This window comes from Triticum urartu, chromosome 1 (assembly GCF_003073215.2).
Source record: "Triticum urartu cultivar G1812 chromosome 1, Tu2.1, whole genome shotgun sequence".
NCBI classification, from domain to species: Eukaryota; Viridiplantae; Streptophyta; class Magnoliopsida; order Poales; family Poaceae; genus Triticum; species Triticum urartu.
This window is the reverse complement of record NC_053022.1, coordinates 323,548,851-323,620,939: the sequence shown is the minus strand read 5'-3', so window position 1 is coordinate 323,620,939 and position 72,089 is coordinate 323,548,851. Positions and strand designations below refer to the sequence as shown.

Genomic DNA, 72,089 nt, shown 5'->3' with positions numbered 1-72,089 from the left:
CCATGGGTCATGCGGCTGATCAAACTTCACTCCACTATCTCATATCAGCCATCTGCTCGCAATCATCAGATTTTTCTGCCTGATGTGGATATGTCGATTGAAGCCATCTATCCTGAGCCTGCCAAGGAACCCCTAAGTCTTCAGAATGCAGAGCATCAGAGTTTTTCTCAGAACATTGAAGGAGTTGAAGCAGTCGCTCGTGTGTATCCTTTGGCTGGCACTACACGTGCACCGCATCCTGCTCTCACTGAAGCCACTGACAGTACAACTGCTCCATGACCCAAGAAGCGCACTCGTGTTCTCAACGACCAAGAGCTTCTTGTGGCTCTTCATCAGAAACAGGATAGGCATCATGACTGGCTGAAGCGTCAGATGCAAAGCCTCTTGGTGGATGTTAATCGCATTCGCAATCTTGCCACCAAGAATGCTTTTGTTGCCCATGAAACCTCTCGCCGCACATGGAAAGGGCTAACGCTGATGTGTTCTGAAGATGATCTTCAAGAGGATGGCTTCACTGAGCGATTCAAGTTTGACTCCACACCTCCTCGAAGGGCAGTGCTGCGACGAACTCCATCCCTTGAAGACTCTGAGTTCTCTTCCTCTGCTGCAACTATGAATGCCAGAGTGATCGAGGATGACGACGATGCTACTTCACCGCCGCCTCCTTCAGCATGCTTCGACACTGCTCCAAGATCTTCAGCACCGCCAAACACCACCGACGACCCTGCCGCATCACCTACTCTTCATGGGAACGAGTAGATGCTCTATGTCTTCAAACCTTTTTGGTCCTTACTGAAAAAAGGGGGAGAAGCATATGAGGTTGATAGTCTTCAAGCGGGTCCATATGGGCGGGTGCTTTATATTTTGCTTCGTGCTTACAACTCTCGTTTTGCTACATTTGGTTCTTTGAGTTGTAACACTTAAACTCGATGGTTGTCTGCTACTTATCTGCCACCTTGTGTTGCGATGATAAATTCCGCATGTGCGACGATAAATTCCGCACTTAGATCATTCTGCAAACGTCCATTTTCCATTATGCATGTCATTATCTTCATATACTTTCACATGCATAGTGGATTGTCATCATAAGTTGAAGTGGATCTCCACAAGTACAACCTGCCATGTGCATTTGCATTCCAAAAGCAAATTACTTATATGCACATCTTCAGGAGGAGCCCTTGCAACTTATGAAGACAATTCCTTATCCTTTACAATTTCACAGATTATATTCCCCGTTGAAAACTTCAACTAGTTTGTCATAAATCACCAAAAAGGGGGAGATTGTAAGTGCATCTAGTGCCACCCCTAGTTGGTTTTGGAGTATTGACGACAAACCTAGTTGAGGGACTAATGTGTTTGTGAGAATTGCAGGATAACACAGGTAGAAGTCCCTCATTGATTTGGTTTTCCTACCAGAGATGACCCCTAAAAATGTATGAAGACATTGAAGTCAAAGGTGGTATATGAAGATATTCACATTGAAGACTATGACAAGAGAAGACACCACATGAAGCCTATGGAGCTCGAAGACTTAGATCTTTCGTAGTTCTCTTTCTTCTGTGTTGAGTCATAGGAACCACCGTACTGTTAAGTGGGGTCCAAGAGAACCAGTCAGAATGACTGAAGTGATGCTTAAACAAAACCTATGTCTTCCAGTGAAGACTTTGAGAGTGAATCTTGTCCAGAGTCGGGCAAGTCAGCTTTGCTTGAAGCCCAAGTAAAGTTGCCGTGTGAGTTTGAAATCTGACCGTTGGAACACGTGTCAGTTCCTTAGTGACCCAGGGTCATTTCGGATAAATCAGGTCGGGTTGCCAAGTGGCTATAAATAGCCCACCCCCTACAACCATAAACGGTTGGCTGCTCAGATTTAGAGTACGGCTTTTGTCGTTTGAGAGCAACCCACCTCGAAGCCTTTGAGAGAGAATCCCTTGCGAGGATAAAGCCCTAACCACCCAGAGCCAAAGAGAATTAGGCATCACTTAAGTCTTCTTGTCTGTGTGATCTGAAGACTTATTACACTTGAGGACTATGCATCCTCCAGCCGGTTAGGCATCGCGTTCTGAGCATCCAAGAGACATTGTGGATTGCCGGTGAACGAAGTCTGTGAAGGTTTGGGAGTCTACCTTGAAGACTTACCAGAGTGATTGGGCGAGGTCTGTGTGACCTTAGCTCAAGGGGAATACGGTGAGGACTGGGTGTCCTGAGCTACGTGTTCAGGACTGGGTGTCCGGGACTGTGTGTCCTAAGGTTTAAATACCTAGCCGCCCTAACCAGACGTACAGTTGTCACAGCAACTGGAACTGGTCCAACAAATCATTGTCTTCAGCGAGTCACTGGTTTCATCTTCCCTTCCCTTTACTTACTGTTACTCCTTGTGAAGTCATTATATGTTCGCACTATCTTTTGTCTTCACTGAGTGACTGCGTGTTCTGTGTGGCTTCACAATATCTTCCTACCTGATCCTTACTACATTGCTGCTATTAGTCATTGTGCTTTCACTCTATTGAATACTTGACTATGGCTTGCCTAGTGTAGTCTACCTTCCGCTGTAGGGTAATAGGTTTATTTCTATCGTTTGTCTTCATAACTTCCACGTTTTGAAGACTTCCATAAAAATCGCCTATTCACCCCCCCCCCTCTAGTCGATATAACGCACTTTCAATCATCACCAACAATCTCCCATCTCGGGGAGGGAAATCTCCATCAACATCTTCAACAACACCATCTCATCTCAACCCCTAGTTCATCTCTTGTGTTCAATCTTGTTACCAGAACTATAGATTGGTGCTTGTGGGTGACTAGTAGTGTTGATTACATCTTGTAGTTGATTGCTATATGGTTTATTTGGTGGAAGATTATATGTTCAGATCCATTATGCTATTTAATACCCCTCTAATCTTGAGCATGTTTGTTGTTTGTGAGTAGTTACTTTTGTTCTTGAGGTCATGGGAGAAATCATGTTGCAAGTAATCATGTAATCATGTCATTTGATAACGGGATCACATCATTAGGAGAATGATGTGATGGACAAGACCCATCCGTTAGCTTAGCATAATGATCGTTCAGTTTTATTGCTATTGCTTTCTTCATGTCAAATACATATTCCTTCGACTATGAGATTATGCAACTCCCGGATGCCGGAGGAATGCCTTGTGTGTTGTCAAACGTCACAACGTAACTGGGTGATTATAAAGATGCTCTATAGGTATCTCCGAAGGTGTTTGTTGGGTTGGCATATATCGAGATGAGTATTTGTCACTCCGAGTATCGAAGAGGTATCTCTGGGCCCTCTCGGTAATACACATCATAAGAAGCCTTGCAAGCAAAGTGCCTAATGAGTTAGTTGCGGGATGATGTATTATGGAACGAGTAAAGAGACTTGCCAGTAACGAGATTGAAATAGGTATGAAGATACCGACGATCGAATCTCGGGCAAGTAACATACCGATGGACTAAGGGAATAACGTATGTTGTCATAACGGTTCGACCAATAAAGATCTTTGTAGAATATGTAGGAGCCAATATGAGCATCCAGGTTCCGCTATTGGTTATTGACCGAAGAGGTGTATCGGTCATGTCTCCATAGTTCTCGAACCTGTAGGGTCCGCACGCTTAACGTTCGATGACGATTTTGTATTATATGAGTTATGTGATTTGGTGACCGAATGTTGTTTTGAGTCCCGGATGAGATCACGGACATGACGAGGAGTCTCAAAATGGTCGAGAGGTAAAGATTGATATATAGGACGATGATACGTCCATTTTGCATCATGATTTTATATCGATATTTATTGCATTATGGGCTATTATTACACATTATGTCACAACACTTATGTCGTTTCTCTCTTATTTTACAAGGTTTACATGAAGAGGGGGAATGCCGACAGCTGGAATTCTGGGCTGGAAAAGGAGCAAATATTAGAGACCTATTCTGCACAACTCCAAAAGTCCTAAAACTCCACGAAAGTCAGTTTTGGAATATATTAAAAATATTGGGCGAAGAAAGCACTAGAGGGGAGCCAGCCACCGTCCACGAGGGTGGGGGGCGCGCCCCCTGCCTCGTCGGCCACCTGGAAGGCCCCCGATGCCCATCTTTTGGTATAAGGTGTATTTTGCCCTGGAAAAATAGGAAGGAAGCTTTCGGGATGAAGCGCCGCCGTCTCGAGGCGGAACCTTGGCGGAACCAATCTAGGGCCTCGGCGGAGCTGTTCTGCCGGGGAAACATCCCTCCGGGAGGGGGAAATCATCACGATCGTCATCACCATCGATCCTCTCATTGGGAGGGGGTCAATCTCCATCAATATCTTCACCAGCACCATCTCCTCTCAAACCCTAGTTCATCTCTTGTATCCGATCTTTGTCTCAAAACCTCAGATTGGTACCTGTGGGTTGCTAGTAGTGTTGATCACTCCTTGTAGTTGATGCTAGTAGGTTTATTCGGTGGAAGATTACATGTTCAGATCCTTTATGCATATTAATACCCCCTCTGATTATGAACATGAATATGACTTGTGAGTAGTTATGTTTGTTCCTGAGGACATGGGAGAAGTCTTGCTATAAGTAGTCATGTAAGTTTGGTATTCGTTCGATATTTTGATGAGATGTATGTTGTCTTTTCTCTAGTGGTGTTATGTGAACGTCAACTACATGACACTTCACCATTGTTTGGGCCTAGGGGAAGGCATTGGGAAGTAATAAGTAGATGATGGGTTGCTAGAGTGACAGAAGCTTAAACCCTAGTTTATGCGTTGCTTCGTAAGGGGCTGGTTTGGATCCATATGTTTCATGCTATGGTTAGGTTTACCTTAATTCTTCTTTCATAGTTGCGGATGCTTGCGAAGGGGGTTAATCATAAGTGGGATGCTTGTCCAAGGAAGGGCAGTACCCAAGCACCGGTCCACCCACATATCAAATTATCAAAGTAACAAACGTGACTCATAGGAGCATGATGAAAACTAGCTTGACAATAATTCCCATGTGTCCTCGGGAGCGCTTTCCTTTATATAAGAGTTTGTCCAGGCTTGTCCTTTGCTACAAAAAGTATTGGGCCACCTTGATGCACCTTGTTTACTTTTGTTACTTGTTACCCATTACGAATTACCTTATCACAAAACTATCTGTTACCGATAATTTCAGTGCTTGCAGAGAATACCTTACTAAAAATTGCTTGTCATTTCCTTCTGCTCCTCATTGGGTTCGACACTCTTACTTATCGAAAGGACTACGATAGATCCCCTATACTTGTGGGTAATCAAGACTCTTTAGTGGCGCGATTGCCGAGGAGTGAAGCGCCTTTGGTAAGTGGAATTTGGTAAGGAAAAATTTATATAGTGTGCTGAAATTTACTATCACTTGTTAATATGGAAAACAATCCTTTGAGGGGCTTGTTCGGGGTATCTTCACCTCGACCAGTAGAGCAAAGAGTTTCTCCTCAACCTACTAAACCTACTGAAAATGTTTACTTTGAAATTCCTTCACGTATGATAGAGAAACTGCTGGCTAATCCTTTTACAGGAGATGGAATGTTACATCATGATATGCACCTAATCTATGTGGATGAAGTTTGTGGATTATTTAAGCTTGCAGGTATGCCCGAGGATGTTATCAAGAAGAAGTTCTTCCCTTTATCTTTGAAGGGAAAGTCATTGACATGGTTTAGGCTATGTGATGATATTGGATTGTGGAACTACAACCGATTGAAATTGGAATTTCATCAGAAGATTAATCCTATGCATCTGGTTCATCGTGATCGTAATTATATATATAATTTTTGGCCTCGAAGGAGTAAGCATCGCTCAAGCTTGTAGGAGGCTTAAGTAAATGTTATATTCACGCCCCAATCATGAGCTCTCAAGAGAAATTATTATTCAAAAAATTTATGCTCGGCTTTCTCTCAATAATCGCTCCATGCTCGATACTTCTTGTACTGGTTCTTTTATGATGAAGTCAATTAAGATGGGATTTATTGGAAAGAATTAAATGCAACTCTGAAGATTGGGAAATCGACGATGGTAAGGAGTCAGGTATAACACCTAGGTTTGATTGTGTTAACTCTTTATGGATACCGATGCTTTTCGTGAATTTAGCACTAAATATGGACTTGACTCTGAGATAGTAGCTTCTTTCTGTGAATCATTTGCTACTCATGTTGATCTCCCTAAGGATAAGTGGTTAAAATATCATCCTCCCATTGAAATAAAAATAGTTGAACCTATTAAAGTTGAAGAAAAGACTATCACTTATAATGTTGATCCTATTGCTCCTACTACTTATATTGAGAAACCACCTTTTCCTGTTAGAATGAAGGATCATACTAAAGCTTCAACTGTGGTTCATAAGAGTAATACTAGAACACCTACAACCTCTGAGCAAATTAAAGTTAAACCTATTATTGCTATGGTTAAGGATCTCTTGGTCGATAATATTGATGGGCATGTTATTTACTTCTGTGATGAAGCTGCTAGAATTGCTAGACCCGATACTAAAGATAAATATAGACCTGTTGTAGGCATGCTTGTTGTTTCTGTTAAAATAGGATATCATTGCTATCATGGCTTATGTGACATGGGTTCTAATGCGAGTTCAATACCTCGTTCCTTATACAAAGAAATTATGCATGATATTGCACCTGCTGAGATAGAAGATATTGATGTTACTATTAAGCTTGTCAATAGAGATACTATTTCACCAGTTGGGATTGTTAGAGATGTAGAAGTCTTGTGTGGGAAAGTTAAATATCCTACTGATTTTCTTGTTCTTGGTTCCCCACAAGATGACTTTTGTCCCATTATATTTGGTAGACCCTTCTTGAATACTGTTAATGCTAAGATAGACTGCAAAAAGGATATTGTTTCTGTTGGTTTAGGGGATATGTCTCATGATTTTAATTTTGCTAAATTTCGTAGATAACCCCATGATAAAGAATTGCCTAGTAAAGATGAAATTATTGGTCTTGCTTCTATTGCCGTGCCTCCTAATGATCCCTTAGAACAATATTTGCTAGACCATGAAAATGATATGTTTATGAATGAAAGAAGGGAAATAGATGAAATATTCTTTAAATAGGGACCAATTTTGAAACACAACTTGCCTGTTGAAATTCTAGGGGATCCTCCTCTACCCAAGGGTGATCCTGTGTTTGAGCTTAAACTATTACCTGATACTCTTAAATATGCCTATCTTGATGAAAAGAAGATATATCATGTTATTATTAGTGCTAACCTTTTCAGAGAAGGAAGAAGAGAGATTATTGAAAACTCTGAAGTTTCACCGTGCTACTATTGGATATACTCTTGATGATCTTAAGGGCATTAGTCCCACTCTATGCCAGCACAAAATAAAATTGGAGAAAGACGCTAAACCGGTTGTTGATCACCAACGATGGTTAAATCCTAAGATGAAAGAAGTGGTAAGAAATGAAATACTAAAGCTTCTGGAGGCAGGTATAATTTATCCTGTTGGTCAGTGGGTAAGTTCTGTCCATTGTGTCCCTAAGAAGGGAGGTATTATCGTTGTTCCTAATGATAAAGATGAATTGACCCCACAAAGAATTGTTACAGGTTATAGAATGGTAATTGATTTCCGCAAATTAAATAAAGCTACTAGAAAGGATCACTAACCTTTACCTTTTATTGATCAAATGCTAGAAAGATTATCCAAACACATACATTTTTGCTTTCTAGATGGATATTCTAGTTTCCCTCAAATACCTGTGTCGAAAGAAGATCAGGAAAAGACCACTTTTACTTGCCCTTTCAGTACCTTTGCTTATAGACGTATGCCTTTTGGTTTATGTAATGCACCTACTACCTTCCAAAGATGTATGACTGCTATATTCTCTGACTTCTGTGAAAAGATTGTTGAGGTTTTCATGGATGATTTCTCCGTGTATGGGACTTCTTTTGATGATTGCTTAAGCAACCTTGATCGAGTTTTGCAGAGATGTGAAGAAACTAATCTTGTCTTGAATTCGGAGAAGTGCCACTTTATGGTTAATGAACGTATTGTCTTGGGGCAAAAAGTTTCTGAAAGAGGTATTGAAGTGGATAAAGCTAAAGTTGATGCTATTGAAAAGATGTTGTGTCCTAAGGACATTAAAGGTATAAGAAGTTTCCTTGGTCATGCCAGTTTTTATATGAGGTTCATTAAAGACTTCTTGAAAAATTATAGGCCTCTGACTAATATCTTACAAAAGATGTTCCTTTTGTCTTTGATCATGATTGTGTAGAAGCATTTGAAATACCTAAGAAAGCCTTGATTTCTACACCTATTGTTCAGCCACCCGATTGGAATTTACCCTTTGAAATTATGTGTGATGCTAGTGATTATGCTGTAGGTGCTGCCCTAGGACAAATAGTTGATAAGAAATTAAATGTTATCCAATATGCTAGTAAAACTCTAGACAGTGCCTAGAGAAATTATGCTACTACTGAAAAAAAATAGCATTTGTATTTGCTTGTGATAAGTTCAGACCTTATATTGTTGATTCTAAAGTAACTGTTCACACTGATCATGCTGCTAATAAATATCTTATGGAAAAGAAATATGCTAAACCTAGACTTATTAGATGGGTTCTCTTGCTACGAGAATTTGATTTGCATATTATTGATAGAAAGGGAGCTGAGAACCCCGTTGCAAACAACTTATCTAGGTTAGAGAATGTTCTTGATGGAGCAGTACGAGAATCATTTATGATAGCTTTCCTGATGAACAATTAGCTGTCATAAATGATTCTCATACTGCTCCATGGTATGTTGATTATGCTAATTACATTGTTGCTGAATTTATACCACCTAGTTTCACATACCAGGAAAAGATAAAGTTTTCTATGATTTAAGACATTACTTCTGGGATGACCCACACCTTTATAAAGAAGGAGTAGATGGTGTTATTAGACGTTGTGTACCTGAGCATGAACAGGAACAGATCCTACGCAAGTGTCACTCCGAGGCTTATGGAGGACACCATGCTGGAGATAGAACTGCACATAAGGTATTGCAATCCGGTTTTTATTGGCCTACTCTCTTCAAAGATGCCCGTAAGTTTGTCCTGTCTTGTGATGAATGTCAAAGAATTGGTAATATTAGTAGACGTCAAGAAATGCCTATGAACTATTCACTTGTTATCGAACCATTTGCTATTTGGGGCTTTGATTATATGGGGCCGTTTCCTTCCTCTAATGGGTATACACATATTTTAGTTGCTGTTGATTATGTTACTACGTGGGTAGAAGCTATTCCAACTAGTAGTGCTGATCATAACACTTCTATTAAGATACTTAAAGAAGTTATTTTTCCAAGGTTTGGAGTCCCTAGATACTTAATGATTGATGGTGGTTCACATTTTATTCGTGGTGCCTTTCGTAAAATGCTTGCTAAGTATGATGTTAATCATAGAATTGCATCCCCATATCACCCACAGTCTAGTGGTCAAGTAGAACTGAGTAATAGAGAGCTTAAGTTAATTTTGCAAAAGACTGTTAATAGATCTAGAAAGAATTGGTCCAAGAAACTTGATGATGCATTATGGGCCTATAGAACTGCATATAAAAATCATATGGATATGTCTTCGTATAAGATGGTTTATGGAAAAGCATGTCACTTACCTCTCGAACTAGAACATAAGGCATATTGGGCCATTAAAGAGCTCAATTATGATTTCAAACTTGCCGGTGAGAAGAGACTATTTGACATTAGCTCACTTGATGAGTGGAGAGCCCAGGCCTATGAGAATGCCAAACTGTTTAAAGAAAAGGTTAAAAGATGACATGCCAAAAGGATACAAAAACGTGAGTTTAATGTAGGTGATTATGTTTTGTTATACAACTCTCGTTTAAGATTTTTTGCAGGAAAACTCCTCTCTAAATGGGAAGGTCCTTACATTATCGAGGAGGTCTATCGTTCCGGTGCCATAAAAATCAACAACTTTGAAGGCACAAATCCAAGGGTGGTGAATGGTCAAAGAATCAAACATTATATCTCAGGTAACCCCATAAAATTTGAAACTAATGTTATTGACACTGTAACCCCGGAGGAGTATATAAGGGACACTTTCCAGAATGTTTCAGACTCCGAAAAGGAATAGGTATGTGGTACAGTAAGTAAACCGACTCCAAAACAGTTCCAATAGCAATTTTTCTCCGTTTTGGAATATTTAAGAAAATAGGAAAATAAGAAGCAGTCCGGAAAGGACATGAGGTATCCACGAGGGTGGAGGGCGCGCCCTACCCCCTGGGCGCGCCCCTGCCTCATGGGCACCTCGTGTGCCCTCCGTACTCCGTTTTCTTGCACGATACTTTGTTTGGTCGGTAAAAAATCATTATATAATCTCTCGAAGGTTTTGACCACCGTACCATGCAAATATCCCCTGTTTTTGGTTCGAGCTGTCTCTGCTGCAGATTTAGAGCAAGATGTCCTCTCAAGACTCCGATGGAGAGAGCTATGTCTCACACCTCATTGCTGACCCAAAGACCTATGGGGACCTATCTCCTTATGGTTGAACTCTGGATGATGAGGAGGATTCTCACTTGATGAGGATCGATGATTCAAGTTTGGAGGAGGAGGATGTTCCTCTACCTCAACCCGGGATATGCACGTGAAGTTCAAGAAGTCTAGTCTCCCAAAGAGGGCTAACATGTCTAATAACCGATCCATTCCTTCTCGTTTTCGGCATAAGAGCAAAGGAGATTTATGTGACAAGATCTTGAAGCTGGAGTTGGAGGTCGATGATTTAAAGGAGGAAATTGCTCTCCTCCACTATAATATGAAAAAGTTGAAGGCACAATTGTCATCATCACCACCATATTCTTCACCACCAAAGAAAGAGACATAAATACATGGGTATGGACACCCCCCTTGGCAACTGCCAAGCTTGGGGGAGTGCCCCGGTATCGTATCACCATCACACTTCTATCTTTACCGTTTTTCTTAGTTTGATCCTTTTGGTTATATGTTGATCTAGTAGAATAAAGTTTAGTATGATCTAGCTTTGAGTTTTATGTTGATCCTTATCTATGTAATCGAGTCTGTGAGCTATATGTAATAAAGATTAGTCTTGAGTCAAGGGCTTGGTTATCTTGCTATGATCTTGAGGGTATAAAAATAAAATAAAAGAGAAAGAATAAAAAGAAATAAAGAGATCATATTGATCTTATGGAGAGTAATGACTTCACATATAAAGAGTATGATGAATAAAAGTTGTTGAGAGTTGACAAACATAGTTTTGGTCATCGTTGCAATTAATAGGAAGTAATAAAGAAAGAGAGGTTTTCACATATAAATATACTATCTTGGACATCTTTTAGGATTGTGAGCACTCATTAAAATATGACATGCTAAAAAGTTGATGTTGGACAAGGAAAACAATGTAATGGGTTATGTTTTCTTATATCCGAAATAAATTATATTGTTATGGATCATCCAACATGTTGAGCTTGCCTTTCCCTCTCATGCTAGCCAAATCCTTTGCACCAAGTAGAGATACTACTTGTGCTTCCAAATATCCTTAAACCCAGTTTTGCCATGAGAGTCCACCATATCTACCTATGGATTGAATAAGATCCTTCAAGTAAGTTGGCATTGTTGCAAGCAATAAAAATTGCTCTTTAAATATGTATGATCTATTAGTGTGGAGGAAATAAGCTTTATACGATCTTGTGATATGGAAGAAATAAAAGCGACGGACTGCATAATAAAGGTCCCTATCACAAGTGGTAATATAAAGTGACGTTCTTTTGCATTATGATTTTGTGCATCCAACCATGAAAGCACATGACAACCTCTCCTTCCCTCTGCGAAGGGCCTATCTTTTATTTTTGTCCTATACCTTATACAAGAGTCATGGTGATCTTCACCTTTCCTTTTTACATTTTATCATTTGGCAAGCACTGTGTGTTGGAAAGATCCTGATATATATAGCTAATTGGATGTGGGTTTTCATAAACTATTATTGCTCACATTACCCTTGAGGTAAAAGGTTGGGAGGCAAAACTATAAGCCCCTATCTTTCTCTGTGTACGATTAAAACTTCATACCCATAAGTATTCCGTGAGTGTCAGCAACTATGAAAGACTAAATGATAGTTGAGTATGTGGACTTGCTGAAAAGCTCTTATATTGACTCTTTCCGATGTTATGATAAATTGAAATTTCTTCAATGACTGAGATTATAGTTTGCTAGTTTTCAATGAAGTTTATGATTCATACTTTACATTGTGAATAAGATTGTTACTTTAGCATAAGAAATCATATGATAACATCCCTTAAGACCTTATTCTAATAACACTTTTCTTATTCTGATAACAAACCCCATAGCGCACCCCCGACCCATCGAAAAGAAAAGGCAGTCAACGCCCACTCCTCCTCATGCCCACCCATCGCAGCTTCTTCGTATCTCTGCTTCCCCCACTACCGCACCACCTCCCTCCCTCCCCCACCGCGGCAACCGGCGCCGATCTCCCTGCTCCCTCACCCCGCTCGCAGCCTTCCTTCCCTCGCTGGTGAGCCATCCCTCCCCCGTCCACTTCCTAGATCGAGCCGGTGCCGGATCCAGCACCCCCCCCCCCCCCCCCCCCCCCCCCCCCCCCCCCCCCCCCCCCCCCCCCCCCCCCCCCCCCCCCCCCCCCGCGTCGACTAGCTGCCGGATCCATGCAGTCCCCTCGCCGGCGAGCCACCCCTCCCCCGACCACCGTCCTCCCGCGCCTACCGAGCATTGGATCCGCGTGAACCCGTCCCCACCAACCGCTGGGTCAGGGTACTGCACTATTACTCACTTCCTTATTCTCCCCCTTAGGTCGTCGTACCTCCATGGGCCTCCCACTGCTCCCCCCATGCCTTGCCAACGAACTGGCCATCCTCTTTGCGCCTTGCCAGTGCCCAGTGCATGAGGAGCGCAGCGCTGGACTCCCCAACCTCCTTCAAGAACAGATCCGGTCTTCCCCTCGGCCCTTCTCTGACTCTGTGTCGTGGCCGCACTGCACACTGCTGCACGCGCAGTACACACCTCGATGGAGTGCCCCCACGCTCACGCGACACCGGCTAAGATGCATATGGTGGTTCTCTTCTTCCCCAACAAGAGGAAGGTGCGGTGTGGCTATGGCATAGTTGAAGTTCAGGATATTGTTATAGCTTTCTCAAATTTTGCTTGGGAATAGTTCAACGAGCGCGGATGTGCAGCTTCGCCAGCGCGATAGTGGAGGAGGCAGTACACTTTGCATCTTGCAGTATGAACCCCATCGTGTCGTGGTGCAGTCAACCACAACGCAGAGCCTTGAAAATTTGTTTGTGCTATTTGGAGTTCTCTCAATGTGTAGAAGATAATTATTTCACCTTTTTGAAGTCCGCTTTGTTCTTGGTTGTGGCACGCAAAAAAGGTGATGCAGTTTCCTCGGTTAGCAATTGCATTTTTTTGGGCTCTTTTCCCTATAAAATGTCGAGTCCTGATGTTACATTACAAAATAAAGAACGCATGTGGTTCACTCGCGGGAGCAGTGCGACATGTGGCTGTTGCAGTGCACGGGCCCTCGAGGTGCAGTGCAGCGTGCGTGCAGCCCGGCTGTAGGAGAGCCAGGTTGCATTTTGATTTTGTTTTTCAGGTGGTCATTACCAGATTCGGGGTTGCAAAAAGTAGTGTGGGCTGCTTCAGGTGAGCTCGCCTCCGGCGCATCCGTGCAGTGCGGTGCATGCGTGTGTGCAGTGCATTGTGCGTGGGCAGCAGCTCGCAAGGTCTCATGCGCTTCATCGTGTCCAGTTTCTTGCACAGACGTGTAGTTCTGCGCCACATTCCTGTTCTCACCTCGATCTACAGCGGCCTTGTCAACAACCTCCGCGTTCTACATGAAACAGTTCTTTTTCTTTTGAGTCGAGTTGTGTGTGACATGTTGTGTGTTGGACTAGATGCAGTATGGACGGCGACGTCATGCAGCTCATTGGCGGCGTACGTGTGATCCGATAACTAGCAGCGTGCAGTTCGGTAGCCCCCTGATGCATCTTATTTTGCAATTATTTTGCTGTGTTCTGTGATCTCTGTGTGCTGTCAAAAAACTCGGGTGTGTTTTGGTGCAGTTTGCTAGTATCCCATCTGCAGTGCAGTACCCATGTCTTGAATAAATTTCTTTGAAGAGATAAAAAATGAGTTCACTCCATTTGGGTAGCAGCTCATTACCCCTGCTGCATGAAGTGCAATTTGTTTCGTGTGTCTCAAATTTCAGTCGACTACAGAAACAATTGCAGTGTGTTTGGTCCTCGAATGTGGTTCACTCTTAAGAGTGATGCCGTTCACTTGTGCCTAGCATGAAAAATAGCGAATCAAAAAAAAGTAAAGCGGTTCACTTTGATATATGATGTGGTTCACTTGCCCTAGTCTCTGCAGTCCACTCTCGTTCATAAAAAAAGTTAAAAAAAACAACAAAAACTCCTATGAGAAAAATAATGTCCGACAAAAGAAATTATGCAGCTCGCTTGCAAGTCCGATGTAGTGCGGTTTTCATTCTGAAGCACTGCGGTCTGCCGTATGATCTTGTTCATCTCGTAAGTGCGAAAAAATTGTTACGGAAGCGAAGAAAAGTAATGCAGTTCACTTCTTGGTAGTGTTGAGATTCATTTACACCAGATGTGAAGTACACTCTACTTTCTTGTCCTTGAAAAAATTACGTTTGAATAAAAGAAACCATGCAGTTCTCTTACCCGTCTGATGCAGTGCGGCTTTTCGTCCAAAGCAGTGCGGTTTTCAGTCGGATGAAGTACCCACGTCGATTTAGGTGTCGCGAAAAACAGTGTCCGCATTTCGGTAAAATCAAAATTCCTCTTAAACCGTAAAGAATTAGAGAGGGTGTTCTACATGAAAAAGTTGCGGCTTGTCGATATCTTTCCAATGGCGTATTGTTTGAATCATTCCGACCAGCGGTTTGTAAACATTTCGCGACAAAACGGCCGCTGCCTCTCGTCATCAGCCGCACGATTTTCAAAATTAACTAAAAATCGTAAAGAATCTCAAAACCATTTCTACATATGAAAGTTGCGCCTTGTCCATAGCTTTCCAGCAACATATTACACGCCTCGTTTCGACAAACGGTTAAAAAACTAGAGCGAAAACAGTACCAAAAATTAGAATTTTTTTGAAAAACAGAATTCCGCGATTTAGTAAATTTGAAACTGCTCTTAAACCGTAACGAATTAGAGAAAGTAGATATGAAAAAGATGCGCCTCGATGATATCTATCCAACGGTGTATCATTTGCTTCATTCCGACGAGCGGTTTAGAAAAAAATGCGAAAAAACGCTCGCTGCCACTCGTTGTGGGCCGCACCATTTTCAAAACTGCTCTTAAACCGTGAGGAATCTCGAAAAGTGTTCAACATGGCGAAGTTGCGCCTAATCCGTAGCTTTCCAACAGTATATTACATGCCTCGTTCCGATAAACGGTTAAAAAATTAGAGCAAAAACAGTACTGAAAAAACACTACACGCAGTTTTTTCCGACACGAAGTTCACTAGTCTCTGTAATGCAGTGCTCTTGTTAAAGAAAGTGCAGTGCTCTCGCATTGAGCATGCAGTACGGAAGTGTTATCAGAATAACTATTCTGATAATATTATCAGAATAGACGGGTATATATATATATATATATATATGTTGTTCTAAGAGTGATCATGATGCCCTCATGTCCGTATTCTATTTTACCGACACCTCTATCTCTAAAATGTGTATATATTTTTCGATATCGGCTTCCGCTTGAGGACAAGCGAGGTCTAAGCTTGGGGGAGTTGATACATCCATTTTGCATCATGCTTTTATATCGATATTTACATTATGGGTTGTTATTACACATTATGTCACAACACTTATGTCGTTTCTCTCTTATTTTACAAGGTTTACATGAAGAGGGAGAATGCCGGCAGCTGGAATTCTGGGCTGGAAACGAGCAAATATTAGAGACCTATTCTGCACAACTCCAAAAGTCCTTAAACTCCACAAAAGTCAGATTTGAAATATGTTGAAAATATTGGGCGAAGAAAGCACCAGAGGGGAGCCAGCCACCATCCACGAGGGTGGGGGGCGTGCCCCCTGCCTCGTGGGCCACATGGCAGGCCCCCGATGCCCATATTTTGGTATAAGGTGTATTTTTCCCTGGAAAAAAATAGGAAGGAAGCTGTCGGGATGAAGCACCGCCGTCTCGAGGCGGAACCAATCTAGGGCTCCGGCGGAGCTGTTCTGCTAGGGAAACATCCCTCCGGGAGGGGGAAATCATCACCATCGATCCTCTCACCGGGAGGGGGTCAATCTCCATCAACATCTTCACCAGCGCCATCTCCTCTCAAACCCTAGTTCATCTCTTGTATCCGATCTTTGTCTCAAAACCTCAGATTGGTAACTGTGGGTTGCTAGTAGTGTTGATTACTTCCTGTAGTTGATGTTAGTTGGTTTATTCGGTGGAAGAGTATATGTTCAGATCCTTTATGCATATTAATACCCCTCTGATTATGAACATGAATATGATTTGTGAGTAGTTACGTTTGTTCCTGAGGACATGGGAGAAGTCTTGCTATAAGTAGTCATGTGAGTTTGGTATTCCTTCGATATTTTGATGAGATGTATGTTGTCTTTCCTCTAGTGGTGTTATGTAAACGTCGACTACATGAAACTTCACCATTGCTTGGGCCTAGGGCAAGGCATTGGGAAGTAATAAGTAGATGATGGGTTGCTAGAGTGACAGAAGCTTAAACCCTAGTTTATGTGTTGCTTCATAAGGGGCTGATTTGGATCCATATGTTTCATGCTATGGTTAGGTTTACCTTAATTCTTCTTTCGTAGTTGCGGATGCTTGCGAAGGGCGTTAATCATAAGTGGGATGCTTGTCCAAGGAAGGGCAGTACCCAAGCACCGGTCCACCCACATATCAAATTATCAAAGTAACGAACGTGAATCATATGAGCATGATGAAAACTAGCTAGACGATAACTCCCACGTGTCCTCGGGAGCGCTTTCCTTTATATAAGAGTTTGACTAGGCTTGTCCTTTGATACAAAAAGGATTGGGCCACCTTGCTGCACCTTGTTTACTTTTGTTACTTGTTACCCATTACGAATTACCTTATCACAAAACTATCTGTTACCAATAATTTCAGTGCTTGCACAGAATACCTTACTGAAAACTTCTTGTCATTTCCTTCTGCTCCTCGTTGGATTCGACACTCTTACTTATCGAAAGGACTACGATAGATCTCCTATACTTGTGGGTCATCAGACGATAGTATTCAGACACTGGAAGTGTTCTGAAGGGTACCAGGTACATATCGGGTCACCGGAAGGGGTTCCGGGCACCCCCGTTAAAAGATATGGGCCTAATGGGCCAAGAGGGGAAACGTAGCACCCAGCAGGGGCTGCTGCGCCCCCCATATGGGCCAAACCAGAGGAGGAAGGAAAGAGGGGAAGAGAGAAGGAAGGGGAGGGATTCAGCCTCCCCCTTCCTTCCCTCCTCCCTCCTCCTTCCTTCCCCCTCTGGAAAATATGGTAAGGGGGGCGAATTGGACTAGGCCCCCAAGTAGGATTCCTCCTACTTGGGGTGCCCCAAGGTTGTTCCCCTCCCCCACCACCTATATATACATGGGGAGGGGTGCCTAGAACACACAACAACATCTGTTAGCCGTGTGCGGCGCCCCCCTCCACAGATTACACCCTCGGTCATATCCTCGTGATGCTTAGACGAAGCCCTGCGCGGATCACTTCACCATCACCGTCACCACGCTGTCATGCTGATGGAACTCATCTAATTCCTTGACACTTTGTTGGATCAAGAGTTTGAGGGACATCATCGAGCTGAACGTGTGCAAAACTCAGAGGTGACGTACGCTCGATACTTGATCGGTCAGAATGAGAAGAAGTTTGACTACTTCAACCGCGTTGTCAAATGCTTCTGCTTTTGGTCTACGAGGCTACGTAGACACACTCTCCCCCTCTCGTTGCTATGCATCTCCTAGATAGATCTTGCGTGAGCGTAGGAATTTTTTTGAAATTGCATGCTACGTTTCCCAACAGTGGCATCCGAGCCAGGTCTATGCGTAGATGATATGCACGAGTAAAACACAAAGAGTTGTGGGCGGTGATCGTCATACTGCTTACCACCAATGTCTTATTTTGATTCGGTGGTATTGTTGGATGAAGCGGCCCGGATCGACCTTACATGACCATGTTCATGAGATCGGTTCCACCGACAGACATGCAACTAGTTTTGCATAAAGGTGGCTGGCGGGTTTCTGTTTCTCCTACTTTAGTTGAATCAAATTTGACTGCGACCGGTCCTTGTTGAAGGTTAAAACAACAAACTTGATAAATCACCGTTGTGGTTTTGATGCGTAGGTAAGAACGGTTCTTGCTAGAAGCCCATAGCAGCCACGTAAAACTTGCAACAACAAAGTAGAGGATGTCTAACTTGTTTTTGCGGGGCATGTTGTTGTGGTCTGATATGGTAAGACATGATGTGATATACGTTATTGTATCAGATGATCATGTTATGTAAAAGTTACTGGCAACCGGCAGGAGCCTTATGGTTGTCTCTTTATTGTATGAAATACAAACGCCATGTAATTGCTTTACTTTATCACTATGTGTTATTGATAGTTGTAGAAACAATAGTTGGCGAGACAACCATGACGCTACAATGGAGGTCAAGGTGTCAAGCCAGTGATGATGGAGATCATGATGATGCTTTGGAGATGGAGATCAAAAGCACAAGATGATGGTGGCCATATCATGTCACATATTTTGATTGCATGTGATGTTTATCTTTTATGCATCTTATTTTGCTTAGTACGGTGGTGGCATTATAAGATGATCCCTTACTAAAATTTCAAGGTATAAGTGTTCTCCCCGAGTATGCGCCGTTGCGACAGTTCGTCGTGTTGAGACACCACGTGATGATCGGGTGTGATAGACTCTACATTCACATACAATGAGTGCAAGACAGTTTTGCAGATGCGGAATACTCTGGTTAAACTTGACGAGCCTGGCATGTACAGACATGGCATCGGAACACTGGAGACCGAAAGGTCGAACATGAACCATATAGTAGATATGATCAACATAGAGATGTTCACCATTGATGACTACTCCATATCACGTGATGATCGGACATGGTTTAGTTGATTTGGATCATGTATCATTTAGATGAATTGAGGGATATCTATCTAAGTGGGAGTTATTAAGTAATTTGATTAATTGAACTTAATTTATCATGAACTTAGTCTTGGTAGTTTTGCATATCTATGTTGTGGATCAATAGCTCGCGATATAGATCCTATATTTTTTTGATATGTTCCTAGAGAAAACTAAGTCGAAAGATGATAGTAGAAATGGTGCGGACTGGGTCCATGATTTGAGGATTGTCCTCATTGATGCATAGAAGAATTATGTCCTTGATGCACCACTTGGTGACGAACCTGTTGCAGGAGCAGATGCAGACGTTACGAACATTTTGCAAGCTCGATATGATGACTACTTAATAGTTTAGTGCGCCATGCTTTACGGCTTAGAACCGGGACTTCAAAAATGTTTTGAACACCACGAAGCATATGAGATGTTCCAAGAGCTGAAATTAGTATTTTAGACTCATGCCCGTGTCGAGAGGTATGAGACCTCTGAAAAGTACTTTGCCTACAAGATGGAGGAGAATAGCTCAGCTAGTGAGCATGTGATCAGAATGTTTGGGTACTACAATCGCTTGAATCAAATGGGAGTTAATCTTCCAGATAAGATAGTGATTGACAGAGTTCTCCAGTCACTATCACCAAGCTACTATTCGTGATGAACTATAATATGCAAGGGATGACAAAAATGATTCCCAAGCTCTTCGCGATGCTGAAATCGGTGAAGGTAGAAATCAAGAAAGAACATCAAGTGTTGATGGTTAACTAGACCACTAGTTTCAAGAAAAAGGGCAAGGGAAAGAAAGGAAACTTCAAGAAGAATGGCAAGCAAGTTGCCACTCCCGTGAAGAAGCCCAAAACTGGACCCAAGCCTGAAACTGAGTGCTTCTACTGCAAAGGAAATGGCCACTGGGAAGTGGAACTTCCCCGAACATTAATTTGGCGGATAAGAAGGATGGCAAAGTGAACAAAGGTATATTTGATATACAGATTATTGATGTGTACCTTACTAGTGTTTGTAGTAGCCCTGGGTATTTGATACTAGTTTAGTTGCTAAGATTAATAACTCGAAACAGGAGTTGCAGAATGAACAGAGACTAGTTAAGGGCGAGGTGACGATATGTGTTGGAAGTCATTCCAAGGTTGATAAGATCACCGTCGCACACTCCATCTACCTTCGGGATTAGTGTTGGACCTAAATAAATGTTATTTGGTGTTTGCGTTGAGCATGAATATGATTGGATCATGTTTCTTGCAATACAATTATTCATTTAAGTCAGAGAATAATTGTTGTTCTATTTACATGAATAAAACCTTCTATGGTCTTACACCCAATGCAAATGGTTTACTGAATCTCGATCGTAGTGATACACATATTCATAATATTGATGTCAAAAGATGCAAAGTTGATAATGATAGTGCAACATATTTGTGGCACTGCCGTTTAGGTCATATTGGTGTAAAACGCTTGAAGAAACTCCATGTTGATGGACTTTTGGAATCACTTGATTATGAATCATTTGATACTTGTGAGCCATGCCTCATGGAAAAGATGACTAAAACTCCGTTCTCCGAAACAATGGAGCGAGCCAATGAATTATTGGAAATAATACATACCAATGTATGCGGTCCGATGAGTGTTGAGGCACGCAGTGAGTATCGTTATTTTCTGACCTTCACATATGATTTAAGTAGATATGGTTATATTTACTTAATGAAACACAAGTCTGAAACATTTGAAAAGTTCAAAGAATTTCATAATAAAGTGGAGAATCGTCGTAACAAGAAAATAAAGTTTCTACGATCTGATCGCGGAGGCGAATATTTGAGTTACGAGTTTGGCCTTCATTTAAAACAATGTGGAATAGTTTCACAACTCACGCCACATGGAACACCACAGCGTAATGGTGTGTCCGAACATCGTAATCGTACTTTATTAGATATGGTGCGTTCTATGATGTATCTTACCTATTTACCACTATCGTTTTGGGGTTATGCATTAGAGACAGTCGCATTCACGTTAAATAGGGCACCGTCTAAATTCGTTGGAACTATGGTTTGGTAGGAAACCTAAGCTGTCGTTTCTTAAAAGTTTGGGGATGCGAGGCTTATGTCAAAAGGATTCAGCCTCATAAGCTCGAACCCAAAGCGGAGAAGTGCGTCTTCATAAGATACCCGAAATAAACTATTGGGTATACCTTCTACCATAGATCCGAAGGCAAAATCTTTATTGCTAAGAATGGGTCCTTTCTAGAGAAGGAGTTTCTCTCGAAAGAAGTGAGTGGGAGGAAAGTAGAACTTGATGAGTTAATTGTACCTTCTCTCGAATTGGAAGGTAGCTCATCACAGAAAACCGTTCCCGTGATGCCTACACTAACTAGAGAGGAAGCTAATGATAATGATCATGAAACTTCAGATCAAGTTACTACTGAACCTCGTAGGTCAACCAGAGCATGATCTGCACTAGAGTGGTGCGGTAATCCTATTCTGGAAGTCATGTTACTAGACCATGACGAACCTACGAACTATGAAGAAGCTATGATGAGCCAAGATTTAAATAAATGGTTTGAGGCCATGAAATCTGAGATAGGATCCATGTATGAGAACAAAGTATGGACTTTGGTGGACTTGCCCGATGATCGGCGAGCCATAGAGAATAAATGGTTCTTCAAGAAGAAGACTGACGCTGATGGTAATGTTACTATCTACAAAGCTTGACTTGTCACAAAAGGTTTTCAACAAGTTCAAGGAGTTGACTACAATGAGACTTTCTCACCCGTAGCGATGCTTAAGTCTGTCCGAATCATGTTAGCAATTGCCACATTTTATGATTATGAAATCTGGCAAATGGATGTCAAAACTACATTCCTTAATGGATTTCTTAAAGAAGAGTTGTATATGATGCAACCAGAAGGTTTTGTCGATCCTAAAGGTGCTAACAAAGTGTGCAAGCTCTAGTGATCCATCTATGGACTGGTGCAAGCATCTTGGAGTTGGAATATATGCTTTTGATGAGGTGATCAAAGCATATGGGTTTATACAGACTTATGGTGAAGCCTGTATTTACAAGAAAGTGAGTGGGAGCTCTGTAGCATTTCTGATATTATATGTGGATGACATATTGCTGATTGGAAATGATATAGAATTTCTAGTTAGCATAAAAGGATACTTGAATAAGAATTTTTCAATGAAATATCTCGGTGAAGCTGCTTATATATTGGGCATCAAGATCTATAGGGATAGATCAAGACGCTTGATAGGACTTTCACAAAGCACATACCCTGATAAAGTTTTGAAGAAGTTCAAAATGGATCAGTCAAAGAAAGGGTTCTTGCATGTGTTACAAGGTGTGAAGTTGAGTTAGACTCAAAACCTGACCACGACAGAATATAGAATGAAAGTTATTCCCTATGCCTCGGTCATAGTTTCTATAAAGTATGCCATTCTATGTACCAGACCTATTGTGTGCCTTTCCATGGTTTTAGCAAGGAGGTACAAGAGTGATTCAGGAGTGAATCATTGGATAGCGGTGAAAATTATCCTTAGAGGAATAAGGAAATGTTTCTCGGTTATGGAGGTGATAAAGAGTTCGTCATAAAGGGTTACGTCGATGCAAGCTTTGACACTAATCCAGATGACTCTGAGTCTCGATCTGGATACATGTTGAAAGTGGGAGCAATTAGGTAGAGTAGCTCCATGCAGAGCATTGTAGACATATACATTTGCAAAATACATACAGATCTCAATGTGACAGACCCGTTGACTAAGCCTCTCTCACAAGCAAAACATGATCACACCTTAGTACTCTTTGGGTATTAATCACATGGTGATGTGAACTAGATTATTGACTCTAGTAAACTCTTTGAGTGTTAGTCACATGGCGATGTGAACTATGGGTGTTAATCACATGGCGATGTGAACTAGATTATTGACTCTAGTGCAAGTGGGAGACTGAAGGAAATATGCCCTGGAGGCAATAATAAAGTTGTTATTTTATATTTGCCTATTCATGATAAAGGCTTATTATTCATGCTAGAATTGTATTGATCGAAAACCTAAATACATGTGTGAATACATAAACAAACACTGTGTCCCTAGTGAGCCTCTACTTGACTAGCTCGTTGATCAAAGATGGTTAAGGTTTCCTAACCATGGACATGAGTTGTCATTTGATAACGGGATCACATCATTGGGAGAATGATGTGATGGACAATACCCATCTGTTAGCTTAGCATAATGATCGTTCAGTTTTATTGCTATTGCTTTCTTCATGCATGTCAAATACATATTCCTTCGACTATGAGATTATGCAACTCCTGGATACCGGAAGAATGCCTTGTGTGCTATCAAACGTCACAACATAACTAGGTGATTATAAAGATGCTCTATAGGTATCTCCGAAGGTGTTTGTTGGGTTGGCATAGATCAAGATGAGGATTTGTCACTCCGAGTATCGGAGAGGTATCTCTGGGCCCTCTCGGTAATACACATCATAAGAAGCCTTGCAAGCAAAGTGACTAATGAGTTAGTTGCGGGATGATGTATTAAAGAACAAGTAAAGAGACTTGCTAGTAATGAGATTGAACTAGTTATGAAGATACCGACGACCGAATCTCGAGCAAGCAACATACCGATGGACTAAGGGAATAACGTATGTTGTCATAACGGTTCAACCGATAAAGTTATTTGTAGAATATGTAGGAGTCAATATGAGCATCCAGGTTCCGCTATTGGTTATTGACCGGAGAGGTGTCTCGGTCATGTCTACATAGTTCTCGAACCTGTAGGGTCCGCACGCTTAACGCTTGATGACGATTTTGTATTATATGAGTTATGTGATTTGGTGACCGAATGTTGTTCGGAGTCCCGGATGAGATCTCGGACATGATGAGGAGTCTTGAAATGGTTGAGAGGTAAAGATTGATATATAGGACGATAGTATTCGGACACTGGAAGTGTTTCGGAAGGTACCGGGTACATATCGGGTCTGAAAGGGGTTCCGGGCACCCCGGCAAAAGATATGGGACTAATGGGCCAAGAGGGGAAACGCAGCAACCAGCAGGGGCTGCCGTGCCCCCGTATGGGCCGAACCAGAGGAGGAAGGAAAGAGGGGAAGGGAGAAGGAAGGGGAGAGATTCGCCCCCCCCTTCCTTCCCTCCTCTCTCCTCCTTCCTTCCCCCTCCGGAAAATAGGGTAAGGGGGCCGAATTGGACTAGGCCCCCAAGTAGGATTCCTCCTACTTGGGGCGCCCCAAGGCTGTTCCCCTCCCCCTCCCACCTATATATACGTGGGGAGGGGGCACCTAGAACACACAACAACATCTGTTAGCCGTGTGCGGCGCCCCCCTCCACAGATTACACCCTCGGTCATATTCTCGCGGTGCTTAGGCGAAGCCCTGCGCGGATTACTTCACCATCACCTTCACCACGCCGTCATGCTGACGAAACTCATCTACTTCCTCGACACTTTGCTGGATCAAGAGTTCGAGGGACGTCATCGAGCTGAACATGTGCAGAACTCAGAGGTGTTGTACGTTCGATACTTGATCAGTCGGAACGAGAAGAAGTTCAAACTACATCAACCGCGTTGTCAAACGCTCCCGCTTTCGGTCTGAGGGTACGTACACACACTCCCCCCCTCTCGTTACTATGCATCTCATAGATAGATATTGCGTGAGCGTAGGAAATTTTTTAAAATTGCATACTATGTTTCCCAACAGCAATGTGGAGAAGGATGGTCGCAAGGTGGGCATCCCTTGATTCGACGGCTCGTGACCCGATTGATCTTTGCCAAAGATCAGCCATCCGACATGTAGAGTGGTTGTTATTAAAATGTAAACAATTAGCTATTTTCGGTCGTGTGGATGTCGCACATCCATACATTCCTATCACTGGGAAAAGGAACAAAGGAATCTCTAAAGATAATATGCTCTCCAGAAATTGAGGGCTTTGGTGCATCATTGGTAGATTGGATGTGTGGGTCTCGGTTGTAAAAGGGCGTTCGCTTTTTCAACCGCTTGGATCCAGCTATTGGATGCGTGTAGATTTTCTTATGTCATGTGTCACATATACAACCACATATGTGATACACATGTGTTGCTGATTGACGATGGATCCTATGTCCTATATATACCTAAATAGTTGTTCTTGTTATCTCTTTTATCTTAACATGTACACATGTCGCTTCATTAAAGACCCATCACAACATGCATGAGATTATTATTTTCATTATTAGTTGATCTCCATTACTTTTATCTATCTTAACATGCACATTCTTGAAATATATTGCCCGTCTTTTTTTTGAGCATCAGTACAGACTCAAGCGCTCATATACACGCGCATACACTCACCCCTATGAACGCATACACGCATATCCTACCCCTATGAGCACCTCCGAGAGACTGAGCCGGCGTATCATCTTGAGATTTACGAAGTCACCGTAGGCGCCTCGTCGTCGACGGGAACGTCTCCTCCCACTGAAAGTGCATCGCCGGAAATCCTGAAATAAATCCAGGAATAATGCGAGCACCAGGATTTGAACCCTGGTGGGTTGGGGATACCACTGTCCACCTAACCAACTCAACCACAGGTTGATTCGCAATATATATTGCCCGTCTTCCTTCATCAGTTTAGACTTTTGGAGCAACTGACTGGAGCATGAATTCAATATGGTATCCGAGCCAAGAGGTCTTGAGTTCAAGACCCTGCCAACACAGTATTAAATAAAACAATTTTGCGACCCGCATCGATCCCACGTCTAAAGACTAAAATAGTCTAGACGTGAGGGGGAGTGTTGAAATAATTGCCCGCCTCCCCATCAGTTCGGACTTTTCGAGCAACTGGCTGGAGCATGAATTCAATACACACATCCCACCTTATCACACATGCCACCTCATTAAGGGCCCACTCATCATGCATGTGAATTTTTTCTATGTATTATGACATCACTTATATTCAACAAATATTTTTCAACTATAATTTGGATCGGAGGGAGTATATATTTTTAGTTTTAGTTCATGTGTTATTAATGCAATTATTCATGTTTCATACGATCAAATCATATTGAAATATATTGCAACTAATTCCCACAACAAAGCGTGTGGTATCATATAGTATCACATACTACCTCCGTCTCGGTGAATAAGTCATTCACGTAGTTCTAGGTCGACGATTTAACTATCTAAATATGTAGAAACTATATCCGTGTAAAAATCTAGTGATATATTTTTCATGACATATAACACATATTTAATTACTCAAATCGGTGACCTAGAACTAGCCAAATGACTTATTCATCTAGATGGAGGTAGTATGTAGGATTAGGAACACAACAGTCACCATCGCCCACCACTCCAAAAAAAAAATCATGTCCAATCTAAAGACAAGGACCAAGCCAGCGACACCAACGACCTGCAAAAATAAATGACACAACACACACACATCATTCAACAAACATCGACAATAAAACAGCTAAAAAAAGTACACAACCGACGCAACAATATTTTTTTAATAGGCGCAGCAAAGTTTTTCTTTTGAGGTCTTGTTTTTTTTTTTTTGAGATCAGGCGCAGCGAAGTGCGCGTCAACTTCTAGTCCAAATTGGCCTCTTAGGCTCATGGGCTATCATCATCATTTAAAAGCATCCAATATTTTGTTAGTCCATGACCGGCCCGTAGCGGGAGTCTTAACAGATCGAACCGTCGCAAGGAGCCCACAATAGCCTGATAGTCCCACGCTGCAGCGAGGCAGTCGGTGGACGGACCTGCGGGTCGTCCCCTCCCTTGAGCCCCCCCGCGCGCCATGGACGGAGAGCAAGGTCGGCAGCGGCCTGACTCCGGCAAGAACCTCATAAAGATCCCGTCCTACCAAGAGGTCTTCGGTAACGGAGCCGCTGCCTCCTCCTCCTCCTCGACGCCCCCCTCCTACAACCCTCCTCTCCCCAGCGCCGCCGCTGCCGCCGCCGGCTCTTCGTCGTCGTCGTCGTTCTCCGAGGCCTTCTCCTTCCTCAAATCCTCCGAGTTCTACTCCCCTCCCCCGCCGCCTCCACAGCCATCCACCGCCCCTAGGTACCATCTCCCTCGCCCTCTCCTCGGATTCTCTCAGTGAGGCCTCACCCCTCTAGGTTCGGTTTCTTTGAACAGGCCGCCTTTGGCTGGCGCCACCACTACGCCGTCGCAGAGCAAGAACGCCATTCTAGTGAGCAATAGGCAGGTAATGGAGTGTGGTGATGATTTAGTACTTTTCTTCTTATAATCAATCTTCTCCCCTTTCTTTTGTGTTAAATTTGGAGTCTTTGTTCGTTTTTCACTTGGCAGAAAGGGAACCCATTACTGAAGCACATCAGGAATGCGAGGTGGACGTTCGCTGACATCGTTCCGGACTACGTGATTGGGCAATCATCATGCGCACTATACATAAGGTTCTTGCTCTATCATTCTATTTGTTGGTTCCTTTGTCTCGACTCGTTTTGTATTAGAAGAACAATGCCAAGAAGGCACAAAGTAGAACACAAACAAAGACAAGGATAAATAAACAAACAGAAAGAAGGATGGCAGGGAATCGAAGTAAGCCTAAACTAGGCTATTCCACCAAAAACAGAGAGGTGGCGAGGGACACCCTCTATTTTGTTTGCTGGTTTCACTGCATCTGCATGTATTGTTACCATTGGGGGCCAATACTAGAACCAGAGATACGCGAAAGTACTGTGCATCTAACAGATACATTTCGCTAGGGGCGTTCGAAAACAGGGTTTACTGCCTGCTTCCCTTTTTCATGGGTTCATGTGGAACCGTTATTTGAACACCCTAGCATTTCATATAGTGCACTGCACTACCAATCTGTTAGACAACAAGTTTGGAGCAGTAGTACTGCAATCTTAGTGATCTGCGTCACCTGTTGCTAGTAAAGGTTTTGTGCCCCGGTGTGTGCTGTGAGGTAGTGGCATGATTCTTACCATGTAACTTTGGTCAATGCAGTCTCAGGTACCATCTTCTTCACCCAGACTACTTGTACTATCGGATAAGGGAGCTCCAAAAGAATTTCAAACTCCGTGTCATCTTGTGCCATATTGATATTGTGAGTTTGAATCATCTGACCAACCTATTTTGCTTTAATTGGGAAATGAAGTTTGAGACATCTCAAAAAGGTTATTTATTAATCCATGTTCATATACTTCATGATCAGGAAGATGTAGTAAAGCCTTTACATGAAGTCACAAGGACATCACTGCTGCATGACTGCACCCTTCTGTGTGGTTGGAGGTATTATTCAGAACATTCTTATATGCTGGGATTATGCAATACCATGTTTAATTATGTTCCCTTTGTTTTAATTCTGTACTGTTGCATTGGTTCTTTATAAATGTAATTGCAAATTTGCAATTATAAGATCTTGTTTAGGTTCCTTTGCTCTGAAATAAAACTGTGACCGTGCACTGCTTAGTGATCTCATTATCTAATACTTGTTGAGCATTTTGCATATGAAAATTAAATTCAAGAGTGGAATAGTGGATGTAAGTACATGTTAAAGAAATGCTAATAGCTCTCCAACATGCTAACTGGAAAATTTTAGTAACAACATGATGATGTACTGATTTGGTTGCAAAGGCTTACTAAGATGCTCTTTGACCAAGCTGTTCTCTCTTGTAGTCTGGAGGAATGTGGCAGGTACTTGGAGACTATTAAAGTGTTTGAAAACAAGCCAGCTGACAGCATTCGCGAGCACACAGATAATGATTATTTATCTCGGGTATGCACCCTTACAGTTACAACATGGTTTGATCTATCTATCTCATTAACTGGACTGGGACGGATTAGTAAGTATGTTGAGTAATTAAGATTTGCGGAAAAGAAATCCCGCAACTTCAGCAATACTCAGTATTGCTTTTTCATTTATCAAGTTCCAAGCATTGCAAGTGGTTTCAATACAGAAGTTATATCGTCCTTTTGGGCTGCTGTAACAACGATAATTATTTGGTGGTTTCAATACTCAATTATATTGCCCTGTTCAGAGTGTCCATTGTGTTAACAATGATCATTATTTGGTGTGTTACTCATTTATGCTGTGGTTCTGGTTTTGGCAGTTCACTCATGCTCTTACATCGATCCGGCGTGTTAACAAAACAGATGTTATCACACTTGGTTCGTCTTTTGGGGTAAGATGGAATAAGAACTGGAACTATTACATTGTCTTCCATAATCTATTGGATATTGTTGTGTGCAGCTTTATTACTGTAAAAATGGTAGCATTTCACCCGGCAAGATCACCCATCAAACAAAAACAATTCACAGTATAATTACACGCATCGGGTCTTGTATTTGCAGTCACTTTCCCGAATCATGGATGCTTCTATGGAAGAACTAGCTCGTTGTCCAGGAATTGGCGAGCGGAAGGTACCACTTTAGACCTCCAATTTTATTTGTCATGGTTCATGTTGTTACCAACATTTTTTTCCCGATCATCCCATAGATATAATAAGCTACAACCATGTGTCGTGTCTGCATTGCTTTGCTTTTCCGCTTACTAACATGAAAGGCCATGTTTCGCTAGGCTAACATGTAGAGTTTGTCGAATGTAGGTAAAGCGACTTCATGATACTTTTCATGAGCCATTTAAACGAGTTACGCCCCGCCCAAACCTCGTAGTACCTGATACTCCCGACAGAGAGAAAGTGTCTGGTCAGCCTTCATCGACCAACGATGGCACGCCGGAAAAGCCAGGCACTTCCAAGAACAAGAAAGGCCCTGATGTCAAATCGGCCCTTACTGCTGCATTTGCAAAGTACTCAGAAAAGATCCGCAGTCAGGGCCGCGAGGCGGCCCATGAGGCTGGTGAAGGTCCTAGCAGCTCAACCATGGAAGGTGACAAGACAAAACAATTAGATTAGCAGTAGGAAGGAGTAGGAAGTGGCACGTGCAGGTGTACTGCTGTTGTTGTAGCTGCAAAATTTGCTTCCTCTGTTTATTGCTCCTAAACAAGGGTGAATTTTGCATTGTACTGATTGTTGTTGTAGTGTAGGCCTTCCCTTTTCTCAGCAAGGGTTGGATTTTGCATTGTTATGCTGGCCTCCTCTTTCCTGTCAACACAATTTAGCCGATCTTCTCTTTTTTTCTGCCTTGGAGAACTCTCAGAGCCATCCAAAAGATCTTCTCTTTTTTTCTGCCTTGGAGAACTCTCAGAGCCATCCAAAAGTACACCGGAAAATGTAATCTGTATTTTGTGATAAACATTGCCCATGCTTCGTTGTTCTTGTTCAGCAACTGAAGCAGACTGCTCGATTAACTTTCGTGTTTAGGCTTTGGAGATGTGTTTAAGCTTAATGCTGCGTACTTTTCACACTACTCGGTACTTCTTGCTGCCCAAAAATAGAACTCAAACTCTACTGGGCAAGTTCTGACATTGATACATTCAGAACTGGGAGCACAAGTTCAGCAAAGCTCTTAACATAAACGGGCTCTACTGCCATTCTTGGTTGATTATTATTATCATTCAATGTAGAGCAATATCGCCAATCCATTCATTTCCTAGTTCCTCCGCTGCAGTCTGCAACGGAGGGCTGCAAGCTGTACTCCAGGCAGGGATCAAATGATAATGCTTCAGCGACAAAATTATACTCCCTCCTCCCTAAATATTTGTCTTTCTAGACATTTCAAATGACTACTACATACGGATGTATGTAGACATATTTTAGAGCGTAGATTCATTCATTTTGCTCCATATGTAGTCACTTGTTGAAATGCCTAGAAAAAAGTATTTAGGAACGGAGGGAGTACAAGCCACTGCTGGATAAAGTACAACTTATTTATTTTGCATTCTTCTGCAAGCTGTTCGAACCAACGGGCACCCTACACAATCTACGGGATAATCACAAATGTTTGAATGATAGGTGTGGCCATAGCAGGGGAATGCACAGGACCGCAGTCTATGACCCACCAAAACCTATTGAATAAATTAAACCGAAAAAGAAGCTAAATAAAAACTAATATACACACTGATGGCAACAGGCCAAGGAGCATGTCCCCATTTTTTCCTTCTGACGGCGCTTATTCGGATATACATATATATATAGCTTCCGCGAGTACTGCTTCTCTAATGAAACTCAGATGATGCGAAAGCTAAGTGCGGGTACCCATATCAGCTGAACGTTTCACCTTGCTATGTTTCTTCATTGTCCTCGTCCCTAATGTCTTCTATTTCTTCTCGGCAGTATAATGCATTAAGTTCTTGCTGCAACTGAAAACGATTCCCGAAAAGGCATCGTGAATAAAGATTCATTCATCCATGAACAAATGGCAGCTTAAGAAATGTATTGCGACAAACTAAAACAAATGTTGGTACCAACCTGAACATGTTTTTGCTTGGCTGAAATCAGTTCGTCAGTCAAAGTAATCATTCTGCAGGAAAAAAAGGAAAGTTCATGAATTTGATACAATGTATACATATGTTCGAAAATAAAGATTATATAGCATCTAATAGGAATATTAAAAGTTGATTCTATCTAATGACCGACAAATCAGCATCTACGAGACTAAACATGATGTCACCATAATAACTAATGACAATTTATCTGCCACATAAACATGTAAATATGCTAGAACCGTTACAGTAATGTGTTTGTTGGAATTGTTTGTGAGATCATTCCCAAGGCAGTGGGCCTACCTAGACTGCAGCTCTGAAATTTTAACAAGTAATGACCGTTCTTTCTCAGTATTAGATGTTTCAACCTGCCAAACAATAGAAAGGATTCAGTGACGACAAACAATCTTCTTAAGGAACCGCTATCATTAAGTAAGGGTATCCCCTAACAATACAAGAAATCATACACCATTGCTGCTTACCACTGTCTCACTTTGCATATTTCGGACTTGCGACGACGTTCCAGACTGTGCACCTGAAGAAAATACGAGATTTAAGATTTAACCAAAGAAAAGGAGAATTTCATAGCCAGAAGAGAAAAAACATTTACCGTCAGCTTTCTCATTCTGTTGCATGCTACTTAGTAGGTTCACGATCAGATCCTGAGGTAAGAAAATTACAAAAAATGATAAATATCTTTTATATAACTTATCATGTATCATACATTCGTAAACATGTTCAAGCTTCCTCCATACTTGCTGAAGTGTAGTCTGTTGCACGAGGTTCTCAAGGTGGGGAATGAGAACAGACGATGATACCGAGCTATTGCAGAGTTCCTTCAGATGATGACTGTTAGACTGTAGCATCCATGCATCAAGAAAATTGGATCAGCTACAGCAGAAGTTGCAAAAAGGACAGAAATGATGGATTGTCTCTATGGTATCTCTTAAGGTTTATTACCATTTTGAAAGGTAAAATACAGTGTGCCTTTTAGGTGTGCATCTTCATTTCTCCACTAAAAAGGAAAATCTTTTCTCATGGTCTCTTTAAGAAAGTGAAACTAAGCAAATAAAGATCAAATAGAAGAATTATACCGTTGGTTTGGCATTGACAATCCAATCACCAACACTTGCGGATTTTCTTAGCTGTATACCCTGCGCAAGCAAGGTATTAATCACAAATGTACAGACTGCCGTAGATTCCATTTAACCTAGACTATAACTATGTCCTGAAAATAGCCTGGTAATATTAATATTCATAACAATCTTACCTGTGGTGATTTGCGTGAGATGCTACTCAATGGAATTTCCTGAACCTGTAAAGTAAGGATATGTTAAAAAAAGCATTTAGGCTCTGTACTGTTACCTTAAGTTTATCCACCAAATTTGCTTACCTTCGCAAGATCAACGTTCTCAGATGTCACAGAAAAGCGGCCTTTAATATGCACCACGCTACGTTTAGATTTATCTCCCAATGAATCTACATATCCTACAATGATCAAAAGAAACTCCTCCAGTACCACTCATCCAGAAAGCACATAAATCCGAAACAAAATTGATGTTTGAAGGCCACAGTTAAACAGGGGAAATAGAGAAGCCCTAGTATATGCTACTGTGCTACAACAATGCCAGAGCAAAAACCGGACGTGTCTATGGAATTGTACCTCCTGAAGACCGTATAGGAGCTGAGTAACTGTTTGCAGAGGCACGAGTTGGCAATGATAATGGACCACTAAGATTTGCGGCTCTTCTCGTATCACTTCCATGTTTGTCAGCAGTTGCATCCCTGCCATGAGAAAGAAGGATAATTGAATATTAGTATAGGATAAACTGATGACTAAAATGATGAAGTGTTCTTCCATAACAAGAAATCAGAATAAGACTTCTGAGAAAAAAAGATGTTGTAAAGATAACAGACCTTTCAAAATTATGGCTCCTTTCAGTTGTTGAGCTATTAACACCACCTTCAACTGGACCCCCAGTAGTCTGTTGTTTCTGTCCAACATTAGTTCTCCAATATTTCGACTCTGGTTCCTTTGATGTAGAGGGCAATGAATCATTCTCTGATCTAGAATTTTCATGTCCATTGGGCATCCTTCTACAATCAGGATTTGTCGTAGAGGTTTCTTCACTGAAATATAACAGAAGATATTACATTTCAAGACAAATGTTGTGCTGAAAATCAAAATATTAACATCATTTAAGTTGCTGGTCATTCTCTATCCACAACATCCTACTTTGATTTCTTGAATTGTACAAGCACTTCTGCAGTTATATGCAGAATCAACAGGTATACACTTTAAAGTTCTAGGAAGATTTATCACCAGAACATAGCCAAGAGTTTTGCTTTGCTACAGTTATTTTCATTCGCAGATGATGGTAAATATCAAAAAAAAGTTTAAATAAACTTAACAACATGCAGCAGTTTTTTGCTTAACCTGCAGGTATTTTCATTTGCAGATGACGACTGTCCTGAAGGGGTCCTCGAATATAAACTCTGATGACGAAAAAAAGAACTGTTACAACAGAAATATCCAATGTGTGCTTTTCTTCATGTTGTAAAATTAACTTATAAAACAGGAGCTGCGTTGCACCTAGGTATCCTATACAGTTATCACAGGGTGCATTTCTCAAGTTTGCTGATGCTGGATCTGCCTAGATCCAGCCAGGAAAAATCGGAATCAAGTAAAATTGTCAATATGGTTATAAGTCTAGTTTTTCCTCCATCATTTTGCACAACAAGCCTGGTATTATGATGATTTCCCACTCACACAACTTACACCCATAGACCATAGTTAAGAACTTTCAGTGGGACATTCCAAAATTCCTGGCAACAGTTTGATCATGGGCAACAACAATTAAAATTCCAAAACACAGAGAGCGTGACACACATTGAGATTGCTATGTTTGGTCAACAAGAAAAAATAAGGAGGATATTACAATTTAAGCTATTTGGTCTGCTGAATGCTGGACAATATTCCAAATTCATAACATTTCTGCGCACTTGGAAAGTAACTTGAAGCTTTTCTAAAGAGGACTGTTAAATGGCTCTTCTATAAAGAAAGGTAGTCATGAATCTACAAAACCTTTTCAGATTCAATGATTCTTGCAGCGACATCGTCCTCTTTTGTTTCAGATGGTTCATCCTCATAAATCTGGAAACTTAGATAGCTTAATAATAAGGCAATTAAGGTATAATGGAAGTTAAGCAAAAAGAAAACAGTAAACTTTACTAGTGATGCTTGAGCCTTGAGGTCTTCAATATCAAAGTGCCACGCACTAACACCTCGCTGGTATTCACTCTGTTGGATAAACCGATCAAGCATGAGAAACAATTAGGTTGATCGAAGGATGACTTAACAACCATGATTATTAAAAAGGAGACACATTTATAAACCCAAAATATTAAATAATTTATAGGGAACTAAAACATATAAGTGCAATTTCCCACAGAATTTATAGCGAGAAGAGACATTCATTGCAGAAACATGTGACTACACATGGAACAGTTGTATGAGGCAGATGAGTGAAGGTAAGAAAGAGAAATGCAGAACATAAGAAGGTTCTCTTAGTGTTCTAGGGTCCTAATTCCCCAAGTACCAGAAGCCTATCTTACAGTCATTCTTGTCAGGTTTCTAAACTTTATCATCAAGATACTAAACACTGAATTTGTTATTTTTCAAACAACCTTGTTACAAGATAACTTATGATGCAATGATTCATCATCATTGAAAAACATGGCACTATACGCCTATGCTTTGCTAAGTTGATATCTAGTGCAAAATACCAATCAATCACAAGGTATATCCAACAAAAACTACCACAACCTAGGGTTGTCTACCTACCTTGTGCACTATATGAGTATACAACCCTCATGTACTAGATCGCACTTTTGAAGACAGCACTGATGTGGGTTTTTTTAATCAACAACTCACAGGTTGATCTGGCCTGTTCTAGAAGTTACTAAGAAACTTATGCAATAATTGTAAATGCGAAATAGCCTTAAACATACATGAGAGCAAACTGAAACAGAACCACAAAATATAGACATGAAGGTTTAATATCACCAACCAGGGAAAGTGCCTCCTGCTCAGAAGAAGGCATTTTCTTCAAAGCCAATTGTGCTGCGTCTTTAAGCTGGAAATATGTAAGAACTGTCAGATATGAAATACATTGTGATTTTTGAGATAAAAAAGCAGAAGAAAAGTAGTTACCTGGAGTGCCTTTACACGCTCCCATAGAGGAGGCAGATCAGTTAACATACCCTTCATTGTCGATTCTGGAGGTTTTGCAGTTTTGAAAAATGAATGCTTGAGCAACTTCTCAGCCGTCGGTCTCTTTGTTTGATCTTTCACCAAGCACATCGCAACCATCTCTTTAAATGCCTGAGCACAAGTGAAAATGGTTCATCAAAAGGTAAACAGTAGAATATACTCTATTGTAGTTTTCAACCACATAAATGGTCCAAAAACCCAATAATTAGCTGAAAGGATCAAAATTACCTTCGAAAATCTTCTGTCTCGGTCATAGTCAAGACCAGGTGGCGCATTCTGGAGAGTCATGAGAAGAACCTGTAGCCAAAAGGAACCATATTTAAAAAACATGAGGATTTGCATGGATATGTTACCCTTGTGCAATATGAGGGTACAGGGCATGACCAGCAGATGCCCTTGGCCAATGGAAATAGAATACAAATAAGTGTGTAGATTATACTGTTGTACTATAATATTAGTATGAGGTGTGGAATGAGTCACTGGCCCGTAGGTATAAAAAAAATATTAGTCATCACCAACCCATACACCATCACAATATCAAAAGCAAAAAATCACATAAATGATTAATTACTTTACATTGCAGATGAAATCAAATCGTTACCTTCATAGGGGGGTACTTCGAAAATGGAGCATGTCCATGCGCTAGTTCAAGTGCAGTGATTCCAAACGACCATATATCGGCTCTGTAAAAATATGGATATTAGCTGTTAGTCCATCTCGGTTAGTAAATAAAATGCCAAAAAAAGCATCAGGGTGCTGGATCTTGACAAGCCATTTAATTCAATATGAAAGTAAGTCTCCGAACATCAGGTGATTTGTCCATGGCATGGCATGAGTTATCTGGGGACAGACTATCAACGAACATCTTTGTGAAGATTAACATTTCTGGAGTACTAAAAGCAAGCATGACACCATTATGAAATACTTATTAACATAAAAGCCAAAATCGCAAGAACAGGCTGCTGAACTTAAAAATAAGATATAATATTTGTCTGACACTCTTGTCAGTACATTATCCTTACTATATTCTGGATTTGTAATTTATAATGGAAAGGATAGCCCCATCCTTGCCTATAAGATGATGATGTGCGATGCAGGAGTTGCAAAGATAAGAGTCCCTATAAAAGAAAGTACCCGGGCCCGGCTATTACCACCTCCAGAAATGTAATTTTAGCAAAACTTCATTTTTCATGGTGATGGTTATTAAAAAGAATAATAGCAATGAATTCATACAGAAAATAATAAGAACACAAAGGTACAATGCATAGAAGACGTCCAAGGTGACTGCAGTGATGCTCTTTATGACATAAAATCAAACAACAATTCCTAAAACACATTTGTTACCAAAAGGTATGTGCATTTGTATGCACAATTAGAAATGTAACATACTTAAAGTTATATCCAGTGCCAGGCTGGAGAACTTCTGGAGCCATCCTAAAAGGTAAAATTAGAAACAAAAGAAAAAGGGTCAAAACATTCTCAAGTTCTATAATATTAATTTGATCCCTAGCATCAAGATACAGAAATCTACTTACCAGCATGGAGTTCCAACAAATGTGTTCCTAGATCTTTGCCTATCACCTCTATCAAACATACAAGCAGAAACGCCAAAGTCCCCAAGCTTCACTACACCAGCACTATCAATAAGGATGTTACCAGCCTGCATAGTGCCATATTGAGCAAAAATAAAGAATCATCACAAACCACATCAAACAATATAAGAACTGCACAGGAATCTTCTATAGAAGCTAACCTTGATATCACGATGGATTTGCCCTTGCCTATGAAGGTACTCCAGAGCCTTGAGTGTTTCTTTTAAAATTGATGCAATAACAGGTTCCTCGAAACCTTCAGGATACGCAATCTTCATCAAGTGTAAACATGAACCCTCCGTCATGAATGGCATTATGACCCAAAGACTGTGCTCCACAACAAATGAGCAGTAAGCCCTGATGACATTAGGGTGATCGATCAAGCTCATTATTTGAGCCTCCCTTTGTACTTCATCCTGCAAATGATATACATTTGTAAGATCTAAATTCATTTATAGCCTCCAGAAAGGGAAGAAACCAAGAAAAGAAATATGTTGACATTTGACACTACGCAGTGTTAGCATTAGGGGTGCAAGTGGGGCGGAATGGCAGACAATACCACGGTACAAATGTAGAGTTAATTTTACATTAACTGATGAGCTAATTGATGAGTTTTGCAGGACGAAGTGGGATGCCGCTTGCACCCTAGTTAACATATCACATATGCGAAAAAGGTATCACTAACTCCCCCAAAACAAGTAGCCTGTATGACAATTTGGTATGCAATGTGGGTTTCTTTTAGAGAAAATTGTATGATTGTCTTCGAGTGCACTAACGACAAATGGTGCAGGAGAAACTACAATTGGAATGTACAAAACAAGAGTCGCGAGTTTACGACTTTACTTCTCTTTGGTTACGTAACATCCCTCCCCCCCCCCCCCCCCCCCTAAAAAGAAGGATTTATCGTAAATATAAGAGACATCGATTGAGCTTTGGTTAGCCGATACTTGAGCTTGTTGGCATACGTGTATGGTATACATGTTCATGTAGAGATGTATAATAACGACATCCTCCCAAACCCCAAAAGGATAATGTCATGGTACGAACCGCATAATCTTACGTAGCACTAGGAAATGCTGATCCTTGTATCTATCTATGAGTCATGAATTCTAGTAGACGACAATGTCCCCTTCTCCTAAGACCTTCGTCGTCAACGAACACGTGTGCCCACCCAAATGGAAGCACAAGGCCAAGCTGCATGACCGCGTCCCTGCCCATGCAGCATGCATGCAAATTTAAGCACCTCCCCTCTCCAGGCAGGGTTCTGGCAGTGACACTATGCCGTATCCACCACCATCAGGTTCATACATCGGCAAAAAAATTGCTCGAAGTAAATGATAGTTGCCGATGTTGCAACATTCTAGCAAAAATAACTGACCCTCTCAACCAGCTGCAAGCCAAAAGAAAACATCCAAAAATACAGCCACCCTAAGAATTGAAAATGCTGCATATTCAGGACTCAACTGATCGTCCTAGCCTCTTCACAACGACTAGTGGCGCATCATTAAAAATGCTAATTTATTAATGTCACTATATTATGTAGAAGCAAATCCTGGAGCACGCGAGGCTAATAGGACGCTAGACAGGCCAAATTCCAGCGCGATCTCCAAAGCTACCGAATCAGCAGTAGGATCCACTCCAATCAACCAATGGATCTCTCGCCAGATCAAACAGCAGAGGACGCCAAGCAACCCAGCGCCGAAGCCGTAAGAGAGCAGGGAGGGAGGGAGGGAGGGACGAGACGGATGCTCACGATGTTGTTGTTGAGCTGGTCGAGATCCAGGCACTTGACGGCAACGGTCTGGTTCCTGGGGAGGAAGAGCGCGCGGTACACGACGGCATGCGCGCCGTAGCCCACCTCCTCCATGAGCCGGTAGTCGGCCGGGTTCACCGTGAACGACGGAGGCGCCGCGGCGGCCGCGCCCCGCTTGACGCTCCCGTTCCTGCCCATGCCGCCCCGCCGTCCGCCGGAGGCAGCGCCGACGGCCCTCCGGTGCCCTCGGGACCAGCGGAGCTCGCCCCCCACGCCCCGCCGCGCTCGGCCTGGCCTCTGACCAGTGTCTCCCGCGCGAGCTGGGAGGAGGGAGAGGAGAGATGCTGGAGAGAGAGAGAGAGAGGGGGGGGGGGGGGGTGTGCTACGCTGGAGAGAGAGAGAGAGAGGAGGGGGTGAAGAGGAAGAGGAAGAGGAGATAGCGAACGGAAGGACGCTTAACAAACGGGGTCGCGAAAGGGAGCAAAATACTAATGATTTCGGCGGTGACGTGGCGAGGGCGGGGGGCGGCGACGTGGGGGCGACCTGCCTGCGAGACCCGTCGATGACCTGTGGCCCCCGCTGAGTGGGACCCGGCTGTCAGTGACCGCGGCGGCAGTGGCAGCGAGGGAGTGGCGTGCGGCCGACTGCCCGGTAGATCTCCGCCTCCCGATGCTGGGCTTCCGAGGGGGGGATCGTCTGCGGGGAGCGGAAGGACCGGTGTGTACGGACACCGGCAGCTAATCCAAACTCATAAATAACCGAGCGAGATAAGTAAGAAAAGATTAATTCGGATGCGAGTAAACCGGGAATGCTTTGAGTGACTGATCAATGTGGTCTTAAATCAGCCGGATATAGCTTATACCACACGTTTTTTGTGTGGCCCCAGAAACAGATAAAAAAATCATGATCTGCTGTCTAAAACCCCTTGAGATAGTGCTTTCGTATAGTCCACAGTTCTAAAAAGACCATTTCGTAACGGCTGCTGAAAATATTGTTTCATATTCTAGAGCGTATTTTTGTTAGTAATATTCCTAACCGCAAAAAACTTGTTAAATTTTAATATACATGTTTTCCTCTAAATGATTTTGTTATGGTCGGTGTTGGCTGTCACATACACGCGGGCATGCATACACACATGTGTTTTGATGTGTTTATCACATTCGCCTCTAGGGCTGGAAACATGCAAGGGTGAGTTTGTTTAAGAAAAAAATGCTAACTCGATTTGTGCTCACCTAGAGGTCGAGTTAGGGAGTGAGCTCTTACTCGACTTGTAATCTTGGGCAACTTTTGAGCAAGACAAAATATATGAAAAAAAACAATCCACTTGTTAGGCAATGTAAAATTCTCGAACATGGTAATACCACAACAACTACAAATAGAAATATAAAAATACATCGGTCAAAATGGAATTATGGTAATGAAGTTAAAACTTGGTGTACCATTTGTGAAACAAAGGATGTACATAATAAACTACAACACATGCGTCATAGTTTTGAAACAAAACAAATATGTAATGCATGTAAGATAATCGTTGACGTGTACCTATCCTACATAATAAATTATTGCATTACAAATGAGAAGTGCAAATAAATTAGTTGCATCTATATGCATCTATAAAAATATCCATAGCATTTACGTTGTTGCAGGGTGTATGAAGCCAAAATTTACTGAGCTGATTTTGGTTCAACTCATTTTTAGTTGAATAGCAATTTGGGCTCATGTTGGCTCCTTTCTTTTTGAGTCATCCGGAGTTGAGCTCGAGTGCTAACAAGCATGAAGGTTTCTCTTTGCATTCCCAGTGACCTCATTGAGAAGGCTCTATCATGCCCTCACTGCATTGGAGTTTTAAGTTAACTAAAGGAAACCGCGCGTTGCTGTGAGAATTTGTTGATAAAAATTTGGGTTGATAACATAAGAACCAAAATTAAAAATACATATAACTTATTATATTACATTACGTATAGTTGTAGCAATATTTATTGAATGTAAGTAGAATAATTTAATGAAAAACATTTTCCCATGCATGGTTTAATGTTGTGGTAGGTCTTTTCTCCTGCATGCTTGCATGTTGAGGTGAGTTTTATCTCATCCATAATTGTATGGTGAAGTGGCATGCATGTTGAGATAAATAAGCTAGTGGGGATGACTCGGGTTGCCCGTAGTGGGTAGTATTATAATTCAGTATTGTGCATATGATACTAGCGTATGGTACTACATCCGTAATGCATACCGTATCATAGATTAGTATCTTAGATTATCTCATTTATTGTCATGCAAGACATATAGTAGTTTTATTATGATACGGTATCATGATATGGTACTCAACCTTCTATTTATTCATTTATTTTATGTCACATCATCAAAATTTAAAATTGCCTAGTTGACATGCATGATACTAGTTATTGTACTCCTATTACGGGCGGCATTAGGTATATAGATTATGTATAGTTGTCACAATATTCATTGAATATAAGTAGAATAATTTAATGAAATACATTTTCTCATGCATGGTGAATGTTGTGGTAGGTCTTTTCTCATGCATGTTGAGGTGGGCCTTATCCCATTCATAATTGTATAGTGAGATGGCATGCTTGCATGTTGAGATAAATAAGTTAGCGGGGATGACTCCCTTAGGTATACTAGATGATACCTCGCATTGCTGCGATGATTGGTTGCAATATTTTTTGATGAAATTTAAATAAAAATTAAAATAGATATAATATATTGTATTTATTACTATATAGTTGTAAATATATATAGACGTAAGTTGCATTTCCCATGCATGTTAAGAAAGATATAATTAGTGTGTTTGATGAGGTGGCACGTGCGGTGGGATGGGACGTGTGCATGTCGACAGATAATATAAATGTCATTACCCGTGCATGTTAAGAGAAATAATTAGTAGGGTGATGAGGTGGCTGATACGTCTCCAACGTATCTACTCCCTCTGTTCCTAAATATAAGTCCTTTTAGTCATTTCAAATGGACTACAACATACGGATGTATGTAGACATATTTTAGAGTGTAGATTCACTCATTTTGCTCCGTATGTAGTCACTTGTTGGAACCTCTAAAAAAACTTATATTTGGGAACGGAGGGAGTATAATTTATGAAGTATTCATATCATGTTTACAACAATTTTATATGGTTTTGTTATGATTTGATTAGAACTAACCCAGACTATCGTTGTTTTTAGCAGAACTACCGTGGTGTCATTTTTTGTGCAGAAATAAAAGTTCTCGGAATGGGCTGAAAATTTACGGTGATTTTTTATGGACCAAAAGAGACCTCCGAAGCACCGGAGCTGGGCCAGGAAGTGACCGAGGAGGCCACAAGCCTAGGGGGCGCACCCCCACGGCTTGTGGGCCCCTCGGGCACCCCCTTGACATGAGACCGACACCAAAAATTCTTAAAAATACCCAAACCTCCAAAAGAACCCTAGGTTGGAAGTTCTGCCACCGCAAGCCTCTGTAACCATGAAAAACCAATCGGGAGCCCGTTCTGGCAACCTACCGGAGGGGGAAACCATCATCGGAGGCCATCTTCATCATCCCGGCGTCCACCATGACGAGGATGGAGTAGTTCACCCTCGGGGATGAGAGTATGTACCAGTAGTTATGTGTTTAATCTCTCGCTCTCGTGTTCTTGATTTGGCATGATCTTGATGTACCGCGAGCTTTGTTACTATAGTTGGATCATATGGTGTTTCTCCCTCTCTATATTCTTGTGATGAATTGAGTTTTACCTTTGAGGTTTCACTATTATCGGATTGAATACTTTTATTGATTTGAGAACACTTGATGTATGTCTTGCGTGGGATACCCGTGGTGACGATGGGGTGTTCTATTGACTCACTTGATGTATGTTTTGGCACTCAACTCGCAGATTATCAAGGTGACATTGGGGTAATCTATGCATAGGGGTTGATGCATGTTTTCATCCTTGTTTCTCCGGTAGAAATCTCGGGACACTCTTTGAGGTTCTTTTTGTTGGATTGAATATTATGAATCTGAAGCTGTTTGATGCATATCGTATAATTGACCCACGGATACTTGTGGTGACATTGGAGTATCTGGATGACATTAGGGTTAATGATGTGTATCATATGGTGTTATTTTAGTACAAACTCTAGGCTTGTTTGTGACACTTATAGGAATAGCTCAAAAGATTGATCAGAAAGAATAACTTTGAGGTGGTTTCATACCCTACAAGCAATTTCATCTTATGTTCTCCGCGGTAGGAACTTTTGAGTGACTCTTTGTCGCACGTTGAGGGATTGACATATTATTTAATTATGTTATCATTGTTGAGAGACTTTGCACTAGTGAAAGTATGAACCCTAGGCCTTGTTTTCAAGCATTGCAATACCGTTTCTGCTCACTTTTACTACTTGCTACCTTGCTGTTTTTATATTTTCATATCACAAAAACCTATATCTACTATCCATATTGCACTTGTATCACCATCTCTTCGCCGAACTAGTGCACCTATACAATTTACCATTGTATTGGGTATGTTGGGGACACAAGAGACTCTTTATTATTTGGTTGCAGGGTTGTTTGAGAGAGACAATCTTCATCCTACGCCTCCCGGATTGATAAACCTTAGGTCATCCACTTGAGAGAAAATTGCTACTGTCCTACAAAACTATGTGCTTGGAGGCCCAACAAGAGTCTACAAGAAGAAGGTTGCGTAGTAGACATCAATGGCATGTGTGCATGTTGAGAGAATTGAGATAGTGGGGATCAACTATTTAGGTATATTGTATAGGATTCTATCACGTCAAATATGTTGTTGGTAGATTGTTAGTTAGACCTATTCGAAAAGGGCTCTATTAGTTACATGTGTTACTTACATTGCGGATAATATATTGGTTTTGTAGATCATGAGGATCTACGAACTCATCACTTATCCAAGAACTTTATAGGGCTCATGCAATTTTTTACAAATCATACAAAGTCTATGTTAATTTATCTTTACACTAGAGTCAACACCAAAAGGTAACACTGTCAAGGTTTTCTTCCTGTTCGGCTCAGAAACCCCACCCATCTATCTAAAATATTGCCCCCTCACTAAGGAGCTTGAATGTCTTGGGTAAACATGGACGAATGGCCAGCTCCTAGTTGTGCATAACCAAAACTTTTTCGCGTTGCTCATCAGTTAGAGGGCCCTTCTTGTATCAACCCTACAAGAATATCAAACACAAACATAGTGGGCATGTCATCTCAGTATCATGGAAGGAGCAAATAGTTGGATCTCCATGGATATGCAAATCTTCATGGAGGTCACTGATAGGGCCCTTGAGTATATCGGCTAGAGGGCACTCGCTTTTAGCATGCTTGCCCAACATGTAGTGCAAGACATAAGTAGCAAGAGCTTGGAGTTTTAGAGGTTTGGTGTGTCACGGAAAATTGACACGACGGGCTATACTGCGGCATCCGGCTACAGACGAAGAAGAGGAAGGCGACAACGAAGTGGTGTGATGCATCAACTTTTTGTGAGTGGGACGTGTGGACCGTTGAATGTGGGTATGGCATGTGGGCCAGTGTAACTAGAAATTGTGGAGCTTAGTGGGGGCCATTCATGTTGGGGAACACAATATTTCAAAAAAAATTACCTATGATCATGCAAGATCTATCTAGGAGATGCATATCAACGAGAGGGGAGAGTGTGTCCACGTACCCTCGTAGACCGAAAGCGGAAGCGTTTAGTAATGCGGTTGATGTAGTCGAACGTCTTCGCGATCCAACTGATCCAAGAACCAAATGTACGACACCTCCACGTTCAGCTCGATGACGTCCCTCGATATCTTGATCCAGTTGAGGACGAGGGAGAGTTCCGTCAGCACGACGGTGTGGGGATGGTGATGATGAAGTTACCGGCGCAGGGCTTCGCCTAAGCACTACGACGATATAGCCGAGGTGTGTAACTGTGGAGGGGGGCACCGCACACGGCTAAGAAAAGACTTGGTGTGCCTTTGGGGTGCCCCCCTCCCACGTATATAAAGGGGGGGAGGTGGCCGGCCCAAGGGGGGCGCGCCATGGGGGGAGTCCTACTTGGACTCCCGGTCCAAGTAGGATTCGCCCCCCTTCCTATTCCAACTAGGAGAAGGAGGGAAGGAGGGGGAGAAGAGAAGGAAAGGGGGGCTGTCGTGGTTCTAAGTCTGACAGTAGAATAGGGGGGTAGGAATGTAGAGGCAAGATCCTAGCTATAGAGGAGTTGTTCACATGAGTTTTACGAGTTTAGGCCCTTCTTAGAGGAAGTAACAACCCTACGTCTTGGAGCCCGGAGGCGGTCGACTGGATTATATGCGTGTGTGTTACAGAGGGTGTGAACCTTTGTCCCTAAGGAGGGGGGTGGCTTATATAGAGTTCACCAGACCCCTCCCGCCCTCAGTTACAAAGGGTTTAAGGTACATAAAGATGGAGACGTTACTGGTAACGCCTGCAATAAAGATACATAATGACCATTAAGGCTATGACTTAATTCCCGATCATTGCAGAGTGGAGTGGCTCTAGATCTTCTGGTAGTCGAGTGATTGTCCATACGGTCGAGTGTCTTCAAGACTGTCGAGTGGAACATAGCTTCATGGTCGAGTGGATGATGATTTTTCTTCGACTGCTTCTGGTTCTTTTAGAGATGTCCTTGGAGAGGGTATCTTGGACAGATCCATGACCCTACCCTAGGTACATAGCTTCATCATTAGCCCCCGAATGGATCAGGGTTTGAGTGAGGAAGGAGTTGAGAACGCTTCCGACTCATTTTTCGTTGTTATGAGTATATCTTGTTCGGGATCAATGAACTGAGGTGATGACACCAACTTCTTTTTCAGTCGCCTTGATCCATTCTTAGTTTTTGTCGAGTGAACTTTTACTGAAAAGCTTCAGTGATGATGTGGAGGATGCCTTCCGTCTGACAAGTTGTTCTGCTGTCCGCGGATTTTGCGAGATTCGAATTTTGGGAAGCGCACCGGGCGGGGGAGGCCGTGGTAATCGGGACGGTTTAGGCAGGTCGCCTCGATCCCCGCGCCACCTTTTTTGCCACGTATCGCGCGCGTGACTGTTGTGGGATTTGATGAGATCGTCCGGGCCTACAAGTCAGTCACTCAGAAGTATCCTTATAAAAGGCACCGGACCGGGCTTTTGAACAGTGCGCCCTCATTCTCCTTCTTCTTCCTCAGATTTCTCCGCTGCCCCTGCTTCCGCTCTCGGTGTCGTAGCTCCGCTCGGACTCGATTTGCTACCATGGGGAAGGCAAAGACGGTGGATTGGAGCACGCAAAGAAGGCGAAGGCGAAGGCAAAAGGAAAGCGGACCAGCTGAGGTGGATCCTCGTCAAGGTCCGGCCTGCCGCCAGGCTGGATCCAGGGCGATTGGATCCGCTCGACGATTAGCCAGGACGACCTTGACGATCTAGTTGAGGGGGGACTGATCCCCCACGAATCGGTGCGGCTCCCGGGGAACGAGACCGAGCCGCGGCTGCGGGAGGGTGAGTGCGTTCTCCTCGCCACTCATGTTGACCGCGGGTTTTCTTTGCCTCCCCACCCTTTCTTTCGTGGTTTTCTGAATTTCTTCAGGGCTCAACTCCACCACTTTACTCCAAACACCATCGTGTACCTTGCTACCTTCATGTCAATGTGCGAAAATTTCTTGGGTTGCCGACCGCACTGGGGTCTCTTCAAGCACATATTCACATGTCGCTCCCAGTCAGTCAAGAAGGCCAACCCGAGTGACGAGAGGACGCATGTGAAACAGATGTGCGGAGGACTTGGAATCCAAATGAGGAACAAGAGCACCTTCCCAACTATGATCCTTCCCGACTCGGTCCGGGGCTGGCAGTCGACCTGGTTTTACTGCAAGGACCAGCCGACCCCGGGTCAGTCGACTGGACTTCCCCCCTTTTCTTTGGATCGAGTGGAGAAGCCCTCCTCCTTGAGGGTGATCCCAGAAGAGAAGGCACAAGTGAAGGTGTTGGTTGAGTGGGTCGTCCAACTTGTCCGCGACGGAGTGACTGGTATGGACCTGCTGGAGGTCTTTCTCAGTCGACGCATCCAACCGCTCCAAGCCCGTGACCATCCGATGTGGATGTACTCGGGACTCGAGGACTCCACTCGGATCCACCCGGAGGACGTTAGTGAAGACACGGTGGAGAAGTGGCTGAGAGGAATCACCGGCAACAAAGATAATCCCCGGGGGTCTAGGAGGGTGATTCCATTCGACCATTTGCACCAGCCGGAACAGGTATGATTCTGTATTGTCAAGTATCTTCTCGATTCACTATGTAACATCTTGTTGACGGTCGACTGTATTTCTTTCGTTCATTGTCTTTTCAGGCTCTTATTGATATGTACTCGATGCCCAATGGAGTGCAGGAGCAACACGTCGAGGAAGGGGCGAGCGGGGGCGAGAGTGGTGAGTGGCACTCGGATGCAGAGGAGGACGAGGAGAGCGACGACTCGAGCGATGAAGAAGAGGTCGACTCGCCTCCTCGCAAAGAGAGGAGGTCCAAGCACGCTCACGACCCGGCGAGCACCCCTGACCTGATGCCCGCGCCGACTGGGCCATCTTCGAAGCGCCCTCGGACATCTTCCCCAACGTCGACTGAGAAGGTACCGAAACAACTCAAGACTGCACCACCTCCTGTGCCGAAAGCCTCGAAGGCCACCTCCTCCAAACCACCGAAGGCTTTGCCCAGAATCAAAGTGACCATCCCCACCATCTCCGAGTAATCATTTGACCTGATCTTTTGGTCGACTCGAGCAACAGAACATAACTGACTGAATGTTGACATTTGCAGCGTTGCTATCTCTGGAACTTCTTCCTACCAGTACCGAGACGAGGAAATGGAAGACGCGGTTACCTCCAACCCAGGTAAAACTCTCATGATCCTGTCCTTGATTATTGGGTCGATTAAATTCTGGTGATTCACTTGGGGTCGACTGATCTATCTGCAGCCCCGCCCAACATCATCGATCTTCCAGATGATGATGAAGATGTGGCCCCTAGGCCCAGGAAGAACAAAAAAGTAGCATTTGGCAAGACGTCTCAGCAGGGACCGGTGACAACACCAACCGTCCGGCAATCCGAAGACGCAGGTGGGGCCTCTGTAACCTTCGCTGCCCCATTGTTGAGTGAGCGCCCTGCACCGTCGATTGTACCAGTGTTTTCTTCAGTCGTCCAACCTCACGCTTCGGAGCTCCAAGCTGCCGCACCTGGGTCATCTGCCCCCTTCTTCACCAACTACCATGTTCCGGAAAGTCAGTCGGACGCGGCTGCGGAGGCCATCCGCCAGGCTAACGTGATGATGGAGCGGATGAAGACGGTGCACGAGAACAGCCAGGCTGCTTACGATGCCGGCGCGGCTCTCCAGGCCAATGTCCAGGTAAGTAGGCTTCCGACTGACCTTGTTCTATTAGGATATGCTACCTGAAATATTTTATTTCATACAATCTCTTATTGTTTGCGTCGAATTTGTACACCCACTGGGTGTGTTTTGTTGTCTTTGGTATCTACGCTCTTCCACTCGGCCTGGTGAGTGGGATCTAAACCGGTGGGGGCACGCTAAGTGCACCCACTAGGTGTAGTCTCCGAGGCCGCAGTCGACTGCAGGCAGTCGACTGGGGTCTGATTACTTTTTTCTTTCTTTTCTTCCACTCGACTCGGGCGGACCGGTCGAACGGGATCCGAACCAGTGGGGGCACGTCAAGTGCACCCACTGGGTGTAGTCCCCGAGACCGCGATCGATTGCTAGCAGTCGGCCGGGCTCTGAATAGTTCTTTTCTCTTACTTCCCTTTTCTTTTTTTTCTTTTTTTACTCGACCTGGGCGGACCGGTCGAGTGGGGTCTGAATCAGTGGGGGCATGCCAGTGCACCCGCTGGGTGTAGTCCCCGAGACCGCGGTCGACTGCGGGCAGTCGGCTGGGGTCTTGAGTAAACTTTTAAGTTTTATTCACTCGGAAGTAAATAATCTTTGACCTTGTCGATTGTCACGTCTTTTTTCTTCTGCAGAAATTGTGTACTGTCATTTCTAAGTTTGACGAATTTGAGGAGAAGCAGAGGCAACTCAACCTCGACTTGGAGCTGGCCCAACAAAAGTTGAAGAAAGCTCAAGACGAAGCTGCTGGTATGGAAGGTAACTGCCCGTCGACTGTTTACGTCGATCGTCTTTTAAGATATTTCTTCGATCTCTTGTTTGATCCGATTGCTTCTTTTGCAGAGAAAATGAGGTTGGCTCTGGAAAAGAAGGACTTGGACCTTGCTGCTGCGCAAAAGGAAGCTCAGGATAAGACTGCCCTTGTAGACCAGAAGTTGGCTTCGGTCGAAGCGTTGGAAGGAGAAGTAAACAAGCTGAAGTCCTCTCTCAATGAGTCCAACCGAGAGGTAACTTGTCTGAAGAAGGATAAGATTGCTCTGAATGAGAAGCTGGAGTCCGCGGTCCGTAAGAGAAATGACACGGAAGCCTATCTGAGAACTCTAGCTAAGAAGCTCTATCTTATGCTGGAAGGTACTCCTTTTAATCCGACTGCTTTACTGCTTGCAAGTTAATCTTGTCCGGTCGACTCACCAACTCTTTGACTGCAGAATTCTGTCAAAACTTTAACGAGGAAACTGGAAGGATCGAGACGGGTTTAGACCCCATCGTTTCTTCGGTCGGCGACGAAGCTGCGATGAACGTGCTTCGACTGGAATCCCGTGTCGCCAGCATCACAAATTACCTCGCTCGTCTGAAGGTGGCAGTTTCACGGATCGACTCATCACTCTAGCCAAGGGCGACGCTTCAAAATGACCTCGAGTCTCTGATGACTCGGCTCAACGAGATTCCTGGTCGAGTGCAAGAGTGGAAGAAGTCCTCTGCCCGGTGTGGTGCTGACGTGGCGTTGTCCTTGGTAAGGGTCCACTGCAAGGAAGCTTGTGAAGACAAGCTGGCGGCGATCAAGGTCGCCAACACCAAAAGGCGCGACTTCCAGTCCTTTATGGAGACTTTCATCGCTGCTGCCACTCGGATCGCAGATGGAATCGACTTGGACGAATTCGTCGAACCCGCCAGCCCTCCTCCTGCCGAGTCAACAAACTATGGGATTTAAACATGTCTTAAATTTGCCTCGGAATGCCAAGTGGTTGCTGTAACCATTAAACTCCTTCGGGCTTGATGCTCGAATACTTTTGATTTGTCGCTTGGAATTTTAGGATTTATCCAAACTGCTTTTGAATATGCTTGTGATTGCTTTTGGAATCTGCTCCCTATTTGTTGTGACCTTCGTGTTCGAGATGCAGCCTTGAAACGGAGACTTCAATCGAACTGTGCCTTGTCGTCCTTGCGGACAAGGATGGGGCACACGTTATATTTGTGGCGTAGCTCGGAGGAGAAGGTTGCAGTCGACCTACGCCTCGTCGTCCTTGCAGACAAGAATGGAGCGCACGTTGTATTTGTGGCGTAGGTCGGAGAAGAAGGTCGCGGACGACCTGTGCTTCGTCGTCCTTGCGGACATGGATGGAGCGCACGTTCTATTTGTGGCGTAGCTCGGAGAAGAGGGTCGCGGTCGACCTGCACCTCGTCGTCCTTGCGGGTAGGGATGGAGCGTACGTTGTACTTGTGGTGCAGCTCTTAGGGAAAGGATTGCAGTTGACCTGCACCTCGTCGTCCTTGCGGATGAAGATGGAGCGTACGTTGTATTTGTGGCGCAGCTCCAAAGGAGAAGGACGGCTCACCCCTCGGTAGGATTTTACAAACTTAGGCGAGTACTGGACTGCAGCTAAGCCCCCGAGTGGGAGGATTGCTCATCACTCGGTAGGATTTTACAAACTTAGGTGAGTACTGGACTGCAGCTAAGCCCCCGAGTGGGAGGATCGCTCACCACTCGGTAGGATTTTACAAACTGAGGCGAGTACTAGACTGCAGCTAAGCCCCCGAGTGGGAGGATTGCTCACCACCCGGTAGGATTTTACAAACTTAGGCGAGTACTGTACTGCAGCTAAGCCCCAGAGTGGGAGGATTGCTCACCACTCGGTAGGATTTTACAAACTTAGGGGAGTACTGGACTGCAGCTAAGCCCCCGAGTGGGAGGATTGCTCACGACTCGGTAGGATTTTACAAACTTAGGCGAGTACTGGAATGCAGCTAAGCCCCCGAGTGGGAGGATTGCTCACGACTCGGTAGGATTTTACAAACTTAGGCGAGTACTGGAATGCAGCTAAGCCCCCGAGTGGGAGGATTGCTCACGACTCGGTAGGATTTTACAAACTTAGGCAAGTACTGGACTGCAGCTAAGCCCCCGAGTGGGAGGATTGCTCACCACTCGGTAGGATTTTACAAACTTAGGCGAGTACTGGAATGCAGCTAAGCCCCCGAGTGGGAGGATTGCTCACGACTCGGTAGGATTTTACAAACTTAGGCAAGTACTGGACTGCAGCTAAGCCCCCGAGTGGGAGGATTGCTCACCACTCGGTAGGATTTTACAAACTTAGGCGAGTACTGGACTGCAGCTAAGCCCCCGAGTGGGAGGATTGCTCACCACTCGGTAGGATTTTACAAACTTAGGCGAGTACTAGACTGCAGCCAAGCCCCCGAGTGGGAGGCTGGTTCACCACTCGGTAGGATTTTGAAAACTTAGGTGAAACGGGTTCGCAGCTAACCCCCCGAGTGGGAGGCTGGCTCACCACTCGGTAGGTTTTTTGAAAACTTAGGCGAAACGGATTCGCAGCTAAGTCACCCACTGGGGTTTTTTCAGACGTAAACAAAAGCAACAACAATCGTGCCAGAGGACTATAAAGCTCTTGTCTTTGATAAACAAATTACAACGGTATTTCTTATTACATTTTATTCGAACGAATACTTAAGTATAAAAGGGGCGGAGCAGCTCCGCGTTCCAAGCCCGTGGCTCGTCCTTCTTATGCTCAACACTTTAAAGGTGGGATGCTCCATTGTGGATCACTCTGGTGACAATGAAGGGACCTTCCCAAGCTGGGGCGAGCTTATGTGGTTTCTGCTGATCCACTCGAAGAACCAAGTCTCCCTCTTGAAAGGCTCGACCCTTCACGTGTCTAGCGTGGAATCGACGCAAGACTTGTTGATAAATGGTCGACCGGATCAAGGCCATCTCTCTTTCCTTCTCTAGGAGGTCGAATGCGTCTTGCCGAGCTTGTTCTGCTTCATCTTCAGTGAAGAGCTCAACTCGTGGTGCATTATGAAGCAAGTCACTTGGTAAAACAGCTTCAGCCCCATAGACCAAGAAGAATGGAGTTCGACCAATCGACCGATTAGGAGTTGTCCTCAATCCCCAAAGAACTGATGGAAGCTCATCAACCCAGGCGCCTACTGCGTGCTTGAGATCTCGCATTAGTCGGGGTTTCAGTCCTTTGAGAATCAGGCCATTTGCTCTCTCTGCTTGTCCATTCGACTGGGGATGGGCGACTAAAGCATAGTCGACTCGTGTGCCTTGTGAGGCGTAGGAGGCTCTGAACTCATCAGAATCGAAGTTCGATCCGTTGTCAGTGATGATGCTGTGCGGAACCCCATATCTGAAAATCAACTCTCTGATGAAGCTGACAGCGGTACTAGCTTCAAGATTCTTAATAGGCTTGGCTTCAATCCATTTGGTAAACTTGTCGATTGCTACAAGCACATGAGTGAAGCCGCTCCTACCATTCCTCAGTGGACCAACCATGTCCAATCCCCAAACCGCAAAGGGCCAGATGAGTGGGATGGTCTTCAGGGCTGATGCAGGTTTGTGCGACATATTGGAGTAGAACTGGTAGCCTTCACATCTATCGACTATATCTTTCACCATTTCATTTGCTCATGGCCAATAGAATCCAGCTCGGTATGCTTTAGCCACAATGGTCCGAGAGGACGCATGGTGACCACAAGTCCCCGAATGGATGTCGTGGAGGATCACTCGGCCTTCTTTTGGTGTTATGCATTTCTGCCTAACCCCAGTTGCACTTTCTCTGAACAGTTGTCCTCTTATTACAGTAAAGGCCTTGGATCGACGGACGATCTGTCAAGCCTCTTCTTCGTCTTCTGGGAGCTCTTTCCTAAGGATATATGCAATGTATGGTACTGTCCAGTCGGGAGTGATGACCAACACTTCCATGACCAAGTCGACCACGGCTGGGACCTCGACTTCAGTCGGATCTGTGGCACTCTTAGGCTGTGGGGGCTCTTCATTGAAGGGATCTTCTTGAACTGAAGGTGCATGAATATGCTCCAGGAACACATTACTAGAAATGGCTTCTCTCTTGGAGCCTATCTTTGCTAAATCATCTGCTGCTTGATTTTTCAGTCGGGGGATATGATGGAGCTCTAACCCCTCAAACTTCTTTTCCAACTTTCTCACCGCGTTGCAGTAACCAGTCATGGCTGGGCTTCTGACGTCCCACTCCTTCATCACTTGATCGACTACCAAATCTGAGTCACCATAGACCATGAGGCGACGGACGCCGAGTGAAATGGCCATACGCAACCCATACAAGAGTGCTTCATATTCTGCTTCGTTATTGGAGGAATCAAAGTGAATCTGGAGGACATATCTGAGCTTGTCTCCTCGGGGGGATACCAGTACTACCCCAGCACCGGAACCATTCAGCATCTTGGAACCATCAAAGAACATGGTCCAGTGCTCTGAGTGTACTTGAGTCGGCAGTTGTTGTTCAATCCACTCGGCGAGGAAATCTACTATTGCTTGGGACTTGATAGCTTTCTTTGCCTCGAACTTGATATCTAAGGGAAGGAGTTCAATCGCCCACTTTGCCACTCGACCAGTTGCATCTCTATTGTTCAGAATCTCTGATAACGGAGTGTCGCTAACGACTGTAATGGAGTGATCAGAGAAGTAATGTGCAACCTTCTTCGTGGTCATATAGATCCCATAAACAAGCTTCTGATAATGTGGATATCTTTGCTTTGATGGAGTCGAAACTTCAGAGACATAGTATACTGGGCACTGAATTTTGTAAGCTTTTCCTTCTTCTTCCTGCTCGACCGTAAGTACTGTACTGACGACTTGTCCAGTGGCTGCAATGTAAAGCAGTAAAGGCTCTTTGCTGATTGGAGCAGCAAGCACCGGCTGGGTGGAAAGCAAGGCTTTAAGCTCTGCAAATGCTGCATCAGCCTCAAGAGTCCACTCGAACTTATCTGATTTCTTCATCAGTCGGTAAAGAGGCGGTGCCTTTTCACCGAGGCGAGAAATGAATTGACTTAAGGTGGCCAAATAACCAGTAAGCTTCTGGACATCGTGCACACGCACAAGGCATTTCATCCGGAGTATGGCACCCACTTTCTCTAGGTTAGCGTCGATCCCTCGTTCGGAAACGAGAAAACCGAGTAATTTTCTGCCTGGAACTCCAAACGTGCACTTTGATGGATTAAGCTTGATATCATACCTTCTGAGGTTGGCAAAGGTTTCAGCAAGGTCAGCCAGTAGGTCGGAACCTTTACGTGACTTGACCACAATGCCATCCATGTATGCTTCCACATTCCGACTGATCTGAGTGAGCAGGCACTTCTGAATCATCCGCATGAATGTGGCTCCAGCGTTCTTCAAACCGAATGGCATAGTGACATAACAGAAGCACCCAAATGGGGTGATGAAAGCTATTTTTATCTCATCAGGTCCGTACAGACGGATCTGATGGTACCCGGAATAAGCGTCCAAAAAGGACAAACGCTCACACCCCGCAGTCGTGTCGATTATTTGGTCGATGCGAGGGAGAGGAAAGTGATCTTTCGGGAAGGCCCGATTGATATGTTTGAAGTCGATGCACATGCGAAGTGAGTCGTCCTTCTTTGGGACCATGACAACATTAGCTAACCACTCGGAGTGGTAAATCTCTCGGATAAACTCAGCTGCCAGAAGCCGAGCCACTTCTTCACCGATTGCCTTCCTCTTCTGTACGGCGGACCGTCGAAGATGTTCTTTGACTGGTTTCACCTTTGGGTCGACTTGCAAACGATGCTCATCCAGTCCCCTGGGAACACCTGGCATGTCGGAAGGTTTCCATGCAAAGATGTCCCAGTTCTCACGGAGGAACTGGATGAGCGATTCTTCCTATTTGGAGTCGAGTGTTGTTGAGATGTGAGTCGGAGCAGCATTCAGATCCGTCAGGTGAATGTGAATCGACTTTATTTCACCAGATGACTGGAATGCTGAATCCGTGGCAGGCTTCTTAGTACGCAACAAATCACTCGGATCTGCATTTTTTTGATATTCCTGCAATTCCACTACTGCCATCTGTGCATCGGCGATCTTTGAGCCCTTCTGGAAGCACTCTTCTGCCTTCTTGTAGCGACCAGACCTCAAACAGTCTGATCTCTGTGCTCCGGTGTCATCCCTGGATCAGTAATGCTGACACCACACAGTACTAGGAGGATTTATAACAGAGTAGCAATCACACACTTATTACATCGAGTGTCTCAAAAGAGAACTTATTACAATAAATATGGCTTAAGGCCATCTAATAACGATAACAACGGAAGGCTTGGAAGATAAGTGAGTCCATCAACTCCAACGGCATCACTGAGTATAGAACCACGACCTAAAATTCCTCAATCGTCGTCTGAAAAGTCTGCAACATTAACGTTGCAGCCCGAAAACGGGTCAGCACATGCAATATGCTGGCAAGGTAACACATAGAGAGTAATGGAATGCAACAGCTATACTATATGCATATTTGGCTGGTGGAAAACTCTATGGTTACAGTTTTTGCGTAAAGCCAATTTTTCCCTACTTCAAAGGAATAGATTTAATTACTATCATGGTGGTTGTTAAACATTGAGAATGGTTGACAACATTCTCAATCCCAATTAAGTAACATCATTTAAACCCAACAAAATTAATTTAGAGTAACATGTTGAGATTCACATGATAATCCAGGTACTAGATACTCAAGATGTCCATAACCGGGGACACGGCTAACCATGATTAGTTTGTTACACTCTGCAGAGGTTTGCGCACTTTTCCCCACAAGACTCGATCGCCTCCGTTTGGTTTCTCGCACTACAGGGTGTTTGAGAAACGGATGACCGAGACATAGTCTTTCAGAAGCGCTAGCACCTTACGATCGGGTAGACCGTACCACCTACATCCCCTACATCTGCTAGTCTACCACTGTAAGAGTTCGCACAACTTAGTCAACTATGCCAGAGCCCATAATGGCTTGTGGCTGCACACGGAAGTTTCTAGTATGAATAATCTCATGATCCCTTTGAGCCTGGGTGGCGGTCCAAAAGAAAAACAGGCAAGTCCTGGAAACCCCAGGTGCCTCAATCCACCCAGATGTGTGTTAGGTTGCCACCTTAGATAAACCATTAATTAACAATCTCACATCTGTCATGGATATCACTCACCCAATCCACATCTACTAGCCTAGCATGGCATAATAAGCAAACGTAGAAGTAACTCCCAAAGGTTTGATAATAAACAGGTAATAGGTACTACCTCATCTACTTCCCATCCCACAATTTAATTAGATCCTAATCATGCAACGTGTGAGGATTGATCTAATGCAATAAAACTGGGTTGTAGAAAAGGTATGATCAAAGTGTTACTTGCCTTGCTGATGATCCGCGAAACCTAGAGATTCGAAGTAACAGGCGGCGCACTCCGGGTATTCTATCGCAGACAAACAACAAGCATACAATAAGTACTCATCTAATGCACAGGTAAAACTCAAATAGAAGATCTAACCAGAAAGTTCAACTTAAGAACCCTGGTTTGCATAAAGAATCAAATCGAACGAAGCAAAAGAAATCAAACGGTGAAAGAAAACAACTTCGTTCTAGAAATCTGGATCTAGGGCAAATTTTACAGTAGCAAAAACATGTTTAAGTTGATTATTGGGAAAGAGGGTTTCGAGACGAAACTCCAGGCGCTTGAATCGCCTGATTCCGACAAACGAAGGAAAAGTTATACCAAAACGAAAATCGGATCAGAAATCGCGATCAGAAAATAACCGCGGAAAAATCCGATGAAAAAGAAAAACGACGAACAATTTATTTTTTTAAAACAGCACGGAAAACGAGGGGCGGCGAACCTCGGGCGGCGCGCAACTCCGGCGGCGGCGGCGGCTGGGGCTGGGGCGCGCTAGGGTTAGGGTGGCGGTGGTGGGCTGGCTCGGCTCGGGCCTCGGGCGCGCCTTATAAAGGTCCCGGCCAGGCGGAGTCCTGGCCGAGTACGGCCCAAAGTCGGTTCCGCGTTTTTTTTAATAATTCCGCTCGAAAGAAAAATAAAAAGAAATACTAAACGGACTCCAAAAATCACGAAATAAATTTTCCCGGGTTTCTAAAATCAAGCCCGATAAAGTGAACATTTATCTAGGCCCAAACTACAACTTCGAAAAAAACACGCATTTTTCCTAAATTCAAATAAAAATACCGAAAAACTTCGAAATAAATCTTATTTGATTTTTTTATTAAATCCTCAATATTTCTATATTTTGGGAAAGTCATTTTATTCCCTCTCTCATATTTTTGTAATAGAAATAATTGATGATAAAATAAAAAAAATCAAATGATCCTGTTTACATAATTTGAGAAAACTCAAATATGTAAATAACGAAATCCCGAACTCTCTCCATGGGTCCTTGAGTTGCTTAGGATTTTCTAGGATCAAAACCAAAAGCAAAATAAAATATGATATGCATGATGATCTAATGTATAACATTCCAAATTGAAAATTTGGGATGTTACACTTCTTTCGATTGCCGGTGATAGTGATCACTCCTTTGGGACCAGGCATTTTCAATTTGAGGTACACATAACATGGTCGAGCCATAAAACGTGCATAAGCTGGCCTGCCCAAAATAGCATGATAAGCACTCTGGAAATCTACAACTTCAAATGTCAACTTTTCTTTGCGGTAATTCTTGGAATCACCGAACACTACATCAAGGGCGATCTGGCCGAGTGATGCAGCCTTCTTGCCAGGAATGACTCCATGGAAACTCATATTGCTTTCACTGAGTCTGGACATCGGAATGCCCATTCCTTTCAACGTCTCTGCATGCAGTATATTCAGGCCACTTCCACCGTCCATCAGAACCTTAGTCAACCGAATACCTTCGACTACTGGGTCGACCACTAGCGCTTGCCTCCCAGTGGTGGCTATGTGCACTGGGTGATCGGACTGGTCGAATGTGATGGCAGTCTGAGAGCACTTCAAATAACTGGGTGTCACCGGAGCAACCATGTTCACTTCTATGTTGATGACTTTCAGTCGACTCTTACTCTCAACATCAGCAAAAATCATCAGAGTGGAATTGATGTGGGGGTAACCATCATCGTCCTCCTCCTCATCCTCAACTTTGTCTGCTTCCTTCTCATTTTCTTTGGGCTGTTTCTCTCAGAATTGCTGGATTAGGAGTCGACACTGTCGAGTGGTATGCTTTGGGTAAATGAAATTACCCTCTTCATCTTTCTTGGTGTGAATGTGGCATGGTAAATCCAACACATCATTTCCATCTTGATCTTTTACTTTCTTGGGGTTCCACGGTCCTTTAGGTTTCCCCTTGAACTTCCCCCGAGTCACGGCTAAGGCTTCACCAGGAGCGGCTGGCTCGGCTTTGCGCTTCTGCTTTCGACTGGAGTTTCCTCCTCCGGTTTTGTGGGCGACTGCTTTGTGCTTGCCACTCCGGAGTCGGTCTTCTTCTTCACCATTGGCGTACTTGGTGAGAATCTCCATCATCTGTGTCATAGTCATATCTCCTGTTCGACCGAATTTCAGATTCAACTCCCGATACTTAACACCTTCTTTGAAGGCACAAATTGCTTGGTGATCTGACACATTCTCCACTGTGTGGTGCAACGTGATCCATCTCTGGATATAATCCCTCAAAGTTTCATTCAGTTTCTGAACGCAACACTGTAATTCTGTCAACCCTGCCGGCCGCTTGCAAGTACCTTCAAATGTTCTGACAAATACTCGAGCAAGATCTTCCCAAGTATAAATACTACCAGGAGCTAACTGATTCAGCCACGCCCTGGCCGAGCCCTCCAGCATCAAAGGAAGGTGCTTCATGGCCACTTCATCATTGCCGCCACCGATCTGTAAAACCACTCGGTAATCCTTGAGCCAAGTGTCAGGCTTGGACTCACCAGTGAACTTACTGACTCCAGTCGCTAATCTGAAGTTGGGAGGAATCATCGCAGACCTGATGGCTCTGCTGAAGCACTCTGGGCCTGAGACATGCACTCTGTTGCTGGTTGGAAAATCTCTATCGGAGCCTTCTTTGTGAGCTCTGTTCCTGTCGACCAGACCCTGACCGAGAATAGATCTCGCATCAAACCCCGGTTCCCTGGGGTCGACTGGAATCCTTCGCCCACCACTATGAGGGCGTCTGTCATCCTGCTGCCGAGGCATGTATGATCCACTCCTTGGGGGAGGCGTGGGCCCTCGACGACGATCATCGTGATCGAGTCGGTGATCATACTACTCACGGTTTTTGTACTGATCTCGTCGGTCTCCACGTCCCTCATGCCTCGGGGGCGATCTTGGCTGTGAGCCGACTGGACTGTGTCTACAACCATGGATCTGCTGTGAATCCTATTCCGCGACTGAGATACTACTGTATTCTGCTCTCCCGCGGCTCGAAGCAAAGCCCGGATCTGCACCAAACCTCGACCAGCTTCCGACTGGGAAGGTTGGATTGACTCCGCTATTCGGGCCGCAGCTGCGAGATTCTGGATTGGAGTTCGGTATACCTGAGTCGGAGGTGGAAAAAGTTGATGTCGACTCGACTCGGGAGCACGCTGCCGAGCACGCTCGTCGAGTGCGCATTGGAGGTTCTCTAGTCGAGTGCGCTCATCCAAGTTGGCCAGGCACGCCTCCTCCAAGGCCTAGGCCTCAGGGGTTTCTCCAACGATAGGAGTGTGCAGTGCATCCATGTTCCGGCGGCGAAGTTCCTCTCTCCTCTGTGAAGAGAGGGGTTCGGGTCGGTAGTCTTCGTGGACACGCGATAGATCGCTGCCACCATCGCCTCCGTCCTCACGGGTGAAGCCAGGAGGACTATGTGGTCCATTGACCACCAAAACTTCCGCCGCGGGGTCGCTGCTGTCGCACTCGGATGCCGTCTCTACGGAGCCAGTCGACAGGTCGAACAGGCCATAGAGAGTTTCATCGGGCTCGATTGCCACGACCTGGGGGGTGGCAGATTGGTGAGCCACCGCGTGCCTCACCCATCGTTGAAGCCTCGACCGACCGGAACGTTTTCCCTGGCGGGCTGCAGGGAGGGAGGTCGGCACAGGCGCCGACTGATACTGAGTCTACGACTGCCGTAGGAGGACGCCACGGACGCACGCGTGAAAGTGCGTTGCCCCGCAGACGGGGAGCGCCTCGACGTCGAGTGGCGCTTCCTGGAGCCAAGCAGAGTCGTCGACGATGAATACGAGCGCACCGAGACGGATCTCGCGGCCCTTGGCCAAACCTCCGCTTGAAACCATGTTGATGGGGATCAGAAAAATCACAACTTCTCCAACAAGTCTCTAAGACACCTGCCCCACGGTGGGCGCCAACTGTCGTGCTTCTAAGTCTAACAGTAGAATAGGGGGGTAGGAATGTAGAGGCAAGATCCTAGATATAGAGGAGTTGTTCACACGAGTTTTACGAGTTCAGGCCCTTCTCAGAGGAAGTAACAGCCCTACGTCTCGGAGCCCGGAGGCGGTCGACTGGATTATATGCGTGTGTGTTACAGAGGGTGCGAACCTTTGTCCTTGAGGAGGGGGGGTGGCTTATATAGAGTTCGCCAGACCCCTCCCGCCCTCAGTTACAAAGGGTTTAAGGTACATAAAGATGGAGACGTTACTGGTAACGCCTGCAATAAAGATACATAATGACCATTAAGGCCATGACTTAATTCCCGATCGTTGCAGAGTGGAGTGGCTCTAGATCTTCTGGTAGTCGAGTGATTGTCCATACGGTCGAGTGTCTTCAAGACTGTCGAGTGGAACATAGCTTCATGGTCGAGTGGATGATGATTTTTCTTCGACTGCTTCTGGTTCTTTTAGAGATGTCCTTGGGGAGGGTATCTTGGACAGATCCATGACCCTGCCCTAGGTACATAGCTTCATCAGGGGCCGGCCCCCCCAACCATAGTCTAATTCGGATTGGGCTTGGGGGGCGCGCGCCACCACCTGCCGCCGCCTCCTCTCTCCACTAGGGCCCATGAAGGCCCATTAACTCCCCGGGGGGTTCTGGTAACCCACGGTACTCCAGAAAATGCCCGAACCTTTCCGACACCATTCCGGTGTCCAAACACAACCTTCCAATATATCAATCTTTATGTCTCGACCATTTAGAGACTCCTCGTCATGTCAGTGATCACATCCGGGACTCCGAACAAGCTTCGGTTCATCAAATCACATAACTCATAATACAAATCGTCATTGAACGTTAAGCGTGCGGACCCTACAGGTTCGAGAACAATGTAGACATGACCGAGACACATCTCTGGTCAATAACCAATAGCGGAACCTGGATGCTCATATTGGCTCCTACATATTCCACGAAGATCTTTATTGGTCAAACCGCATAACAACATACGTTGTTCCCTTTGTCATCGGTATGTTACTTGCCCGAGATTCGATCGTCGGTATCATCATACCTAGTTCAATCTCGTTACTGGCAAGTCTCTTTACTTGTTCCGTAATGCATCATCCTATAACTAACTCATTAGTCACATTGCTTGCAAGGCTCATAGTGATGTGCATTACCGAGGGGGCCCAGAGATACCTCTCCGATATACAAAGTGACAAATCCTAATCTTGATCTATGCCAACCCAACAAACACCTTCGGAGACACCTGTAGAGCATCTTTATAATCATCCAGTTACGTTGTGATGTTTGATAGCAGACAAGGTGTTCCTCCGGTATTCGGGAGTTGCATAATTTCATAGTTAGAGGAACATGCATGTATAAGTCATGAAGAAAGCAATAGCAATAAAACTAAACGATCATTATGCTAAGCTAACGGATGGGTCTTGTCCATCACATCATTCTCCTAATGATGTGATCCCGTTCATCAAATGACAACACATGTCTATGGTCAGGAAACTTAACCATCTTTGATTAACGAGCTAGTCAAGTAGAGGCATATTAGGGACACTCTGTTTTGTCTATGTATTCACACATGTACTAAGTTTTTGGTTAATACAATTCTAGCATGAATAATAAACATTTATCATGATATAAGGAAATATAAATAACAACTTTATTATTGCCTCTAGGGCATATTTCCTTCAGTCTCCCACTTGCACTAGAGTCAATAATCTAGTTCACATCGTCATGTGATTTAACACCAATAGTTCACATCTTTATGTGATTAGTTCACATCTCCATGTGACTAACACCCAAAGGGTTTACTAGAGTCAATAATCTAGTTCACATCGCTATGTGATTAACACCCAAAGAGTACTAAGGTGTGATCATGTTTTGCTTATGAGAGAAGTTTAGTCAACGGGTTAGCCACATTCAGAGCCGTATGTATTTTGCAAATCTTCTATGTCTACAATGCTCTGCATGAAGCTACTATATCTAATTGCTCCCACTTTCAACATGTATCCAGATTGAGACTTGGAGTCATCCGGATTAGTGTCAAAGCTTGCATCAACGTAACCCTTTACGACGAACTTTTTGTCACCTCCATAACCGAGAAACATGTCCTTATTCCACTAAGGATAATTTTGACTGTTGTCTAGTGATCCACTCCTGGATCACTAGTGTACCCTCTTGCCAAACTCATGGTGAGGTACACAATAGGGATGGTACATAGCATATTTTATAGAACCTATGGCTGCGACATAGGGAATGACTTTTCATTCTCTTTCTATTTTCTGTCGTGGTCGGGTTTTGAGTCTTTAGTCAACTTCACACCTTGCAACACAAGCAACAATCCTTTCTTTGACTGATCCATTTTGAACTTCTTCAGAACTTTATCAAGGTATGTGCTTTATGAAAGTCCAATTAAGCGTCTTGCTCTCTCTCTATAGATCTTGATGCCCAATATATAAGAAGCTTCGCCGAGGTCTTTCATTGAAAAATTCTTATTCAAGTATCCTTTTATGCTATTCAGAAATTCAGTATCATTTCCAATCAACCATATGTCATCCACATATAATATGAGAAATGCTACAGAGCTCCCACTCACTTTCTTGTACATACAGGCTTCTCCAAAAGTCTGTATAAAACTATATGCTTTGATCACACTATCAAAGCGTATATTCCAACTCCGAGATGCTTGAACCAGATCATAGATGGATCGCTGGAGCTTGCACACTTTGTTAGCACCTTTAGGATTGACAAAACCTTCTTGTTGCATCATATACAACTCTTCTTCAAGAAATCCATTAAGGAATGTAGTTGTGACATCCATTTTCCAGATTTCATAAAATGTGGCAATTGCTAACATGATTTAGACAGACTTAAGCATCGCTACGAGTGAGAAAATCTTACCGTAGTCAACACCTTGAACTTGTCGAAAACCTTTTTGCGACAATTTGAGCTTTGTAGATAGTAATACTACTATCATCATCCGTCTTCCTTTTGAAGATCCATTTATTATCAATGGCTCGCTGATCATCGGCCAAGTCAATCAAAGTCCATACTTTGTTCTCATACATGGATCCCATCTCAGATTTCATGGCCTCAAGCCATTTCGCGGAATCTGGGCTCATCATCGCTTCCTCATAGTTTGTAGGTTCGTCATGGTCTAGTAACATGACTTCCAGAATAGGATTACCGTACCACTCTGGTGCAGACCGTACTCTGGTTGACCTACAAGGTTCGGTAGTAACTTGATCTGAAGTTTCATGATCATCATCATTAGCTTCCTCACTAATTGGTGTAGGAATCACTGGAACTGATTTTTGTGATGAACTACTTCCCAATTCGGGAGAAGGTACAATTACCCCATCAAGTTCTACATTCCTCCCACTCACTTCTTTCGAGAGAAACTTCTTCTCTAGAAAGGATCCATTCTTAGCAACGAATATCTTGCCTTCGGATCTGTGATAGAAGGTGTACCCAACATTTTCTTTTGGGTATCCTATGAAGACACATTTCTCCGATTTGGGTTTGAGCTTATCAGGTTGAAGCTTTTTCACATAAGCATCACAACCCCAAACTTTAAGAAATGACAGCTTAGGTTTCTTGCTAAACCATAGTTCATATGGTGTCGTCTCAATGGATTAAGATGGTGCCCTATTTAACGTGAATACAGCTGTCTCTAATGCATAACCCCAAAATGATTGTGGTAAATCGGTAAGAGACATCATAGATCGCACCATATCTAATAAAGTACGGTTACGACGTTCGGACACACCATTACGCTGTGGTGTTCCAGGTGGCGTGAGTTGCGAAACTATTCCACATTGTTTCAAATGAAGACCAAACTCGTAACTCAAATATTCGCCTGTGTGATCAGATCGTAGAAACTTTATTTTCTTATTACGATGATTTTCCACTTCACTCTAAAATTCTTTGAACTTTTCAAATGTTTTAGACTTATGTTTCATTAAGTAGATATACCCATATCTTCTCCAATCATCTGTGAAGGTCAGAAAATAATGATACCCGTCGCGAGCCTCAACACTCATCGGACCGCATACATCGGTATGTATTATTTCTAGTAAGTCAGTGGCTCGCTCCATTGTTCCGGAGAACAGAGTCTTAGTCATCTTGCCCATGAGGTATGGTTCGCAAGCATCAAATGATTCATACAAGTGATTCCAAAAGTACATCCGCATGGAGTTTCTTCATGCGCTTTACACCAATACAACCTAAACGGCAATGCCACTAGTATGTTGCACTATCATTATCAACTTTGCATCTTTTGGCATCAATATTATGAATATGTGTATCACTACGATCGAGATTCAATAAACCATTCACCTTGGGTGTATGACCATAGAAGGTTTTATTCATGTAAACAGAATAACAATTATTCTTTGACTTAAATGAATAACCATATTGCAATAAACATGATCCAATCATATTATGCTCAACACAAACACCAAATAACATTTATTTTAGGTTGAACACTAATCTCGAAGGTAAAGGGAGTGTGTGATGGTGATCTTATCAACCTTGGAATCACTTCCAACACACATCGTCACCTCGCCCTCAACTAGTCTCTGTTCATTTTATAACTCCTGTTTCAAGTTACTAATCATAGCAACTGAACCAGTATCAAATACCCAGGGGCTACTATGAACACTAGTAAAGTACACATCGATAACATGTATATCATATATACTTTTGTTCACTTTGCCATCCTTCTTATCTGCCAAGTATTTGGGGCAGTTCTGCTTCCAGTGACCATTTCCTTTGCAGTAGAAGCACTCAGTTTCAGGCTTGGGTCTAGCTTTGGGCTTCTTCATGGGAGTGGCAACTTGCTTGCCATTCTTCTTGAAGTTCCCTTTCCTTCCCTTGCCGTTTGACTTGAAACTAGTGGTCTTGTCAACCATCAACACTTGATGCTTTTCTTGATTTCTACCTTCGCTGATTTCAGCATCATGAAGAGCTCAGGGAATCGTTTTATCATCCCTTGCATATTATAGTTCATTACGAAGTTCCAGTAACTTGGTGATAGTGACTAGAGAAATCTGTCAATCACTATCGTATCTGGAAGATTAACTCCCACTTGATTCAAGCGATTGTAATACTCAGACATTCTGAGAACATGCTCACTGGTTGAGCTATTCTCCTCCATCTTGTGGGCAAAATACTTGTCAGAGGTCTCATACCTCTCGACTCGGGCATGAGTCTGAAATACCAATTTCAGCTCTTGGAACATCTTATATGCTCCTTGGCTTTCAAAACGTTTCTGAAGTCCCTGTTCTAAGCTGTAAAGCATGGCGCACTAAACTATCAAGTAGTCATCATACCGAGCTTGCCAAACATTCATAACGTCTGTATCTGCTCCTGCAATAGGTCCATCACCTAGCAGTGCATCAAGGACATAATTCTTCCGTGTAGCAATGAGGATAATCCTTAGATCATGGACCCAGTCCGAATCATTGCTACTATCATCTTTCAACTTATTTTTCTCTAGGAACATATCAAAAATAAAACAGGGGAGCCATACGCGAGCTATTGATCTACAACATAGATATGCCAAAACTATCAGGACTAAGTTCATGATAGATTAAAGTTCAGTTAATCATATTACTTAAGAACTCCCACTTAGATAGACATCTCTCTAGTCATCTAAATGATCACGTGATCCATATCAACTAAACCATGTCCGATCATCACGTGAGATGGCGTAGTTTTCAATGGTGAACATCACTATGTTGATCACATCTACTATATGATTCACGTTCGACCTTTCGGTCTTAGTGTTCCGAGGCCATATCTGCATATGCTAGGCTCGTCGAGTTTAACCTGAGTATTATGCGTGTGCAAAACTGGCTTGCACCCGTTATATGTGAACGTAGAGCTTATCACACCCGATCATCACATGGTGTCTCGGCACGACGAACTGTAGAAACGATGCATACTCAGGGAGAACACTTATACCTTGAAATTTAGTGAGAGATCATCTCATAATGCTACCGTCATACTAAGCAAAATAAGATGCATAAAAGATAAACATCATATGCAATCAAAATAAGTGATATGATATGGTCATCATCATCTTGTGCCTTTGATCTCCATCTCCAAAGCACCGTCATGATCACCATAGTCACCGGCTTGACACCTTGATCTCCATTGTAGCATTGTTGTTGTCTCACCAACTATTTCTTTTACGACTATCGCTACCACTTAGTGATAAAGTAAAGCAACTACACGGCGATTGTATTTCATACAATAAAGGGACAACCATAAGGCTCCTGCTAGTTGTTGATAACTATTACAAAACATGATCATATCATACAACAATTTATATCTCATCACGTCTTAACCACATCACATCACAACATGCCCTGCAAAAACAAGTTAGACGTCCTCTACTTTGGTGTTGCAAGTTTTACGTGGCTGATACGTCTCCGTCTTACCTATAATTTTTTATTGTACCATGCCAATATTCTACAACTTTCATATACTTTTGGCAACTTTTTATACTATTTTTGGGACTAACATATTGATCCAGTGCCCAGTGTCAGTTCCTGTTTGTTGCATGTTTTTTGTTTCGCAGTAAATCCATATCAAACGGAGTCCAAACAGAATAAAAACAGACGGAGAATGTTTTTGGAATATTTGTGAAATATGGGAAGAAGAATCAACGCAAGAAGGTGCCCGAGGGGGCCACGAGGCAGGCGTGCCCCTGACCCTCGTGAGCCCCCCGTAAGGCGGTTGCTGCTCTTCTTTGGCCGCAAGAAAGCTAATTTTCGGAGAAAAATCTGGGCGAAGGTTTCAATCCAATCGGAGTTACGGATCTCCGAATATATAATAAACGGTGAAAGGGCAGAATCTCAGAACGCAGAAACAGAGAGACAGAGAGACAGATCCAATCTCGGAGAGGCTCTCGCCCCTCCCACACCATGGAGACCATGGACTAGAGGGGAAACCCTTCTCCCACCTAGGGAGAAGGTCAAGGAAGAAGAAGAAGAAGGGGGGCTCTCTCCCCCTCGCTTCCGGTGGCGCCGGAACGCCGCCGGGGGCCATCATCATCACCGCAATCTACACCAACACCTCCGCCATCTTCACCAACATCTCCACCACCTTCCCCCCTCTATCTACAGCGGTCCACTCTCCCGCAACCCGCTGTACCCTCTACTTGAATATGGTGCTTTATGCTTCATATTATTATCCAATGATGTGTTGCCATCCTATGATGTCTGAGTAGATTTTTGTTATCCTATCGGTGGTTGATGAATTGCTATGATTGGTTTAATTTGCTTGTGGTTATGTTGCTGTCCTTTGGTGACCATCATATGAGCGCATGCGTGGACCACACCATAGGGTTAGTTGTATGTTGATAGGACTATGTATTGGAGGGCAAGAGTGACAGAAGCTTCAACCTAGCATAGAAATTGATGCATACGGGATTGAAGGGGGACCGATATATCTTAATGCTATGGTTGGGTTTTACCGTAATGGACGTTAGTAGTTGCGGACGCTTGCTAATAGTTCCAATCATAAGTGCATAGAATTCCAAGTCAGGGATGACATGCTAGCAGTGGCCTCTCCCACATGAAACTTGCTATTGGTCTAGTAAAGTAGTCAATTGCTTAGGGACAATTTCACAACTCCTACCACCACTTTTCCACACTCGCTATACTAACTTCATTGCTTCTTTATCTAAACAGCCCCTACTTTTTATCTATGTGCTCTTTATTATCTTGCAAATCTATCCAAAAACACCTACAAAGTACTTCTAGTTTCATACTTGTTCTAGGTAAAGCGAACATTAAGCGTGCGTAGAGTTGTATCGGTGGTCGATAGAACTTGAGGGAATATTTGTTCTACGTTTAGATCCTCGTTGTGTTCGACACTCTTACTTATCGAAAGAGGCTACAATTGATCCTCTATACTTGTGGGTTATCAAGACCTTTTTCTGGCGCCGTTGCCGGGGAGTTATAGCGTGGGGTGAATATTCTGGTGTGTGCTTGTTTGCTTTATCACTAAGTAATTTTTATTTCTTGTTCTAAGTTGTTCTCTCTCTTTAGTTATGGATACGGAACACGAAACACAAAAAAAATTAGTGGTACTTGCTACTCATGGAGATGGGGAACCTCGTAAAACCCTTGATGCTTATTATGTGAAAGATATTATGTACTACTTTGATAATCCTGAGAAAACCCCATTCAATCATATAATGGGAGACATGTTGGATCAACATGAATACTTTAGGGATTATCGCTTGACTCAAAAAGGGAAACTATTATGGGATCAAATTCATATGTTGCATTGGTATGCTCGACAACTATGCTTGGGATATGATTATACTTATTGCTCTAGGATGAAGGCTCCACACCTTCCCTTTTCATGCAAATGTAATGATGATAAAACCTTGTCTTCTTATGCTAATGGTATATATGATTACTATGATGTGGAACAAATAGAATAATTCGTTGCTTTTATGGGTGCTTATGAAATTGAATCTTTGTTTAAAGAGTTTGAAGATTCAGTTTATAGACCTGAAAATTTTGCTATACTTAAATATTGCTATGAGAATTATGAATTCAATTCCGATATTGATGATTTTATTGAGAGAGTCTCCGCTATCCAAGAAGAGACTAATATTTTGCAGGAGTCTATGGAAGAAGAAATTAATGACATTGTGAGCTCATTGGATGAAAAAGATGAGGAGGAGAGCGAAGAACAAAAGGAGGAAGAGCGGATTGATCACCCGTTCCCACCTTCTAATGAGAGTAACTCTTCAACTCATACATTGTTTAATTTCCCTTCGTGCTTACCGAAGGATGCATGCTATGATGATTGTTATGATCCCATTGATTCTTTTGAAATATCCCTTTTTGATGATGCTTGCTATGCTTGTGGCCAAGACGCCAATATGAATTATGCTTATGGAGATTAAATTGCTATAGTTCCTTATGTTAAACATGAAATTGTTGCTATTGCACCCACACATGATAGTCCTATTATCTTTTTGAATTCTCCCGACTACACTATATCGGACAAGTTTGCCCTTATTAAGGATTATATTGACGGGTTGCGTTTTACTACTACACATGATGATTTTGATAGATATATTATGCATGTGCTTGCTGCTCCTACTTGCAATTATTATGAGAGAGGAACTACATCTCCGCCTCTCCATGTTTCCAATATGATAAAATTGCAAGAAACTATTTATACTATGCATTGGCCTTTACTATGTGTGCATGAATTGTTCTTTTATGAAATACCGATGCATAGAAAGAGAGTTAGACTTCGTCATTGCTTGATATATGTTACTTTGTGCTCACTACTAAATCACAAATCATTGTTAATTAAAATTGGCTTTGATATACCTTGGGATCCGGGTGGATCCATTACTTGAGCACTATATGCCTAGCTTAATGGCTTTAAAGAAAGCGCTGCCAGGGAGACAACCCGGAAGTTTTAGAGAGTCGTTTATTTCTGTTGAGTGCTTTTATATAGTTTAAAAACAAAAAAATAAAGAGGGGAACCCAAAACTTTTCAAAAAGGAAAGTGAAAGTGAGAGAGACAAGCATTGTTGAAGTGGGGGAGCCCCTTGAACTTTGTTCATGCTCACGGAAACTTTGTGAATCTTGATTGCAGAAACTTTTCAACAAAAATAATTATCCCCTTGTACAATTCCATTGCATTATAAAAATAATGTGCCAAGATTTTCCTTTAGGATGTTTACATTGCTTGTTGGTTTGTGCGGTGCAGAACAGAAACTTTGGCTGTAGTGCGTGATTTTACATTTTTTACTGGAACATCAAACGGTTCTGAAACAGTTTGCACTGTCTTTCTATACAAATTGTTTATTTTTCCTAATTGTTTCAGAATTTTTGGAGTACCAGAAGTATGGTTAATATTCAGATTACTACAGACTGTCCTATTTAAGACAGATTCTGTTTTTGATGCATAGTTTGCTTGTTTTGATGAAGCTATCAATTTCTATCAATAGATTAAGCCATGTAAAAGTTATATTACAGTAGCTACAATGCAAAAACAAAATATGAATTGGTTTTCAACAGTACTTAGAGTAGTGATTTGCTTTATTATACTAACGGATCTTACCGAACTTTTTGTTAAGTTTTGTGTGATTGAAGATTTCAAGTTTTGGGAGAGATCACGATGGATGAAGGAATAAGGAGTGGCAAGAGCCTAAGCTTGGGGATGCCTGAGGCACCCCAAGGAAATATTCAAGGACTCCCAAGCAACCAAGCTTGGGGATGCCCCGGAAGGCATCCCCTCTTTCTTCTAACGATCATTGGTAATTTTACTTGTAGCTATATTTTTATTTGTCACATGATATGCGTAAATCTTGGAGCGTCTTTTGCATTTATTTTTCACTTGCTTTGATGCACCATGCTGGTATGAGATAGTCCTTGGTTGATTTATATAATGCTCTTTGCACTTCACTTAAATATTTTGAGTATGGCTTTATATAATGCTTCCTGTGCTTCGCTTATATCATTTGAAGTTTGGATTGCCTGTTTCTCTTCACATAGAAAACCGCCATTTGTAGAATGCTCTTTTGCTTCACTTATATTTTTTAGAGCATGGGCATATCTTTTGTAGAAACAATTAAACTCTCTTGCTTCACTTATATCTATTTAGAGAGATGACAGGAATTGGTCATTCACATGGTCAGTCATAAAATCCTACATAAAACTTGTAGATCACTGAATATGATGTGTTTGATTCCTTGCAATAGTTTTGCGATATAAAGATGGTGATATTAGAGTCATGCTAGTGGGTAGTTGTGGATTGTAGAAATACTTGTGTTGAAGTTTGTGATTCCCGTAGCATGCACGTATGGTGAACCATTATGTGATGAAGTCGGAGCATGATTTATTTATTGATTGTCTTCCTTATGAGTGGCGGTCGGGAACGAGCGATGGTCTTTTCCTACCAATCTATCCCCCTAGGAGCATGCACGTAGTACTTTGTTTCGATAGCTAATAGACTTTTGCAATAAGTATGTGAGTTCTTTATGACTAATGTTGAGTCCATGGATTATACGCACTCTCACCCTTCCATCATTGCTAGCCTCTTCGGTACCGTGCATTGCCCTTTCTCACCTCGAGAGTTGGTGCAAACTTCGACGGTGCATCCAAACCCCGTGATATGATACGCTCTATCACACATAAGCCTCCTTATATCTTCCTCAAAACATCCACCATACCTACCTATTATGGCATTTCCATAGCCATTCCGAGATATATTGCCATGCAACTTCCATCATCTTTATATACATGACTTGAGCATCAATGTCATATTGCTTTGCATGATCGTAAGATAGCTAGCATGATGTTTTCATGGCTTGTCCGTTTTTTATGTCATTGCTACGCTAGATCATTACACATCCCGGTACACGCCGGAGGCATTCGTATAGAGTCATATCTTTGTTCTAGTA

At 43.2% G+C, this 72,089-nt stretch overlaps 2 protein-coding genes across 5 annotated transcripts; one reads left to right on the top strand and one right to left on the bottom strand.

Annotated features, from left to right (window-relative positions):
• The first annotated feature begins 26,840 nt into the window (after window positions 1–26,840).
• Window positions 26,841–30,410, top strand: LOC125510000 (DNA excision repair protein ERCC-1). Of its 2 annotated transcripts, XM_048675086.1 has the most exons (9): window positions 26,842–27,196; window positions 27,272–27,341; window positions 27,446–27,549; window positions 28,106–28,205; window positions 28,314–28,390; window positions 28,778–28,877; window positions 29,212–29,283; window positions 29,453–29,521; window positions 29,707–30,410. In XM_048675086.1, the coding sequence occupies exons 1-9, from the start codon at window positions 26,931–26,933 to the stop codon at window positions 30,013–30,015; spliced, it is 1,167 nt and encodes a 388-aa protein (XP_048531043.1). In that variant the 5' UTR covers window positions 26,842–26,930; the 3' UTR covers window positions 30,016–30,410. The 2 variants fall into 2 exon arrangements, with proteins under 2 accessions (XP_048531050.1, XP_048531043.1); XM_048675093.1 differs by lacking the exon at window positions 29,212–29,283 and having other exon boundaries at window positions 26,841–27,196.
• A 505-nt stretch (window positions 30,411–30,915) lies between these two features.
• On the bottom strand, window positions 30,916–39,524 carry LOC125509980 (STE20/SPS1-related proline-alanine-rich protein kinase-like). 3 transcript variants are annotated; one of them, XM_048675070.1, is made up of 22 exons: window positions 39,103–39,521; window positions 37,511–37,765; window positions 37,293–37,417; window positions 37,147–37,191; window positions 36,359–36,440; window positions 35,986–36,054; window positions 35,698–35,868; window positions 35,555–35,620; window positions 34,717–34,785; window positions 34,570–34,638; window positions 33,922–33,980; window positions 33,402–33,614; window positions 33,148–33,269; window positions 32,878–32,972; window positions 32,755–32,799; window positions 32,579–32,638; window positions 32,240–32,341; window positions 32,095–32,146; window positions 31,967–32,019; window positions 31,788–31,852; window positions 31,471–31,522; window positions 30,916–31,361 (listed from the first exon to the last, which is right to left on the bottom strand). In XM_048675070.1, the coding sequence occupies exons 1-22, from the start codon at window positions 39,298–39,300 to the stop codon at window positions 31,284–31,286; spliced, it is 2,145 nt and encodes a 714-aa protein (XP_048531027.1). In that variant the 5' UTR covers window positions 39,301–39,521; the 3' UTR covers window positions 30,916–31,283. The 3 variants fall into 3 exon arrangements, with proteins under 3 accessions (XP_048531027.1, XP_048531020.1, XP_048531033.1); XM_048675063.1 differs by having other exon boundaries at window positions 34,570–34,785; window positions 39,103–39,522; XM_048675076.1 differs by lacking the exons at window positions 30,916–31,361; window positions 31,471–31,522; window positions 31,788–31,852; ... (1 more) ...; window positions 32,095–32,146; window positions 32,240–32,341 and adding an exon at window positions 32,416–32,499 and having other exon boundaries at window positions 34,570–34,785; window positions 39,103–39,524.
• Between the last annotated feature and the right edge of the window lie 32,565 nt (window positions 39,525–72,089).

Bases quoted from the DNA above. Each gene is read 5' to 3' on its own strand.
- LOC125510000 (XM_048675086.1), top strand. From the start codon at position 26,931: ATGGACGGAGAGCAAGGTCGGCAGCGGCCTGACTCCGGCAAGAACCTC. The intron at 27,197-27,271 runs GTACCATCTCCC...TTCTTTGAACAG, and splicing joins CAGCCATCCACCGCCCCTAG to GCCGCCTTTGGCTGGCGCCA. The intron at 27,550-28,105 runs GTTCTTGCTCTA...TGGTCAATGCAG, and splicing joins TCATGCGCACTATACATAAG to TCTCAGGTACCATCTTCTTC.
- LOC125509980 (XM_048675063.1), bottom strand. From the start codon at position 39,300: ATGGGCAGGAACGGGAGCGTCAAGCGGGGCGCGGCCGCCGCGGCGCCT. The intron at 32,147-32,239 runs GTATGGAGGAAG...TTCTTACCTCAG, and splicing joins AACAGACTACACTTCAGCAA to GATCTGATCGTGAACCTACT. The intron at 31,362-31,470 runs GTTGGTACCAAC...AATCGTTTTCAG, and splicing joins CCAAGCAAAAACATGTTCAG to TTGCAGCAAGAACTTAATGC.